This window comes from Alnus glutinosa, chromosome 8 (genome assembly GCF_958979055.1).
Source record: "Alnus glutinosa chromosome 8, dhAlnGlut1.1, whole genome shotgun sequence".
In the NCBI taxonomy this organism is placed as follows: Eukaryota; Viridiplantae; Streptophyta; class Magnoliopsida; order Fagales; family Betulaceae; genus Alnus; species Alnus glutinosa.
The window spans coordinates 13,674,068-13,746,156 of NC_084893.1; the positions used below are offsets into that span (position 1 = coordinate 13,674,068).

Below are 72,089 nucleotides of genomic sequence, written 5' to 3' on the forward strand. Positions count from 1 at the left end.
TGAAATTGAAAGAACTCTTAGGAGAAGGTTTAGAAATTCTGTTGAGATGGGAGATAACATGCATGCGAATGAGAATGAGAGGAATCGGGGAGAAAACGTCGATCATACTAGGACACTTAGGGATTTGTTTGCACCCGTTGCAACAAATTCTCCTTCATGTATAGTGTTACCCCCAACCAATGCCACTCACTTTGACCTCAAGCCTCATGTCATCCAACTCCTACCCGCATTCCATGGCTTGGACCTCGAAAATCCTTATAGCCTTGTGAAGAAATTCAAAGACATCTATGCCACCTTCAAATTTCAAAATTTTTCTGAAGAGTCTGTGCATCTTAGGCTTTTTCCTTTCTCACTCCATGATAGAGCCAAGGCATGGTTGGATTCAAACATGCCTGGTTCCATCACTTCTTGGGAGAACTTGCTAAACAAGTTTTACAACAAATTCTTCCCCATGTCCAAAGTCAATGAGTGTAGGAAGGAGATAAGCTCATTTACTCAAGAAGAAGATGAGAAATTTTCTGAGAGTTAGGAGAGATTTCAAGATATGCTGATTAAGTACCCTTCACATGGATACGAGAAGTGGAGACTCGTGCAATTTTTCTATCAAGGATTAACTCAATCCAACCGTAGCATGATCGAGTCGATGAACGGAGGCGCATTTCTGAGTTTGACGGGAGAGGAGGCGTATAGGACCTTAGATCAGTTATCCGACAATTCCCAACAGTGGGATTTTTCAAGCTGTCGAGATAAAGCTGCTCGCATTCAGAAGAAGGGAGGCATCTACGAGGTTAAGGAGGATATAGAATTAAAAATGAAGATAGATGCCCTTACCAAAAAGGTCGAAGCCCTAGTTGTTAGCAAATCCATGAATACTGCCAATCCATTCCATGTTGACTGTTGTTCCATCTGTGCTAGTCCCATGCACTTAGCACAGACTTGCCCATCTTTACCAGCTTTTGTTGAGTCACCAATGGAGCAAGTGAACGCTTTCAACGACTATAGGAAGCAATCCAATGGACCTCTCTCCGAATCATACAATCCAGGGTGGCGGAACCACTCTAACTTTTCTTAGAAGCAGAACCAGCCTATGACTCAAGGGGGAGTTCCTCACCAATCCCATACTTAATACCCCCCTGGATTTCATCAGCCGGTCCACCATTAAAGCCGTCCACCCCAGCCAGCACCATCATACCAAGCCCCTACTCAAGCCCCTACCTCTTCTTCACAGTCTTCTTTGGAAGACACTCTTAAGGCCTTCATCCAGCTTACAGGCCAATCCATCAATGACGTGAAGAATGCTACCATGGTGAACACTCAAGCTATTGCCAAGATGGAGACCCAAATCAGGCAAATTGCTAGTCACCTGGGGGAGAGAGAGAAGGGAAAGCTCCCTAGTCAGCCTGTGCCAAACCCAAAGTTGCAGTTCCATGAGGGAAGTTCATCAAATGCAGTGCATGGGCTGGAGCATGTGCAAGCCGTTGTCACTCTAAGGTCAGGGAAACAAGTAGACAACCAAGTGGTTCACCCTGAGGAAAACCCTGCTGCACAAGAAGGATAAGGAAGCAGGAGCGTAGAGAAGAGAGATGCCGAGCCATCTACATTAGCTCCGACTATAGAGACTCCTCCTAGGTCGTTCATACCTAAGGCGCCATTCCCTGATAGACTTCTCGCCCCAAAGAAGGGAGAAAAGTTCGAGGACATTCTGGAAGTGTTCAAACAAGTGCAGATCAACATCCCGTTCTTGGATGCCATCCAGCAAGTGCCGTCTTACGCTAAGTTCTTGAAGGATTTGGTAACTGTAAAGCAGAAAACCAATGTCCCGAAAAAAGTTTGTTTGACTGAGCAAGTCAGCTCAATTCTCCAGTGTAGGCTGCCTATCAAGTATAAGGACCCCGGATGTCCTACTATTTCCTGCACAATAGGCATCAGCCACATTGAGAAGGCGCTGCTTGACCTTGGAGCCAGTGTCAATCTCCTACCCTATTCAGTTTACCTACAATTGGGGTTAGGAGAATTGAAGCCCACCTCCATGACACTGCAGCTGGCTGACCGGTCAGTTAAGATACCACGGGGAATAGTGGAGGATGTTTTGATTAAGGTGAACAAGTTTTATTTCCCCGTGGATTTTATAGTGCTAGATACCGAGCCGGTACAGAATGTTGGAGTTCAAATACTGGTGATTCTCGGGCGACCATTCTTAGCTACGGCTAACGCCTTGATCAACTGTAGGACGAGGGTAATGAAGATCTCCTTCGGCAATATGACAGTGGAGCTGAACATCTTTGACATCAGCAAGAGGTCGAGGGAATGTGATGAGATCGGAAGTGCTTGCTTGATTGAGGGGATCATAGAGGAAGAATCAAGCACCAAAGAGCCCTTGGAGGCATGCTTTGCTCAGTTCGGAAAGGATCTGGACTTGGATGCGTTACTTGAGCAAGCAAATGCCATTTTAGAGTTTGCTCCTCTAGTGAGCAAGGAAGAATAGGAGGCAACAGTACCTGAGCCTCCTAAGAAGGAACTTAAGCCCCTGCCGGACAATCTTAAGTATAAGTTCCTAGTTCCAGCCGAAACTCTACCTGTAATCATAGCTTCGGATCTACATGCTTCTCAGGAGGAGAAATTGTTAGACGTATTGAGAGAGCATAAGGAAGCTATAGGCTGGACCATAGAAGATATTAAGGGAATCAGCCCCTCGGTGGTTCTGCACAAGATACATCTGGAGGAGGACACCAAACCATCAAGGGAGCCACAGAGAAGGCTCAACCCGACCGTGCATGAAGTCGTCAAAGGAGAAGTAATCAAGTTATTGGATGCAGGAGTCATCTACCCAATCTCTGACAACAAATGGGTGAGCCCCATTCATGTAGTGCCCAAGCGAGCTGGAGTAATGGTCGTGCAGAACAAGAAAGGCGAGTTAGTCCCAACTCGAGTACAGTCTGGATGGAGAGTCTGCATCGACTACCGTAAGCTGAACACCGCCACCAGGAAAGATCACTTTCCTTTTCTGTTCATTGATCAAATGGTAGAGCGGTTGGCCGGGCACGAGTATTACTGTTTTTTGGATGGTTATTCTGGATATAACCAGGTCCCTGTGGACCCTGAAGACCAAGAGAAGACGACCTTCACTTGTCCGTTCGGGACGTTCGCCTACCGACACATGCCCTTTGGCTTATGCAATGCACCCGCTACTTTTCAGAGGTGCATGATTAGCATCTTTTCTGACATGGTGGAGCGTTTCCTGGAGGTATTTATGGATGACTTCTCGGTTTTCAGGTCATCTTTTGAGGAGTGTTTGCACCACCTCACGTTAATCTTGGTGAGGTGTAAAGAGAAGAACCTGGTACTCATTGGGAGAAGTGCCATTTTATGGTACAACAAGGAATTGTGCTTGGGCACGTCATCTCTCGTCGGGGGATAGAGGTAGATAAGGCGAAGGTAGACCTGATATCCAACCTTCCACCCCCACGGACGGTAAAAGAGGTTCGCTCTTTTCTGGGCCATACAGGATTTTATCGGCGATTCAACCAGGACTTTAGCAAGATCGCCCGGCCCTTGTGCAAACATTTGGTGAAGGAGGCCCCTTTCATTTTTGACGAGGACTACAAGAAGGTATTTGGGGCCTTGAAGGCAATTTTGACGTCCACACCCATCATTCGGCCCCCGAGCTGGGGTACACCTTTCGAGATCATGTGTGACGCGTCTGATTATGCCGTTAAAGCTGTGTTGGGGCAGCGCATTGACAAACTTCCCCACGTCATTTATTATGCAAGTCGAACTCTGGACGACGCCTAGCTGAATTATTTGACCACTGAGAAGGAGCTGTTGGCAGTCGTATTTGCTCTGGATAAGTTTCGATCCTACCTACTAGGATCAAAAGTCATCATTTACTAGGATCACGCAGCATTAAAGTATCTTTTCTCCAAAAAGGATGCTAAATCTCGCCTCATCCGATGGATTTTGCTCTTACAAGAGTTCGACATTGAGATTCAGGACAAGAAAGGTTCCGAAAACGTGGTGGCTGATCATCTCTCGAGGATAACCGTGGACTTCACGGAAGAAGCCGTCCCCATTTCTGAGACCTTCCCCGATGAGCAGTTGATGCATATTGCTCATGCTCACTCACCATGGTTTGCTGACATAGTGAACTATCTTGTCACCGGTCAAATGCCTTTGCATTGAGGGCGGCAAGATAAGTCCAAATTCATGTCCCTGGTGAAGAATTTTTTCTAGGACGATCCTTACTTGTTCAAGTATTGTCCTGATCAGATCATTAGGAGATGCATTCCCGAGCCTGACCAATCCAGTGTCATCTCCTTCTGTCATGATCATGCCTATGGAGGCCACTTCAGTGCAAAGAAGACTGCTGCAAAGATTTTGCAGTGCGGTTTTTACTGGCCTACCATCTTTCAAGACGCTCACACTTATTGTGTTTCATGCGAGTGCTGTCAGAAGCTAGTGAGTATTTTCACGCCGAAATATGATGCCTCACAACCCCATTCTTATTGTTGAGATCTTTGATGTGTGGGGCATCGATTTCATGGGACCTTTCCCACTCTCCTTCGGCTATCTGTACATTTCGGTTGTAGTGGACTACGTGTCCAAATGGGTGGAGGCGGTTCATTGCAAGACCAATGACTACAGAGTTGTGGTTCAGTTTTTAAAAGACACTATATTTGCTCGTTTTGGTACTCCTCGAGCAATTATTAGTGATGGTGGAAAGCATTTTTGCAATCGGGTCTTCGAGCAGTTGATGAAGAAATATTGCATCACGCACAAGGTTGCTGTAACGCCCCGAATTTGAGCCTGCAAATTCGTAAGCAGAAACCTCCAGTTTCCACGTGACATTACTACATCAGAGATAAACTCTCGCAGCGGAATATATTTTTTTCTTCTAAAGCCTTAGGAATTGATAGCATAACACATTTAGAGCTGACTGAAATACCTCGATACGTTTATTAAAAGTTACTTAGGTTTATCTTTACATCCTATATGCACACTAGGTGCATCAAAATTAGTGCCACAGGCGGCACATAAGCATATAACATAAAACATGTCGAACATGACATTGTTATAAATATTTACATGCCATAAAACAAAACACATATAAGCGCAACTAGTAATTTCTAAGTTAGCACATGATAGTTCGTTGATGGTTTCAAAAACCATCAAAACTAGCATATGGGTCCATGCCTTCATTCTCCAGATCTGCATCAGTAACTATGCAAATATGGTGTTATCATATTTGCATAGACAAACAAGTGAGTCATCTATTTTCATATCTACGTTACCATCAATCTAATAACAGTTCATATAGAATGCAAATGTAAGGGTTGTATGAAACTGCTTCGTAGTAACTATTTAGTTTGTGTTTTAGGATCATCTTACTTCAGACCTCTCGTTCTAGGTTATCTGAACCCGTTCACGTCCTTTGCCTCACTCTTAAAGTCTTACCTGTTTGCACTGGAATCCTACTGGTCCCAGCATTAGTTATATATTAGGCCTTCGGATACCCCTGGGTCACTCTGAACCCCCTGGATCCACTGACTAGCCTTCCTTCCCCTTGCTACTACATCAGCTTGTTGATGGCTATCTCATCAGCCGTTATATTAATTGGAAACAACATGCAATGCATGAACAACCACATGCAATAAACACACACCACACAGCCCTTATGAAACATAGAATCATTCCTCAGTAAGTACATCCATACTTACACTCCTTGGTGTAGTTTCTTAGCTCCTTTTCTGTAACAAAATATATACAAAGAAGATGATATATACATCAGTCCTTTTTCCAATATTAAAAATGTGTATATTTTTACATCACTTTACTCATCGTTTTTAGTTATCAATTAAAAGGTAATTACTTCAACATGAATCCTAACAGGATAATATTTTTATGTAAAGGGATAGGGAAATTAGCGGCATAGCCACTTTGTAGGAATACAATAAATGATAAAATAAATATGCAAAGGAATATGAAAATTAGCGGCATAGCCACTTTGTAGGAATACAATAAATTATAAAATAAATATGCAAAGGGATAGAAAATTAGCGGCATAGCCACTTTGTAGTAAGGCAACAAATGATAAAATAAATACGGGGGATTAAACCAACTCCGTAGTAACGCAATAAATAAACAAGTAAATAAATACGATCAACTCATGAAAGTCATAAGATCAGTCATGAGGACAATGAAATGTAAAAGCAGTTTATATAAATACGATCAACTCATGAAAGTCATAAGATCAGTCATGAGGACAATGAATTTAAATACGAAATATAAATACGATCAACTCATGAAAGTCATAAGATCAGTCACGAGGACAATGAAATTTAAATACGAAATTTAAATACAATCAACTCATGAAAGTCATAAGATCAGTCATGAGGACAATGAAATGTAAAAGCAGTTTATATTACCCCTTTACTTTAATTCATTTATCTCTTAAGCTTATTGGGTCTTTTAAACAATTCATAAAAAAGTAATGAAATCAAATAGTAAGGAAGAAGTGTCAAGATTTACTTACCAATTTGATTTGGAGAGAAAAATAACTTCAAGAACACCGAAGTGGTTGTGTGGTAGAAGGAGAGAAAAAGGGAGAGAAAACCAAAGCACAAAGCTTTCAAGGAAGTTGTCTAGGATTTGTGTGGAAAACAAGGAGCCTTGCATGCTTATTTATAGGAGGAAGGTAGGGGTATTTAGGTCCAAAATGTAATAAAAGAATTAGCTTGTTGGATAATGTCTTGTAAATTTGGAATTTAGAATTTTCGTCCAACTAGAGGGCAGCCTACTCCGAGAATTATTTCGATGGTCAAACGTACTCCGATTGACGTGAAATTTTGAGGGTAGATAGAGGACTTCATGACAAACATTTTCTCTTTTTGGTTTGTCTCATTTTGAGTTTGTTTTGACGTAGTTTCGGTCAAGTCAAAGTTTCTGTCTATAAAGCCAAAATATCTTTTATCCACTTTTTGCGTTCACACTTGCTTTATTGATTTTTCCACCTTTTCATGATTACTTGAGATATCCTATCCTTTCATCATTACTCTTGTTTTTTATACATAAATGTTTCTAGAAGCATGGAGATATTATTCTTGACAGTTTTTCGTTTAATATCGACAGTTGGGTTATTTAGGCTCGGGTCGAAAAGTCAACTGGTGGACTTTTTTACTAACTTTTGCCATATGATAGATCTTTCTTTTGTAAGTACAACGGTTTTTGAATTATCTAAATCTGATTTCGTTTGACTGGTTTTCGATTCAATCAAAGTTTAAAGCTTAAATGTAACTTTTAAGTTTTTAAGGGTTTTTAGGTTTTGATCTTTTAATTTTTCGAAACAACTTTAGGTTTGCTTATAAAAATATGTGGATATTGTCTCCTCAACAATATCAATGATTTCTTAAGAGCTTGAATTTACTGGGCGTTACAGTTGCCACTCCCTATCACCCTCAGACGAGTGGACAAGTGGAGGTTTCAAACAGAGAGATCAAGAGGATTTTAGAGAAGACGGTGAACCCGCCAAGGAAAGATTGGTCTCTCCGATTGAATGATGCATTATGGGCGTACCGGACAGCTTTCAAGACACCGATTGGCATGTCACCTTACCGTATAGTGTACGGGAAAGCATGCCATCTACCTGTGGAGTTGGAGCACAGAGCCTACTGGGCCATTAAGCAGCTGAATTTCGATCTCACAAAGGCTGGCTTATAGAGGAAGCTCCAACTCAATGAATTGGAAGAGCTGAGGAACGATGCTTATGATTGTGCTAGGATGTACAAAGCACGGATGAAGAAGGTTCACGACCAGAACATATTGAGGCGATTCTTTGAGCCCGGTCAGAAAGTCCTTCTTTACAATTCACATCTCATCTGTTTTCAGGGAAGCTCCGATCTCAATGGACAGGCCTTTTCATAGTTCGATCAGTGTTTTCTTATGGGGCCATTGAGATTGAGGATCCAAAAAATGGTAGCACGTTCAAGGTGAACGGGCAACGACTGAAGCCATTTTTGGAGTTACAGAGCTCGGAGGTTGAGACGACCCTTTTAGAAGATCCGAGTTACTCGGAGTGATTGTCGTCAGGATGGAAAGTCTGGCTGAAGACTGAAAACTTAGCGCTTGTGGGAGGCAACCCTCATTTTTTCTTATCATTTGATTTTATTTCTTGTGTTTTAGTTGTGATTTTCAGGACAGTGTCTGCCGTTCAAGTTTGGGGGAGCGCTTCTCTTGCAGTGTGCCCAGCTTGCATCACCATTTCGGTATTGTATCTCTAGCCACATTAGGGACAATGTGTCATTCTAGTTTCGGGGTGGGGTAGACATTTCTGTCTATTTTCATTTAATGTTTGCTTTGTTAATACTTGTTAATATATATACCTTAGTGTTAGTTGAACATGGTTACATCTTACTATGATCTGCATCTCATTGGTTTGTTTAACATGTTGAATTTTGCATATCATTAAAATCTGAGATCTTTTGACTCATCTTTGGATTAGAGAGCCTTGACATGTTTAACTTGTTTATCACAAGCACATTAGCATTTTTTCTGTGGGGTATGAGATTTGAATTAAAAATAATGTATCTTAAGATTTGTAGGATGACTTGTTGATGAAACCTTGGCTTATTGTTATATATATATATATAAAAAAAAAATTAAAAATTAAAAAATTAAAAAAAAAAAAAAACTGCTTAGAATAATATCACCAATTTGACTTCTCATTGAGTAACCGGGCCCCTTGCCTCATTAAGCATTGGGTGTTCACGTAAAAAGATGAGAATTTCAACTTGGATGTTTGTTTGGCTAGTTTGACTTCGTAGCCTTTTTGACTTGAGTAATTAAGCTCTTAGGGATGTTTTTACATCTAGTGCCCTAAAACCATCTGGTTTGGGAGTCACTGGCCCAACACTCGTTACATGGGTCAATTAGAAAGCTTAATGGAGTCAAGCATTGCACAGCCGACACAAAAATAATAAATAAATAATAATAAATGTAAAATAAGCGTTGGTTATTTGATGGAAGTCCTGTGAATTTTTGAATATATGTGCTTTGAGGAAAATCGAAACCCCATGAATCTATGTTATTCACACCTTACACTTTTGAACATGTGTTGTCTCAATTTTCCATCTATGAGTTGATCAATTTTTGATAACATGATAATATGATATTCATTTTGTTAAATATACTCATGATGTGTGAACCATGTGTTTGAATGATGATTTTTGCTCAATTGATAATTCAGTACTTCAATGTTTGTGGGTATCATTTCTGGTAAACCGTCATGAGACTTCACTCGTCCACTAGGGAGTCCTAGGGGTTTAAAAGGCTTGTTACATATGCTAAATGCAATCGTTTCTCCCACGAAAGAGGATTTATGTTTCATGCTTTGATTTTGTTTTCTATTTTGTTTTTGCTAAGGGACTAGCAAAAATGTAAGTTTGGGGGTATTTGGGTATTTGATGAGTGCCAAATATTGTGTATTTGGACCCCTTGATTTACATTAGTTAGACCTTTAGCCTTGTTATTTTCTGATGCTTTGGTTAGTTTTTGTGTTTTTCTGTTTTGTAGGTCAATAAGTGAGGAATGGCAAAATTCATGTGGAATTGCTTGGAAAATTCGGAAGTTCTGAAGAACTCGATCGATCGAACTTAAATTCGATCGATCGAATTTTGCCCAAAGTCGATCGATCGAATATTAATCGACCGATCAAAATTTTCCAGAACTTACTTTTGCAGAAGCGCGCCAGAACACCGAATCAGGAGCTTCTCCATGACAAAAAGCAGTTCTCCCTCTGATTTTTGCAGCAGAACACGCTGGTTTCGTGTTCTTGGTTGTCTCTAGCAAGATAGGAACCCTATAGGGGGCTAGAGGAGTCATTTTACATGGGTTTCTAGCCCTAATTTCCTTCTATAAAAGCCATAGCCATGCCTCCTTGTTGGGGAGTTCAGAGAACAGTAGCTAGGTTTAATTTCGTTCATTTCATAGTGTATTTCAGTAGCTTTTGTTCTTAAACACTTTCTCTTTGTAAAGCTTTTCTTTTATTTCCATGTTTGTTCTTCATGTTCTTGTGGTGTTCTTAGTCATGGAAGGCTAGTAACCTCAACTAAGGTTGAAGATGAAACCTTTTCATTGATGACACTCACACTCTTGTTATACTACTTGCACATTTGATGATATATCATATTTGTTGTTCAAGTTCCATTCATTTAAATGCTTTATCTTTTGCAATGAATGTGGTTGTTAGTAGATATAAGACATTTAATGTGTTTCAACCGATGGATACATTGTTTTATCGATTTGAATGATGATATCCATTGTGATTTGTTCATTGAATGGATACATTGGATAATTTGATTTCAAATGGGTACTCTTTGTGATTTATCTTTGAGTTGGATTCATTTAATGGTTCTAGAGTTTGTGGTTAAGACACTTGAATGACATCCAAAGCTTAATGTTCTTTGGGTGTTCAAGTGGAAACCAAGAGTGTGAGTTGTTGGATTTGGTTTGGTAGATTCCTTAGCCTTAGTTCCTTTTAATTTGCATATTTAGTTTCATCTCTTTTATTTAGTCTTTTACTCTTGAATCAATCTTCAAACTTTTGGAACTAGGTTAAAAATGAGGTTGATTAAACAAGGCACCAACATTTGACCATTTCCCTCTGGATTCGACCTCGCACTTGCACACACTATATTGCAAACGATTCGTGCGCTTGCGAGTACTCATTAAAACACACATCATAGGCATTTGGATCGGATGTGACCGGTGATGCCACAGTGATGACAGGTAGGCAAGCTTCTTTTGTTTGAATGCTTCTTTGTATTCTCTGCAAAACTATGATTAGCATTCTTAAAAATAATATTGCATTTACCTTTTATATGTCTCATATGTGGAGGGACATATTTTGCTGAGGAAGAATCATCAACTTCACTTTTCCTCATAGCATCCTGCTTAATCCAAGGCCTGTGGGATTTCAACAAGTAACAATTTGGCCTAATATGACCAATTTTCCCACAATTATGACAAGTAGGAACAAACTTACCTCGTGTTTCTGATTCCTTGGGCTTGGGCATCACACAATTATTCAAGCAAGAATTATCCAAACAAGCAGTGTCTACTATCACAGGCTTAATAATAATGGAATCTAATTCAGAATCAGAAGCATGTGAAGTAGAAGCACTCAAATCATTAACAATTAAACCAGGCTTGTTAGGAACATCTGAATGAATACAAAGCATGCTCTTCAAATTATCACTAGAGAATTTTGACAATTTATTCTCAAGTTCATCAATAAGATTAAACAACATGGTATTCTCAGATTTCAAAGAGTCTATCAAGGCATGTGATTCAGATAATTGAACAATCAAAGACTCTTTTTCTTGCTTCACCTTTTTGAGCTCTTTTGGAAGAACAATTTTCTCAATTTTAGCAAAAACTTTAGAGAGCTCAATATCAGAATTTTCTTCAGATAACTGAGAGAAATCCATTATAAAAGGTGTAATCAAAAAATAGAAGTCACAAGAGATGAGGATCACACTCAGGAAATAAATCCTAAACAGAGTGTACCTGCTCTGATACCAATTGAAAAATTAAATGGTCTTCAAATTTAACAGTGTGTGAACAATGTGTAACAAAATATTAAATGCGGAATTAAAGGAGACAAATATTTTCTTGACGAAGTGGAAACTCAGTTAAGAGAAAAACCACTCTGGGGCAGCCAAACCCAGGATATCCACTATTCAGAAGACAAAGCTAGATACAAAGCAGTAACACTCACATACCTTGATGCAGCGGTCGTACCTTGCTCTCTAACGTGTAACCCAACACGAGCGCCTCCCAACCAGGTCTCCTACATGAAGGGGTCTTCAATGGAATCCTTTACCTTAGGGCCAACCCCTAAGATAGACTTCACAGCTGATCAAATCACACACTAGCAAAGCTAGAGAGCTAGCAGATCTTCAATATCTCCCTAAACACCCTCTCTAAGCTGTAGAGAATTCACCACCGAATTCTATGTTGAAAGCATGCCTAGAGCCTCTTATTTATAGGCTTAGGAAACCCTATTTTGAGTCAAAAATGGAGTTTGAGGCACGCGCGTCCGGACGGGAGCCTTGGGCCGTCCGGACGGGCCAAGTTTTACTTGTCCGAAAAGTATTCTGGAATTTTCTGCAGAGCCATCCGGACGGGTAAATCTTTCCTTCTGGACGCTATTAATGGCCGTTCGGGCACTCAAATTACAGAACTTTTTCTTGGCTTTCCAATGAATCTGATTTCGTCCCAATCCGATATTTGAGTAAAAAGTTATGACCAAAATACCCGAGGGTGTCCGGACGGCTTGACCGAGCGTCCGGACGGTCAACTGCAACCGCCTTTCCAAAGTAGCACTGAAAGCTTCCATACAAGGCCGCGTCCGGACGGTGATGCCCTATCGTCCGGACGGTTGCACTTTGGCTGCACGTCATTAGCATATAAAGGCTTTGAGCTTCCGGACCCGAAAGGCTGACGTCCGGACGGTTGAACTGGTGCACGCAATTTCCATATATGAAGCTTGATCGTCCGGACGGTTGAACTTGGTATGCACGTTCTTACCTTATAGAGAACATCGTTCGGACGGGATCACATTGTAACACCCCATATTTTAAGATATTAAATAAAATATCTTAAAATATGATTTATGACCTATTAATAAGGTAAAAGAATAAATATGAATATCTATGAAGTTAAATATTCATTTATTAAGAAGTGTTTATAGTTTTAGTTTAATAAAAACTCAAACAGACCTTAAACTTTAGAACGATGGAAACTCGGTCAAACGAACTCCGTTTTGGTCGATTCAAAAGCCAGAACGCTCGTCTCGGAGTCCTCTATCTACATATAAAATTTCATTAAAATCAGAGTTTTCTAGATTTGCCGAAAGTGTCCGTGAATCTACTGCCCCTGGACTGGGCAGCATGCATGTGTAGATTCTACCACGTCATCGCCGTGTCACCCTATTGATTTTGTGATATTTTGTAACCAATTAGTCCTATTTATAACTTAGTTTCATTTCTTAGTAAACCCATGTGCCAAATCTAGTTAGGATAGAAATATTTGCTATAATTGGATTTGATTTTATTTGATTTGTGATGATTGAGATTTTAAGATATTTTGTGGGGTGTCAAATTTAGTTAGAATAGAATTTATTAGATTAGATATTATTTGATTTTATTTGATTTAAGTATTGATGAAACCCATGTGCCAAAATTCACAAGAAATGCAAATTCATATGAAATGCAAATGCATGTAGATATTTATCTTAGTAATAATGACACCCATGTGCCTTGGAGGATAAGGCTAACTCCCATCCATTAGATCAAAAAGTGTCTACTTGATCCTAGCCATTCATTCCCTTATAAATAGAACTAAAGAAGGATTCAAAAACCCATCAAGCTTCACACACACACACTCATGGCAAAGAGAGAGAAAAGTGTGCTTTTGTGTGCTTTTGTGTAGTCCAAGGCTTGGAGTGTGTTCTAGGAAGTCTTTTGGTAAACTTCCAATCATCAATTTCATTGATTTTATGCTTTAAGTTTTGATTTCATTAGTTTAAGCTTGATTATGTTCATTATGTGTTTATGTTCAAAGTTGATCACTTATTTACCAAATATGCCATTATGATGCCCAAATTCAATTGGGTATTCCTTAAATGTGCCGTTATGCTGTCAAAAGTTTTAAGAGGTTTTTTTAAGCATTAGTTATAAAAGCGTCGTTGTTCTGCCAATTTTATAAAGGGAATTATTCATAATTATGCCGTTATGCCGCCCAATATTCTAAAAGTATTTTTAGACATTACTAATACTAATGTTGTTACTCAGCTCAATTGGAATTGGTTATGTTATATAAATATATAGCTTTTATGATTAAAAGTGTTGGTAAAACGATTCTTATGTTCATAAGTATTTTAAAAATGCAAAAGGGTATTTTGGTCATTATTTATAAATGTTGTTATAATGCCCATATGGAATATGTGGCATTATAATTAAACCATTTTTTATATGTTGTTATTATGTTTAAATGATTTTAGCAATTATGTTAAGGTTTAAAAGGTTAAAAATAAAAATAGTGTTAATATAAGTTTATAAGTGAATTGTACTAATTCACTATTATTGGTATTAAATTATACTGCAGCTAATATTTATGTGAACACTTTTCTAAAGCAAAGAAAGAACTGTAAGTATTTATTACTTACTGAGGATGAAGCTGAATTTCCATAATGTTGTGGTTTCTGTTTTATTTAATTGTTTGCGCATGTGGATTTTGCATATTTTGTTATTTTATATTAAAGTTGGGAGTGACGTCTGCCAACGGATCAGGGAGTGACGTCTGCCTGATCCAAAAATATTAATAAACAACAAAGTAGGGAGTTACGTCTGCCTACGGAACAGGGAGTGACGTCTGCCTGTGCCAAAAAGATAATAAATTGTTAGAGGAGTGACGTCTCCTTAGAACTCGCTAAACGGGAGTTACGTCTCCTATAACTCGATAAGCGGGAGTTACGTCTCCTATAGCACGTTAGACAAGAATTACGTTTCCTAGACTTTATTAAATGGAATTACGTTTCCTTGAATCTATGCGTTTGAGTTACGTCTCTATAAGATCGAATGCAAGAAGCTCATGATTCATTTTATAATAAAACTGTCATTACTTTATATTATTGCATTGTGTTGCATTTACTTAAATAAATCAGTAATCATATCAATATTGAAAACAGAGGACTCACTTTAGTATTTTGTTTTGTTGTTTTCCTCTCCGTATTGTGTGATAATACAGGATATGAAGAAGAAGAATATCAGGACTATCCAGACTCTTAGATGGTTCCTGATACTAGTTTTTGAGGCGAGACCGCCTCCCTTTTTGGGAACTACCATGTTGTAGTTCAATAACTTAGTTTAAAGACAATATTTATAATTCTGCTGTTATGTAGTCATTAAACCTTAGATATTTTGGCTTGTATGACTATTTATGCCCTGTGAGGCATGACTACTACTACTTTGTATAATTATGCTGACTTACTTATTATATCTATCTTGAGGTATTTCAGTAGAAGCTCTGAAGTGTTACTTAATTCCTAAGTCTGTATTATATTTATATATATTCCGTTGCCAATATTTAACTCTGATAAGTTAGTAATGTCACGTGAAAATTCAAAAATTTTCACTTACGCTTTTTGTAAAAGCGGGGCGTTACACACATCGTCCAGACGATAGCAGCCGTCTTCCCATAACTGTGTCTTGAGGCAGAAACCCTAATACTTGTCAAACACTAAATGGCGTCTGGACGGTATAACCACGTCGTCCGGACGGATGCGCTGGAACACTGGGATCTTCTCGAACTCTAAAGAGCGTCTGGACGATTTGCCATTACGTCCGAACGGATGCAACCTTGAACTGTTCGAAGCATCTAGACATTGATGGGCATCCAGACAGAAAGATCTCGTCATCCGGACGGATGTTGCAGACTGATGAGCGTCCGGACGAAATACCACATCGTCCGGATGGCTGACAGGGAACCGAAATAAATCCTTGAAAACTTCACAGAATCTTCTCGAAGAACATAACTGAAGAGTAGACTTTGGATAAAGCAGCATCCCTGTGAAAGCAGTAACATTACATAGAAGTAATTTTGTCCAATAGAATGCAGCCAACACAAAAACTAACATGCATAATTAAGAATCATATTCCTAAGAAAGTCCTTCTCATCGAGTAAGTCAGCTCTCTTATCCAACACAATATTCCTCCAAAGTTCAAGGAGCCTGGTGTTCCTACCATTTCTTACATTATAGGAGACCATTAAATTGAGAAAGCCCTCCTCGACTTGGTAGCAAGTGTGAATTTGCTTCCCTACTCGATATATTTGCAGCTTGGCTTAGGAGAATTGAAGCCCACGATGATTATCTTGAAACTTGCCGATCGATCTGTCTAGAAACTGCGTGGGATCATTGAAGATGTCATCATTAGGGTGGACAAGTTCTACAGCCCAGTAGACTTTATTGTTCTCGTTACAAAACATGTCCCCAATCCTGACAAGCTGATCCTCGTTATCCTCGATCATCCTTTCTTAGTTATGGCTAATGCAAGCATAAACTATAGGACCGGGGTTATGAAGATAGTTTTTGGGAATATGAAGGTTAAGTTGCACACCTTCAATGCCTTTCAACATCCGCCAGATGCGAGTGAGTGTATATTCCTAGACATTATCGAAGAATCTGTTGAAGACTCACTCCCCCAACCCTTTGATGCACGATGACGTAATGGGTTTGTAACGCCCCGAATTTGAGCCTGCAAATTCGTAAGCAGAAACCTCCGATTTCCACGTGACATTACTACTACATCAGAGATAAACTCTCGCAGTGGAATATATTTTTTTTTCTTCTAAAGACTTAGGAATTGATAGCATAACACATTAGAGCTGACTGAAATACCTCGATATATTTATTAAAAGTTACTTAGGTTTATCTTTACATGCCATATGCACACTAGGTGCATCAAAATTAGTGCCACTGGCGGCACATAAGCATATAACATAAAACATGTCGAACATGACATTGTTATAAATATTTACATGCCATAAAACAAAACACATATAAGCGCAACTAGTAATTTCTAAGTTAGCACATAATAGTTCGTTGATGGTTTCAAAAACTATCAAAACTGGCATATGGGTCCATGCCTTCATTCTCCAGATCTGCATCAGTAACTATACAAATATGACGTCATCATATTTACATAGACAAATAAGTGAGCCACCCATTTTCATATCTAAGTTACCATCAGATTAATAACAGTTCATAAATAACATAAATGCAAGAGTTGTACGAATATGCATCGTAGTAACCATTTAGTTTGTGTTTTATGATCATCTTACTTCAGACTTCTCGTTCTTAGGTATCCAAACCCGTTCATGTCCTTTGCCTCACACTTAAAGTCTTACCTGTTTGCACTGGAATCCTACCGGTCCCAGCATTAGTTATATATTAGGACTTTGGACTCACCATGGGTCACTATGAACCCCCTGGATCCACTGACTAGCCTTCCTTCCACTTGCTACTACATCAACTTGTTGATGGCTATCTCATCAGCCGTTATATTAATTGGACACAACATGCAATGCGTGAACAACCACATGCAATGAACACACACCACACAGTCCTAATGAAATATAGAATCATTCCTCAATAAGTACATCCATACTTACTCTCCTTTGGTGTAGTTTCTTAGCTCCTTTTCTGTAACAAATATATAAAAAGAAGATGATATATACATCAGTCCTTTTTCCAATATTAAAAATGTGTATATTTTTACATCACTTTACTCATCGTTTTTAGTTATCAATTAAAAGGTAATTACTTCAACATGAATCCTACAACGATTCATGAGAAAATATTACAACGTTTCATGCTTAAGCACCGAAACACAGCATAATGCTCTTGGTAATATAACACTTAAACATGAATCGTAACAGGATAATATTTTTATGTAAAGGGATAGGGAAATTAGCGACACAGCCACTTTGTAGGATTGCATTTTAAAGTAAATGAATACGGGGGTTGTTAAACCAACTCCATAGTAACGCAATAAATAAACAAGTAAATAAATACGGGGGTTGTTAAACCAACTCCGTAGTAATACAATAAATAAACAAGTTAATAAATTCGGGGGTTGTTAAACCAACTCCGTAGTAACGAAATAAATAAACAAGTAAATAAATACGGGGGTTGTTAAACCAACTCCGTAGTAATGCAATAAATAAACAAGTAAATAAATACGGGGGTTCTTAAACCAACTCCGTAGTAACGCAATAAATAAACAAGTAAATAAATACGGGGGTTGTTAAACCAACTCCGTAGTAATAAATACAATTGATATCAAATAGTAAGGAAGAGGTGTCAGGATTTACTCACCAATTTGATTTGGAGAGAAAAATAACTTCAAGAACACCAAAGTGGTTGTGTGGTAGAAGGAGAGAAAAAGGGAGAAAAAACCAAAGCAAAAGCTTTCTTGAAAGTTGTCTAGGATTTGTGTGGAAAAACAAAGGGCCTTGGATGCTTATTTATAGGAGGAAAGTAGGGGTATTTAGGTCCAAAATGTAATAAAATAATTAGCTTATTGAATAATGTCTTGCAAATTTGGATTTTAGAATTTTCGTCCAACTAGAGGGCAGCCTACTCCAAGAATTATTTCGATGGTCAAACCTCCTCCGATTGACGTGAAATTTTGAGGGTAGATAGAGGACTTCATGAAAAACATTTTAACTTTTTGGTTTGTCCCATTTCTAGTTCGTTTTGACTTAGTTTCAATCAAGTCAAAGTTTCTGTCTATAAAGCCAAAATATCTTTTATCCACTTTTTGCGTTCACACTTGCTTTATTGATTTTTCTTTCTTGTCATGATTACACTTGAGATATCCTATCCTTTCATCATTACTCTTTTTTTTTATATATAAATGTTTCTAGAAGCATGGAGATATTTTTCTTGACTGTTTTTCGTTTAATATCGACAGTTGGGTTATTTAGGCTCGGGTCAAAAAGTCAACTGGTGGACTTTTTACTAACTTTTGCCACGTGGTAGATCTTTCTTTTGTAAGCACAATGGTTTTTAAATTATCTAAATCTGAGTCTGTTTGACCTGTTTTCGGTTTAATCAAAGTTTAAAGCTTAAATGTTACTTTTAGGTTTTTAAGGGTTTTTAGGTTTTGTTCTTTTAATTTTTTTCAAAACAACTTTAGGTTTGCTTATAAAAACATGTGGATATTGTCTCCTCAACAATATCAATGATTTCTTAAGAGCTTGAAATTACTGAGCGTTACATCCTACCCACCTTATCGGAATTTCGTCCCCGAAATTTGTAAACTAAGTTATGCCAAAAGAAAAAAAATTTACACTAAGTAAGAAAAAATTTCAAGCAGAGATGTTACTTACCTTAATCATCTTCAAAGTCACTGAGACATGGCTTAGTGGAGGACTGAGGTATCTCTTTCTGTGGTTGATCTTGTGGTATGGTTTGATGTACAAAGTTTTCAACTTTATGTTAACTCCATGATATTTGACAATTATCAAAAAGGATGTAAGAAAATAATGTTTTTCAAATCATACTATCTTTACCTGGGTATTTGGTTTTATATAGTACCATGATCTATTTATGTGCTCGACATACCGACTATAGTATGTATTCACAGCTATTACTCGCAAACTATTTTAAAAACAATTACTACCGTAAAAGTTATTTAATTAAAAATACTACGTCATAAATCACGAAAGTATTAAACATACCTACTTCAAAGTGGCTCATGGGAATAGGTACGGGTATTTGCTCCTTATCTTTTGTTCTAACTCCCAAGAAGCTTCTTCTACTTCATGGTTCTGCCATAGAACTTTTACTTGTGGTATTGTCTTTGTCCTCAGTTGTTGTACTTTTCGATCCAAGATCTGCACCGGCTTCTCTTCATATTTCAAATCAGCTTGAACTTGTAAGGGTTCAAAGTCTATCACGTGTAACGGGTCGTGCACGTATTTTCGTAGCGTGGAAATGTGGAATACGTCATGTACACCAGCTAGGTTAGATGGTAATTCAACTCTATAGGCGACTGGACCTACGACCTCCGTCACTAAAAAGGGACGGACATACCTTGGACTTAGCTTTCCCTTTTTACCAAACCGCATGACTCCCTTCATTGGTGATACCTTCAGGAATACTTGGTCACCAACTTCGAATTCTAGCTTGAGTCGTCGTGTATCAGCATAACTCTTTTGGTGACTCTGTGCGGCCAGCATCCGCTTTCGAATTAGGGTAATCTTGTCTTTAGTATCCTGGATTATCTCCAGTCCTACTAGCTGTCTTTCCCCAACTTCATCCCAATATAGTGGTGATCTGCATTTCCATCCATAGAGCGCTTCGTATGGAGCCATTCCAATAGTTGCCTGAAAACTATTGTTATAGGCGAACTCAACTAACGGTAAATATTGAATCCATTTACCTTTAAAGTCCAATACGCAAAGTCTCAACATATCTTCCAAAATTTGAATGGTTCTTTCCGATTGGCCATCGGTTTGAGGATGGTATGCCGTGCTAAGAGTTAGTTTTGTCCCCATTGCATGTTGTAAACATTGCCAAAAACAAGAGGTGAATCGCGCATCACGGTCAGATACAATAGAAGCAGGTATTCCATGTAGTCTGACAATCTCTCTTACATATAATTCTGCCAGCTTAGGAACAGGGTCGGTAATTTTGATAGGGGTGAAATGAGCACTTTTCGTAAGTCTGTCAATAACAACCCAAATAGCATCATGCCCATTGAGTGTTTTTGGCAAACCTACAACGAAGTCCATTGTAATTTGATCCCATTTCCATTTTGGCACGTTGAGAGGTTGGAGTGGACCGGCTGGTCTTTGGTGTTCTGCCTTCACTTGCTGACAAGTGGGGCATTGTGCTACATATTCTACGATATCATGCTTCATTCCCTACCTCCAAAATCCCTTTTTCAAATCCTGGTACATTTTCATGCTTCCCGGGTGTACAGTGTACCTAGTTTTATGTGCTTCGTTGAGTATGTCTCTTCTCAATTCTGCATCATTGGGTATAACAGTTCTGGCATCACCTGTCCTTAAAAGGTCATCTTCTGTGAAATAGAAACTTGGAGCTTTACCCTGGCTTGTCTTCTCCATCAGTTGCTGCTAGGACGGCACCCTTCACGCTTGGCGCCACATCCAGCTGGATCATTCCCAATTGCTTGACGAGTTGATTAGGGGTAGGCGTTGAGTTCGTTGATGCACCCTGCGATTTCCTACTCAAAGCGTCTGCAACTACATTTGCTTTCCCTGGATGGTATAGAATATAGCAGTCGTAGTCTTTTAACAATTCTAACCACCTACGCTGCCTCATATTCAATTCTTTTTGCCAGAAGATATATTTTAGACTTTGATGATCAGTATAAATTTCTACCTTCTCACGAAAAAGATAATGTCTCCAAATTTTTAAAGCAAAAACTACAGCAGCTAGTTCAAGGTCATGAGTAGGATAGTTTCTCTTGTGGTCCTTCAACTGTCTAGAGGCGTAAGCTATAACTTTATCTTGCTGTATGAGTACGTACCCTAGTCCTTTAAGAGAGGCATCACTAAAAACTACGAATTTCTCAGACTCTCTTGGCAGTACAAGGACAGGTGCAGTTACTAACCTCTTTTTCAGCTCTTGAAAGCTTGCTTCGCACTTATCGTTCCATTGAAAATGAGCATTCTTTTTAGTGAGGGTGGTCAAAGGGCCGGAAAGATTGGAAAAACCTTCTACAAATCTTCGGTAGTAACCTGCCAATCCAAGAAAGCTGCGGATTTCATGGACGTTGGTTGGCCGCTCCCAGTTGACGACAGCCTCAACTTTGCTAGGATCAACTGCTATTCCATCTTTTGAGATAACGTGCCCTAAGAATGAAACTTTCTCCATCCAAAATTCGCACTTCTTGAGTTTGGCAAATAACTGCTTTTCCCTTAGAACATTTAGTACTATTTTCAAATGCTCTCCGTGCTCTTGATGATTAGTCGAGTAAATTAAAATATCATCAATAAACACAACTACGAACAAATCGAGGTACATATGGAAAACACGATTCATTAGATCCATAAATACCGACAGTGCGTTAGTCACCCCAAAAGGCATGACACGAAATTTGTAATGACCATACCTCGTTCGAATTGCCGTCTTTTGCACATCTTCTTCCTTTACCTTAAGTTGATTGTATCCCAATCAAAGGTCGATTTTTGAGAATACCTTGGCTTCCTTCAATTGGTCGAACAAGTCGTCAATCCTTGGTAAAGGATATTTATTCTTTATGGTAACACGGTTTAGCTCCCAGTAGTCTATGCATAGTCGTATAGTCCCATCTTTCTTCTTGACAAACAATACCGGTGCTCCCCACGGTGATATGCTTGGGCGTATGAATCCTCTGTCCAAAAGTTCTTGGAGTTGTTTCTTCAGCTCTTTCAACTCTGCGGGCGCCATGCGATAAGGTTCTTTGTGAATGGGTTGAGTTCCCGGGATCAAGTCAATGGTAAACTCAATCTCACGATCAAGTGGCAATCCTGTCACAACCTCGGCAAACATGTCTGGGTAATCGCACGCCACTGGAATATCTTCCAACGTACGCTCAGCTTCTGGTTTTGCCGTCACATAAGCTAAGAACGCTGATGATCCTTGTCGTATATTCCTTGTAGCTTGTATTGCGGAAAGTAGCGGTGGAGTGGCTCGCGTACAAGATCCGTTGAATTTAAATCTTTCAACACCTGGTAATTGAAAAACAACTACCTTCTCTCTACAGTTTATACTCGCATAATACTTTGATAACCAATCCATGCCTAAGATTACATCATATCCTAGAGATTTAAACACTGATAGATTGATGGGTAGGTTCCTTCCTTTTATATTGATTGGACAGTTCTTCTACCATTTTATCGCATACGACTTTCTTTCCTCTCGGGGTTTCAACCGTAAGATTTTGTACTAAAGGTCGTGTGCTAACGTGACGTAATTTAATGTATGCTTCAGAAATGAATAAATGTGTAGCTCCTGAATCAAAAGAGTACACGCAAGGATACCAAACAAAAAGATGGTACCTGTCACAACATCGTTAACACCTCATTTTTCTTCTTCATCTACCTCAACCGGAGTTAAGGTATAGACCTGATGTGGTTTTTTTTTTTACTTCAATAATAATACCACTCGCAATAGAACAGATCGTTGTAGGATGGTGTCTATATTGAGGGTGTCGATCCACAAGGAATGTATTGGTTGCATGCAGCAAGCTTTAATAAAATCGGTCCTAATTTATCCCTTTAGAGAAATGATGCTTTTGTGATTTTCAATTTGTAAACTAATGACAGAAATTAAATGATAAAAAGTAAATTAAAGTTGAACTTAATGAAATAAGAAATAGGGGTTTGATTTTACCGCTAACCTTGTACCAATAGCTATCATGTTAACATGGGACGTTCATTCTAGTCATGATATTACCCATGTGTGGTTGTCAATCACACAACAAAGTGTCAAGAAAATACCATCATTAAAAATAAGCATAACCCATCCTAAGATTAGTACGGATCGTCTACCTAAGCTAGGGTGCAGCACCATCCATCTATCCAAGGCATGGACTATCAAACTTGTTAACTTAGTTACAAACAAACAATGATTAAGTGTAGCCCATCCTAAGATTAGTACAAATCATCTACCTAAGCTAGGGTGCAGCATCATTTGTCTATCCTAGGCATGAACTATCAAAACCTATTGTTGCATGTTCAAAGAATACCATTGCATAACCATTACACTTATCATCTTTTAGATGACAAATATAATTTGAGTACAATCAAAATGATAAGCTTTCTCATAGACAAGATAAGCATTTCTTCATGATTGTATTTAGCATTAAAAACAATTACGAAATTTGTAATTCTCATAGCTATGCAATCATCAATGCCCAAAATAAATATCTCAAAGAACAACATGATTAAGCCATTGATACTTGGATAGGGTTTATCAAAACCTATCTATAAACAAAACTAAAAATTGAAAAGGAAAGAAAACTAAAAAAAAAAGAAAGGGGAAGCTCTTCACTGTACGTGAAGAGCTTCCTAAAACTAAGCTACCTAAAAACTAAAACTCCTAACTAATCTACATTTTTTTTTTTTTGAGTGTTTTCTCCTTTTTTTGTTTCCTCCCGGATGGGGTTTTATGGAGCAAGCTCTCCCCTTTCTTTTTGTCTTTGCTGCCAGCTTGGGGAAAATCGTGCAGCCCATGCTGCTTTGCTGTCCTTGGTGCCTGCTGCCCTGACGTGGACTGCTGTCCTAGGAGCTTGGAGCTGCTGCAGGTGGCGTGGAAGAGGGTTGTCCAACAGGTGCTGTCCCTTTCAGGAGCGCAGGAGCTGCTGCAGGTGGCGTGTTGTCCAGCAGGTGCTGTCCCTTTCAGGAGCTGCAGGAGCTGGCGTGGAAGAGGGTTGAGGTGCTGTCCCTGCCTTGAAGATGTGTGCATGCTGTCCTTGGAGACTGCCGTGTGGAGATGGTGTGCTGCTGTCCAGCAGCTCCAGCTTTTCCATTCCATGTTGCTGTCCTTGGTGCTGCCCTTCACGTGCATAAGCAGGTGTTGGAAAGTCACATGGATCACTGCTGCCAGCGAGAATAACGTGTATGCAGGTTTTTGGTTCTGTCCTCTTGGGAGTTGCTGCATGGAGAGGAGTGTAGTGGTTGAATTGATGGGTGCTGCGTACAATGCTGCTGTCCAGCAGCTTGGGAGTTGCTGCTGGCCTACTGCTAGCTCTGAAAGAGGGGACACGCAAGGGAGACAAGAGGGAGAGGTGCCAAGCTGCTATTCAACAGCTTTGGAGCTGCTGTCCAGCAGCTTTTGCTGGAGAGAATCACTTAGTGATTCGGTGCCTTTCCGCATGTGTTCCTTGAGTGCTACCCATGCTGGCTGGCTTCTTCATTGAAGGTGAGCTGCTGTCCAGCTTGGGGAATGGTGCATGCTGTCCTTGGAGAAACTGTCCTTCACGTGTATGTGCTGCATTGTTTTGGAAGGAGAGACTTTTCCAGCAGCACTCAAATAAGTGCAAGACAAGTGTGCAATTCAGTGCATGGGTTTTGGAGGTGCAAGCATGCATTTCCTTGTGCTTCAATTAAGTCCCTTTTTGTTTCACGAATTGCTATAGCCCAAAGAAAATTCTGGATTTCACCTCCACATACACTACTTTTGGTTGCCAAGTTCACATCCGTAATTGGGACTTAATCCCATTTCTTTGCAATTCCTTCATAAATACCGTTATTTTCTTCCAATGACCTAAAAAACACTTAAACACTAAAATTCGCACAAGACATTAGAAAATAACAAAACTAAAGGTTTAACTAATGTAAATTGAGGGGTCCAAATACACAATATTTGTGACTCATCAAGACCCTCGCTTGGGCAGGTCGTTTGGATGGGTATGTCACCTGCGACGCTCGCCTCTTTAGTTCGTAAGCGGCGGATGATTCGCGCATTCCACTTTCAGCAACTTATGCTATATCGACCAGTTTGACAAAGTCTCTGATTTCGTGGCACATGACTCTTTCCTAAATACGAGGATTAAGGCCATTTTCGAAACGTTTTGCCTTTGATTCTTCATCCGGGATTAGGTTGAGGCCAAACCTTGCTAGTTCAATAAACCTAGAGGAATATTGCTCTACCATCATAGCGCCTTGTACCAGATTCTGGAATTCGATGGCCCGCATCTGCCTTTGTGCCCACAGAAAGAAGCACCCATTGAATTCTTCCACAAACCTATCCCAAGGGATAGCAACTCCACGTCCCAACTCTATTCCTAAGAGTCCTTTCTTAGACTTCCACCATCTTGCAGCTTCATCAGTTATCCTTAGTCCTGTATACCTAACCTTTTGCTCATCAGTACAGCCTAGTGTCTCATGCAATAGCTGGATATCCGTAATCCAGGCTTCAGCTACTAACGTTCCCTGTGTTCCATCAAATAGACGAAATTGCTGGCTAGCAAAATCGCGTAGAGAGCAACCTACCTGTTCCAATTGGCCAGCAGGATGTGGAATTCTTGCCACTACTTCGGCAAACTGCCTTGTAGTTTCAACCATAAATTGAGCTAAGGCCGGATTCACTCCATCATTAAATGGTGGAGGTGGAGGTGGGAATTCGTCATCACGGTTGTCATGACGATGGTTTCCGTAGTTTTCATTACGGACAGGGTAACGTCGAGGTGCCCTAATTCTGTATCATCGCATCAAGTTAATCACCAAAATAATAATTAACTTAAATACTACACAATACATTTAATCACATAGATACATATTGATTAGCTTTATAAGCCTACCATTCTCTAATACTTACAAAGAGATATTACACACAAAAGTTTTTATTTTACTCAGGGTACATAGCATATTAAACAAAACTGACGCTTCTACAGTTCTAAAATTATTCATTTACTATTATTCCCGACTCAACACTACATTCTTCAAACGAAATCTTTTATGCGGTTTATAAAACCATTTATTAAAAGTAGCTCTTGGTTATGCTCTAGTTTCTACGTAGGTCAATTCCAATGGTCACCTGAGTGAACTGCTCTAATACCATACTCTAACGCCCCGAATTTGAGCCTGCAAATTCGTAAGCAGAAACCTCCGGTTTCCACGTGACATTACTACATCAGATATAAACTCTCGCAGTGGAATATATTTTTTTTTCTTCTAAAGACTTGGGAATTGATAGCATAACACATTAGAACTGACTGAAATACCTCGATATATTTATTAAAAGTTACTTAGGTTTATCTTTACATGCCATATGCACACTAGGTGCATCAAAATTAGTGCCACAGGCGGTACATAATCATATAACATAAAACATGTCGAACATGACATTGTTATAAATATTTACATGCCATAAAACAAAACACATATAAGCGCAACTAGTAATTTCGAAGTTAGCACATGATAGTTCGTTGATGGTTTCAAAAACCATCAAAACTGGCATATGGGTCCATGCCTTCATTCTCCAGATCTGCATCAGTAACTATGCAAATATGACGTCATCATATTTACATAGACAAACAAGTGAGTCATCCATTTTCATATCTAAGTTACCATCAGATTAATAACAGTTCATAAATAATATAAATGCAAGAGTTGTACGAATATGCATCGTAGTAACCATTTAGTTTGTGTTTTATGATCATCTTACGTCAGACCTCTCGTTCTTACGTATCCAAACCCGTTCATGTCCTTCGCCTCACACTTAAAGTCTTACCTGTTGGCACTAGAATCCTACCGGTCCCAGCATTAGTTATATATTAGGACTTTGGACTCACCATGGGTCACTGTGAACCCCCTGGATCCACTTACTAGCCTTCCTTCCACTTGCTACTACATCAGCTTGTTGATGGCCATCTCATCAGTCGTTATATTAATTGGACACAACATGCAATGCGTGAACAACCACATGCAATGAACACACACCACACAGTCCTAATGAAACATAGAATCATTCCTCAGTAAGTACATCCATACTTACTCTTCTTGGTGTAGTTTCTTAGCTCTTTTTTTGTAACAAATATATAAAAAGAAGATGATATATACATCAATCCTTTTTCCAATATTAAAAATGTGTATATTTTTACATCACTTTACTCATCGTTTTTAGTTATCAATTAAAAGGTAATTACTTCAACATGAATCCTACAACGATTCATGAGAAAATATTACAACGTTTCATGCTTAAGCACCGAAACACAGCATAATGCTCTTGGTAATATAACACTTAAACATGAATCATAACAGGATAACATTTTTATGTAAAGGGATAGGGAAATTAGCGACACAGCCACTTTGTAGGATTGCATTTTAAAGTAAATGAATACGGGGGTTGTTAAACCAACTCCATAGTAACGCAATAAATAAACAAGTAAATAAATACGGGGGTTGTTAAACCAACTGCGTAGTAATGCAATAAATAAACAAGTAAATAAATACGGGGGTTGTTAAAATAAATACGGGGGTTGTTAAACCAACTCCGTAGTAACACAATAAATAAACAAGTAAATAAATACGGGGGTTGTTAAACCAACTCCGTAGTAACGCAATAAATAAACAAGTAAATAAATACGGGGGTTGTTAAACCAACTCCGTACTAATAAATACAAATGAAATCAAATAGTAAGGAAGAGGTGTCAAGATTTACTCACCAATTTGATTTGGAGAGAAAAATAACTTCAAGAACACCAAAGTGGTTGTGTGGTAGAAGGAGAGAAAAAAGGAGAAAAAACCAAAGCAAAAGCTTTCTTGAAAGTTGTCTAGGATTTGTGTGGAAAAACAAAGGGCCTTTCATGCTTATTTATAGGAGGAAAGCAGGGGTATTTAGGTCCAAAATGTAATAAAATAATTAGGTTATTGGATAATGTCTTGCAAATTTGGATTTTAGAATTTTCGTCCAACTAGAGGGAAGCCTACTCCGAGAATTATTTCGATGGTCAAACCTACTCCGATTGACATGAAATTTTGAGGGTAGATAGAGGACTTCATGACAAACATTTTATCTTTTTGGTTCATCCCATTTCGAGTTCGTTTTGACTTAGTTTCAATCAAGTCAAAGTTTCTGTCTATAAAGCCAAAATATCTTTTATCCACTTTCTGCGTTCACACTTGCTTTATTGATTTTTCTTTCTTGTCATGATTACTCTTGAGATATCCTATCATTTCATCATTACTCTTGTTTTTTATACATAAATGTTTCTAGAAGCATGGAGATATTTTTCTTGACAGTTTTTCGTTTAATATCGACAGTTGGGTTATTTAGGCTCGGGTCAAAAAGTCAACTGGTGGACTTTTTACTAAATTTTGCCACATGGTAGATCTTTCTTTTGTAAGCACAATGATTTTTGAATTATCTAAATCTGAGTCTGTTTGACCTGTTTTCGGTTTAATCAAAGTTTAAAGCTTAAATGTTACTTTTAGGTTTTTAAGGGTTTTTAGGTTTTGATCTTTTAATTTTTTTCAAAACAATTTTAGGTTTGCTTATAAAAACATGTGGATATTGTCTCCTCAACAATATCAATGATTTCTTAAGAGCTTGAAATTACTGGGCGTTACAGGGTTCACAATAGCAATCAACAATAGAATCACAACTCTTCTCAAACCAATATTCTATCAAAGAATCAAGGCGAAAGGGATAGAAAACCACTCATTAAGTGTTTCATATTGATAAACTGATAAAATATTTTGTTGTCCTGTTGTACATATTGTGAATGCATGATCATGTTATTTCTGAGAATTGGGTTGATGTTTAACTGTGATTTGCATTTCATTGGCGAGCTTAAAACTGTTTGAACACATGATCATTTCATTAGGGAATCTAAGTCTTGTCACTTACTTTTGGCAAATGAGTTTTCACATGTTTCATTTTGAATTTACCACGAGCACACTAGCACATAGTTTGTGAGGTATGACATATGAAACTCATTGTGTTTGTTTTCAATGTCTTGAGTGAAGTTGGGTGACTTGTTAGATAAATAAACTTGGCATGCTATAGCAATCTTGATGAAAAAAAAAATGAATTGAATTTTTCATTGAGTAACTAGATGTCTTGCCTCATTAAGCATTGAGTGTTCAAGTCAAAAGGTATGAAGTTTGGATTGGTTGATGATATGGCTAAATATAGCTTCGTAGTTTTTTTTACTCAAGTTAGTAAGCTCATATGGGTATTTTACAACTACTGTCCTAAAGCTTCATTGGCCTAACACTCGATATATGGGTCAATTAGAAAGCTTAAGTGAGCTAAGTATTGCACAACCTAATAAAAGAGAAATATATATATATATATATATATATATATAATATCATCATGTCTTTAATGCTCTTATTGTTATGCCTTGGTTGTTCCATGCGATGGGGACCCAAGTAAATTTTGAGACCAATTTGAATTTGTGGCACCTCGGTAAGTCATTTGTAAGTGAATTAGACTTTGGAATTCCTAATAGTTTTGAAGATAGATTTTATCTTTTTAAGCTTGCTAATTAGGGGTGGGCAAATTATCCGATTACCAACTATCGATTATCCGCCGACCATCACCGAACCGACTTTGACCGCCTACCGCTTAAATATTTAATTGAAATTTGGAAGAAAAAAAAATTGAAAAATTTTGAAATAACTGACTTTTCGTCGGTAGCCGACCCGACCAAGTGAAACGATGCCGTCTAGCGCTTTATATAAATGACTTCGTTTTGCCCTTGTCTAAACAACGTCGTTTTGTGTATAAATTAAAACGGCGTCGTTTTAATTAGGATCCAAAATGACGTTGTTTTGAAGAACCTATATAATCTAATTTTGTGGAAACAGGAAACCCTCGAATCACTCCACTCCACTCGACCCTCAAACCCACGGCGTTGTCTCCCCAAACCCGAAAACCCTAGCCCGTTCGCCAGTCGTCCCTTCTCCCATTCGGCGTCCTCTCTCTCACAATCCCACTCTCATGTTCGGTGTTGTGGAGTCTCGTTGCACTTGTCACGGACTCACGGTGTAACCCCCCCCCCCCCTCCCCCGTGTTCAACTCGTCCAATTTCTCAAGGCCCCGAGGTTAGTTTGTTTTATTTGTTAGATTTTTTCAGTAGTTGTTAATGTTTGGTTGCATTTGTGATTCGTTAATGTTTGGTTTAACAAATCCGTTTTGTTTTTCACAGTCACAGTGCTTTTTTCGGTTGTTGTTCGGATCTGGTGGTGCACTACTCAACTGTGCTACTAAGTGGTAATTTACTATAATACATTTATACTAGTTCTTGAATGTTGAACTTGATAAGCGTCGAATGTTGCACATTCAAGCCCTTTAATTTGCACATGTTTATTCTTTAGCATTATTATTTGTTTGATTTTGTGTTGTTTTATTGTTTTCATGTTGTAAATAAAGATGCAATTAATTCCATTAATTTTGGGCTAAAAGCACACTTTGAGAAGACCTACAAGATATTGGTAAGCTTAACCAATCATAATAAAAGACCTATATGATGTGTTTAAGTTTAATCAAATCAAGTTAAGGATTAAATCGGAATTTCTCCAATAAGAGTCAAAATGGGATTGGATTCAAATTTGATTCTGCACATGTCTTAGTATTTTGATCATAACTTTTGAATCAGATATCGGATTGCCATAAAATTAGTGGTATTAGAAATCTAATAAAAAATGAAACAAATATGTCAGACATAGCTTTTCCCTAATTCGGATGTTTACCATGTCAAAATCGTCCTGCAATAAAAGACCGAAAATCTGGACGAATTCTTTTCCTACTTGGATTGAAGTTTCAATCTCTTACTTGGACTAAGAGATTAAATTATGATTTTTCTTGAATTCCTTGGGCTTTTAGGCCTCTCCTAATCTCTATAAATAGACCCTTAAGCTTCAAGAGAAGGGTGTCTGTGCTTAGCTTTAGACAGAAAATTCTTCTTGGAGGCTTGACAAGTTGAAGAGGAGAAGAACATGGCAAGAAGCCATCCCAACACCACGATGAGCGGCTAAATTCCTAATAGGGTATTAATGTAGCCTTTTCCAAGTAACAATGATTTAATTTTATTTTAATTTGAGATTTTATATATGCATGATAGTTGTATAACTGTGAGAATTGATCTTAATGTTTATATTCAATCATTATGAATTTCTTATCTTGTCTTAGAAAGTCTTTTATATTGATTGAACTCAATCCTTCATATTTTCTGTGATTATGTGAATGATTGTTATACAACGGTTTTAATTGGTATATGATCAAAAGGGTTAGATAGGTCATGCCAAGGAAAGACGGATTGTACTGCACCTTAGTTTAGTGTAATTTAGGTAGACAGTTCGTATCAACCGAAGATGGGTTATACTATTCCATTGATTGTGTATATCCTATTAAAGACGTAGCTAATCCATACCTAGGGAAGACGGGTCGTACTGCATCTTAGTGGTTAGGTGGACGGTCTGCACCAACCGAAGATGGATTATACTTATTCTTTAGAGGTAATTTCTTGACTACTCAAGTGAGACGAGCCATATATCATGCATAGTATGAATTTCCCTTTTTAATGTATAATTGACCATTGTTATGCGGTGAGTGGTAAGTGGTGAAATCAATCTCCTTTTTCCTCTCATCATTCTAAGCTTTATTTTTATGTCTTTAAGTTTATGCATTTAACTTAGTTATAAACAAAATCAAATCAAACATAGTTTAAATTAAGTTATATTCAATCTTGAAAAATTTGATAGCAACACCTATGTAGTCCTTGAGGTTCGACACCCTCAATATAGCCCCATCCTTTAAGGATTCGTTCTATTGCGAGTGGTTATTTATTATTGATATATTTTGGTAAACAAAAGATCACATCAATTTTTGGGGCCGTTGCCGGGGACTGCAAACGGTTATGTTATTAAGTTTTAAATATTGAATTTAACTTGATTCTTTTCTATTTTATTTTATTTTTTATTTTTTTGCTTTCAATTTTTGTTTTTATTTTATTTTTATTTTTTTTTTTTATCAATTTTTTTCATGTGGGGAGGCATTCCAACACCCCATGGACCATGTTCATATTGCTTAGTCCTTATCACCATGTTAAAGTTTGTCCTACTGCAGGGCAATTTTCTAACTATTCTTATGAGCATATGAACACACAGTTCTCTAGACTGAGGAATGACCCTTACTCTGATTCCTATAACCCGGCATGGAGTAACCAGTCTAATATCTCGTGGCAAGCTCAAGCTCCTAAAAATTATGCTCCACAATTTCATGAACTATACCATCAAGCATATCCGCAGTTCAATGATCAATCATATTCCCCTCAATATCAAGCAACTCCACAGCAATAGTCTAAGGCTGAACCACCTCCTCCGATGAGTTCTGACTTTCAAGATCAGATGTTAAAATTTATGAGCAAGATGGATCAAATAATAGACTCTCAGAATCAGATTATGAAGTCTCAAGAGGAAAAATATACCCCTCAATTCTTCGCCGAGATAGACGCCAAGATGGAAGCTCACTTTGAACAAATCATGAACCACCTCAATAGAGAAGAAGAAGAGCTTCAAAATCAATGAAAGGCCAATCTTGATGGACACTACATAGTGGATGAGAGTACTTCTTATCATGAGCAAGCCATTGCCACAATGAAGAATAGAGAAGTGGTCGAAACTCACATGGAAGAGAGGAAAGAGGAGCAAATTGAGGCCCCACAAGCTCTACATCGGGCAAAAGGCGAGGAAGTGAGCACTGAGGTTCCTTCATCATCCACTCTTATTCTCGAGACGCCATATGAACCCCGAGCCCCTATTGCTTATGAGACCATCAAGGTAGAAAACTTCCTTGAGTATTCTCCTCATTTTACTCCAATTCATGATTCCCTTCCGGATGAGAAACTGTTTGAGAATATTCAAAAGGATCTACCTCAATATGCGAACATTCGAAATTACCTTTCTATAGGTAAAATTTATTCTCTTTGGTCCAATAGAAGAAAAGATTGCTGCTTCAAATTTAAACTTAAGGATCAGAGAGCACTGAGGGCATCAAGCATGTGGATTCTGTTGGCTTGGCAGATCCCACATATTTTGACTAAATGAGTCAGCTTCATAGGTTCAAGCACAGGCCATGTGCGCTCGAGTCCTCCATTAGGTCAGGGTACATGATTTCCTTCCAGGTTTATTTTCTCCATTGTTGTTTCATTCTTGGTTTATATTTTTACAACAATGTGTTGCACTTGACTAGTATTTGGTTGGAATATCACTCTCTTTTTCAGGATATGTGTTTTTGCAATCAAGTTTGTGAGTATGATATGCCCCACATCTACTCATGCAGGTATTCCTATCCTCTTACTATTATGTTCAGTTCTATACATACATTGGGGACAATGTGTGATTCAAGTTTGGGGGTATAAAAAAAATAAACATTGTCCAATATTTTGCTATGTAGAAATTGGTTGAACTTAAATTTTGATTTGTATTTCATTGGTGAGCTTAACATGAAGAACACATGATCACTTGACTAGGGAATTTGAGTTTTGTTATTTTCTTTGGCAACATGAGATATTACTTGTTTCAATTTGATTCTCACAAGCACACTAGCACGTAGTCTATGGGGTATGAAATCAGTTATGTCTGTTATCAATATCTTGGATGCAGTTGGGTAATTTGTTGGAGGAATAACCTTGGCATTAAAAAAAATTAAAAAAAAATGGAATAATAATAATAATATTGATCACTTTGAGCTTTTCGCTAAGTAACCGGACCTCTTGCCTCATTAAGCATTGAGTATTCACGTTAAAAAGTGAAAGTTTGCTTTGATTGATAAAATGGCTAAGTTTAGCTTCGTAGCCTTTTTTACTCGAATAGTAAGTCTTTAGGGTGTTTTACACCTAGTGCCCTAAAATCATCTGGTTTGGGAGTCATTGACGTAACACTTGTTACATGGGTTAATTAGAAAGCTTAAGAGAGCTAAGCATTACACAACCTGCCTATATATAAAATAATAATAATAATAATAATAAATATATATATATATATATGCCTTGGTTGTTTTATCAAATGAGGAGTCCAACGAATTTTGAGTGTTGAACCATTTATGATTGAGATTAGTTTTGAAACCTCATGATTTTGTTAAGTTCACTTTACACTAGTTGAATCTTGTGATATCTCATAATGCCATGTTAGTAGCTTAATTTTTTATTCCCTGAAATTGTGAAGATGGAGTTTATTTTGTTAAGCTTGCCAATGAATGAGAACCATTATTTTTATGATGCTACATTTTTGGAGATAACATGGTAGGAACAATGTTTGTGGGTATCATTCCTAGCAAACGCTTACGAGACTTCACTCGTCCACTAGAGTGTCCTAGGAGTTTAAAAGGCTTGTTGCATCCGCTAAATGCAATCGTACATCCCACCAAAGAATGATTTATCTTGTTGTTTTTCAGTTTTATTTCTTGTTTTGTATTGCTAAGGGACTAGGAATATGTAAGTTTGGGGGTGTGATAAGCGTCGAATGTTGCACATTCAAGTCCCTTAACTTGCATATGTTAATTCCTTAGCATTGTTATTTGTTTGATTTTGTGTTGTTTTATTGTTTTCAGGTTGTAAATAAAGATGCAATTAATTCCATTGATTTTGGGCTAAAAACACACTTTGAGAAGGCCTAGAAGATATAGGTAAGCTTAACCAATTATAATAGAAAACCTATATGATGTAGTTAAGTTTAATCAAATCAAGTGAAGGATTAAATCGGAATTTCTCCAATAAGAGTCAAAATTGGATTGGATCCAAATTTGGATTCTGCACATGTCTTAGTGTTTTGATCATAACTTTTGGCTTAGATATCGGATTGCAATGAAATTGGTGGTGTTCGAAAGCTTATACAAAATACAACAAATATGTCAACAATAGTTTTTCCCTAATTTGGACGATTACTATGTCAAAATCGCCCTGCAATAAAAGACCGCAAATCTGGACGAATTTGGAATTCTTTTCCTACTTGGATTGAAGTTTCAATCTCTTACTTGGACTAAGAGACTAAGTTCTGATTTTTCTTGAATTCCTTGGGCATTAAGGCCTCTCCTAATCTCTATAAATATACCCTTAAGCTTCAAGAGAAGGGTGTTTGTGCTTAGCTTTAGACAAAAAATTCTTCTTGGAAGCTTGACAAGTTAACCGCAAATCTTGACGAATTTGAAATTCTTTTCCTACTTGGATTGAAGTTTCAATTTCTTACTTGGACTAAGAGACTAAGTTCTGATTTTTCTTGAATTTCTTGGGCTTTTAGGCCTCTCCTAATCTCTATAAATATACCCTTAAGCTTCAAGAGAAGGGTGCTTGTGCTTAGCTTTAGACAGAAAATTCTTCTTGGAGGCTTGACAAGTTGAAGAGGAGAAGAACATGGCAAGAAGCCATCCCAGCACCACGATGAGCAGCTAAATTCCTAATAGGGTGTTGATGTAGCCCTTTCCAAGTAACAATGATTTAATTGTATTTTAATTTGAGATTTTCTATATGCATGATGGTATTATAACTGTGAAAATTGATCTTAATTTTTATATTCAATCATTATGAATTTCTTATCTTGTCTTAGAAAGTCTTTTATATTGATTGAACTCAATCCTTCATATTTTCTGTGATTATGTGAATGATAGTTTTACAACGGTTTTAATTGATATATGATCAAGAGGGTTAGATAGACCATGCCAAGGGAAGACAGATTGTACTACACCCTAGTTTAGTGTAATTTAGGTAGACAATTCATACCAACCGAAGATAGATTATACCATTCCGTTACTTGTGTGTATTCTATTAAAGACGTAGCTAATCCATACCTAGGGAAGACGGGTCATACTGCATCTTAGTGGTTAGGTGGACGGTCCGTGCCAACCGAAGATGGATTATACTTATTCTTTAGAGGTAATTTCTTGACTACTCGAGTGAGACGAGCCCTATATCATGCATAGTATGAATTTCCCTTTTTATATAATTGACTATTGTTATGCAATGTGTGGTGAAATCAATTCCCTATTCTTTCTCTCATCACTCTAATCTTTATTTTTATGTCTTTAAGTTTATGCATTTAACTTAGTTATAAACAAAATCAAATCAAACATATTTTAAATTAAGTTATATTTAATCTTGAAAAACTTGATAGCAACACCTACGTAGTCCTTGAGGTTCGACACCCTCAATATAGCCCTGCCCTTCAAGGATTCGTTCTATTGCGAGTGGTTATTTATTATTGATATATTTTGGTAAACAAAAGACCACATCAGAACTGATATGATATTTACGAAGATTCTGCTGTGTTGATGCATCATTTGTTGTATTTTTTGTTGTAATGATGTGTCTTGATTGTATTATTGTAAACTATAGGTGTTGCTTGTTCTGCTAGAATGTAGCAGTGGTTATGTTGTTACATTTCCTGTACTGGTGTTTAGATAGTGTTGTATGCTTGTTTTACAGCTTTCATTGTTGTTCTACTTGCTGCAATGCTGCTTAAACTGGTTGTTGTAATTAGTTTGGATGTGTTCCAATTTTTACTGGAATGATGTTTTGGTTGAGAAGGTTATAAAAGTTTTAAGTCATACAAAAAAAAGAACTGGTATGATATTTTCATGTTAATTATGTTAATGATGTTACTGGTCCAAGTTTTTCTTTTTTGGGTCCTTTAAGTATTTTTTTTTTTTTTTTTTGGGGTGTTTTTAGTGTTTTCAAGTGTTGCATTTTGTTGTCATTTTTTCAAATGGATCGACCTACTGCTACACCTACTAGTGGTTCTAAAGGTGGTAGTACTAGTGGTACACCTAAAGTTACACTTAAAGCTAAAGGTGGTAGTGGTATAGGTACACCTAAAGGTCTTACACCTAATAGTCCTACACCTACACCACCACCACCACAAGTAGGTACACCAACTCTTGGTCCGATAGGCACACCTACACCACCACCACCAGTAGGTACACCTACATCTTCTGCATCAACCACTGCTTCTTGTTATCAGTATCCACCATCTCCTATTGATAATTTGATGGGTGGGGTAGATATGGATGAGGATGATGATTCTGATGAGATGGAAACTGATAGATCTACTGATTCTATGAAACTGATACTGATTCTAAGAAGAAAAAAACTAGAAAAGTGGCAAAGCCATCTATAGTTTGGGAGCATTTCACTATAGATTTAAATAGTCCTGGAGAAAATCCTGTGGCACGTTGTAACTATTGTGAGTCTCTGTATATGTGTCATGCAAAAAATTATGGGACCTTTAACATGTTATATCATGTCAAGACTTGCCAAAAGTACAGGAGTTTAAATTCTAACCAAGATAGCTCTCAAACTAAGTTTACTTTTGCATTTGGGTAGACTTAGGGTAGTAAGAATCTAATGATTGCCAAGTATTCTGAAAAACTCATTAGGGATACACTCTGTGAGATGATCATTTTTTATGAGATGCCTTTTTCGACTATGGAAAGGATGGGGTTTAGGAAATTGTTTAGTGTTCTTGAGCCTAGATTTAAGTTTCCTTCCCAGTATACAATGATGAAAGATTGTGTCAAGATGTTTATAAATCTTAAGAATACAATAAAGACTGAGTTTTTGATGACTGGCAAAGGGTTTGTTTGACCACTGACACATGGACTTCAATTCAGAATATGAAATCACTGGCCATTTCATTGACCAATCTTGGAAATATCACAAAAGGATATAGTCATTTCTCCAAGTGTCGGATCACAAGGGGCAAACAATTGCAAGGGAAGTAGAGCAATGTTTGGTAGATTGGGGAATTGGAAGGTTTTTGACAATATCCGTTGACAATGCAAGCGCTAATGATAACGCAATTGATTTTTTCAAAAAAAGAAATTTGGGTAATAATGATGTTCTTTGTCGCCACGAGTTTATTCATGTTAGGTGTTGTGCCCATATTCTCGATCTTATTGTGCATGAGGGTTTGAAGGATATAGATGATTCAATAGTAAAGGTCTGAAATATGGTGAAGTACATGAAGGGACCCCCTCATAAATTGGCCCAATTCAAGTCTTGTGCGGAAAGAAAAACAATTGCGTGTAATGCTTCCTTGACTCTTGATGTTCCCACTAGATGGAACTCTACTTATACCATGTTAAAGGTGGCAGTGAAATATGAAAGGGCATTTGATCTAATGATAGACGAAGATTCAAATTTTGTAACTTATTTGTGTGATGATGGGCCAGAGAAAAAGGGGTTGGGGCTTCCAAATGATGATGACTGAGCTAATGTTCGACACTTTATAAAAATTTTTAAAGTGTTTTATAATGTGACTGTGCAGATATCGGGTTCCTTGTACTCAGCTACCAACAAGTATTTCCCTATACTGCAGAAAGTTTATAATTGTGGTAGTGATGATGATATGTTGAGTGCCATGGCTTACAAAATGAAATTAAAATATGATAAGTATTGGGGAGACTTTGAAAAAATTAATCCATTGTTGTTCATTGCTTCTGTGCTTGATCCCTGTTACAAGATGGAAGTATTTGAGTTTTGGTTATTGTGTAATATAGGTGAAGCAAAAACAGACCCAATTGTCTCCAAGTTGAATACTATTTTGGAACAGTTATATAGTCACTATGCTATGAATGATGGAGAAAGTAGGCCTAGTGGGGCAAAAATGTCAAATGAAGGTCGAAGTTGCTCAACTTCAACCTCATTGGGTGTGGGATTGGATAGTGGTACTTCTGATGATCCTGCCTTGAATAAAGATGCTTTGACGGACTTCCATACATTTCGGGCAAGGATAAATTTGATGCTAGCTCGGATAGAGATAGAAAAATATTATGTGGAGGATGTTGAGATACCAAGTCAAAGCTTTGATATCTTAATGTGGTGGAATGTAAATTCAGCAAAGTATTCAGTTCTTTCCTGAATGGCGTGAGATGTCTTGGCTATTCCACTTACCACCGTTGCTTCTAAGTCTGCATTTAGCACTGGAGGTCGCGTCATAGATTGTTTTCGGAGTTCTTTAGCTCCAAAAACAATGGAGGCTCTTATATGTACTCAGAATTGGTTGAGATCTACTTGGAGTGAGCATGACGAGTAAGGTAGGGACTTGCTTTTGTCTAGTGTTGAAGATGAAGAGAGCTACAAGCTTGACCTAGGTAATATACTAATATTTGTTATTTGTTTCAATTGATTGAATGATTTTTACTAATACTTTAAAAATTGCATTGTGGTAGAAATTTTGTCTAATTCCATCACACTTGACAACGAGTAAGGCTCAAGGGATGTACTTCGTCAAGAATGTCTGTTGAAAGTATTTGGTAAGTTTTTTGCATCCTATTATTATTTTACTTGATATTTACTTCTATATGTGGTCTTTTATTATTTTTATTTGATCACTAACATCTAACTATGTTTATGTGTTGGTTTTTTTTATTATTGAAGGATGCAAATTGAAGGTTTATGAATTTTTGTTCAATGTGGCTCATAGTTTGGAATGGTTGATACAATGATACTTGATTTTGAGATTTGAAATGATTATAATCGTTTAATTTGCTTTGGTTTGCTTTTGATTTTGTTTGAAAATGGGTTGAATTGTTTTGCTTTGCTTTCCTTTTGAATTATGTTTTTGTTTGCTTGCTTTTAAGTTTTATGCTTGCTAGACCTTTAAATTTGTATTGTGTGTTGAACACTTGAATGGTTGAACTTCTAAGGTTTATTGCTGGGTTGTTTAATATATGTATTTTTTTTTTTTTTTTCAATTTGGATATTAGAAAGTAGTTTGGAATGTTGTTATGCTGGTATATTGGGTTTATTGTGATTATCAGAAAATTGTTTGGAATGTGGTTATGTAACTTATGTTGGTATGTTGGGTTTATTTTTTAGTATTAGAAAGTTGTTTGGAATGTGGCTATGTATTTATGTAAGTTATGTTGGTATGTAACTCCATTCACTTTATTCAGTTTATTGGAAATTTGGAATGTGGACCATGTGGTAGTTTGGTTGTTGAAACTCTTGAATGTTGGTATGTTGGTTGGGTTTATTGGAATGTGGTAATTTGGTTACATTTACTATAAATGATTTACGTTCATTAAGAACCAATAAAAAATTTTTATTAAAAAAAAAAAAAAAAAAAAAAAAAAAAAAAAAAGCCTACAAACTGATCAAAGATTTAAAGTTAGAAAGTTGTTAAGTTGGATCCAACGTCCAATTTGAAAATTAGACATGTAGAATTGTGGGCCAGTTTGGCAATTTAAAAGGCCTAATTTTTTTTAAAAAAAAAAAAGAAAAAGAAAAAGAAAAGACCAATTGGAAAAAGCCCAATTGGGAAAAAGCCCATCTGTACCGATTTTACCCGACCGACTTTCCCAACTTTCTCGATTTATCCGACAATTTCGAAAATAAAGCTTAATGGAAAGACGTCGAGTGATTATCTAACTTTACCAACAAGGGTGGGTCGATAATCACAAATGCTATTTCCGACATCGACTTACCCGATACCAACCCCTATTGCTAATGAATGAAAACCATTGTTTTTGTGACATTTCAGTCTTATTATGGATAACATGATTTTGCATAATGTTTGTCGGTAGCATTTCTTGCAAACCCTAACGAGACTTTACTCATCCATTAGAGAGACATAGGGCTTTAAAAAACTTATTGCATACGCTAAATGCAATCGTATTGTCCATGAAATAGGAAGTAGTGTAGTTGTTTTGTATTTTGTTTCATTTTATTTTCAATTTAGTATTGCTAAGAGACTAGTAATATGTAAGTTTAGGGTGTGATAAGCGTTGAATATTGCACAGTTAAGCTCCTTAATTCGCATAGTTAGCCCCTAAGTTTCATTGTAATATAATGTTTTGTGTTGTTTTTATGTTTTAAGCATTCTCAGGTGTCTAAGGAAAAACACAAATAAATCCTTCGGTTTTAAGCTTCAAAATCAAATCCAGAATTCTGCAAGGAAAACCCTCGAGTGCACCTCAAAGGGCTCAAGCACGCCAAAAAAAGGCTCGAGTGCATTCATGGCAGTAGAACAGACAACAAGCCAGAAACCAGAAAAGACAATAGTTTTACGACTTCTACTGGGATTAGATGTTCTGAAAGGCACAAATCTGTGTAGGATTTGACTTGTACTCTATAAATACACCACATACTCATCCAAATCAAAGGGACGACATTACATAGTAGAATTAAATAGCAAATTAGGGCTTACGTTTTAGAGAAAACTGCAGCAGAGTTCCAACAATTTCTTGGGATGGATTTCTATCTAATAAAAACGATTTTCAACAACTCCATGAGCGACTAACTCATCCATAGGGTATTGATGTAACTAATCATTTCCAAGTAATGATGATGTAATCATGTTTTTCTTTGAAAATTTTATGCATGTGAATTATAGTTGTTTAACATTGAGATTATGTTTTAATGTTTATATTCAATTTTGAGAAACCTCTGATCTTGTCTTAGAAAGTTGGTCATCTTTATTGCACTCAAAAAACATTTGTATTTTTTGTATTATATGGATGATAATTTTACAATGATTTTAATGGACACAAATCAATAGGGTTTAATAGATCATGCCTAGGAAAGATGAATTGTTCTACTTCCTAATTTAGTTTAATTTAGATAGACCACTTATGCCTTGCCGAGAGATGAGATATACATATCCATTGATTGCGTGTATACTAATTAAGCGATTTTATAGTTCATACTTAGAGAAGACGGATCGTACCACTCTTAGTAGTTAAGTGGACGATCATTGCCTATCGAAAATAAGTTATTCTTATTTTTTATTAAAGTGTTTTCTCGACGACATTGTTGGTGCTTGACAAACACACACGAGTCTTATCATTCATATAAGTTAAATTCTCTTGTTAACTACGGTTTACTATCATTTTGAGGTTAGTAGTGAAGTCAATCCATTATATTTTCTCCATCTTATCTTACTTTTACTTTTTTTGTTTTTATTTAGTTTCAATTGCAAAAGAAAATCAAACATCTTTTCCAAATTAAATTATAATTAATTTTCAAACTAAACAACCAAAACCTGCAGTACTTGGTTCGACACCCTCATATAGACCTATCATACAAAAATTCATACTACTGCGAGTGATAATTTTATTATTGATATATATATGTTCACTCAAATCCACAATCTCTAGGATCCGTGTTATTTTGGGGAGAAAGGGAAAAGAGAATACAAATTTGGAAAACTTTTTTTTTAAAATGTAATTCTAATGTGGCACTGACATGCAATTTTGTAAAAATGCTAGCATAGAATTTTGTAAAAAACATCATTAACATGCAACTGTTTTGAATCAAGTATAATGTATGACACACGTTGGTTTTTGAAAGGTTTAGGATTTTAGATGGAACATCGACGAAGGGACTAACCTGGTATATCACCCCATATAATAATTTTTAGGATTAAATACCCTACCGGTACTTATGATTAAGCCTTAAATCAAATCACCGCCTCACTTTAGAAAAATATCACAGGTAGTACATATCAATAATGAAAAAACCAAGTTGGTACTTCCATCAGTCTTCCATTCATTTTTTTAAAGGAACTCCACGTCACCTGCATTAGAATGCTGACACGTCTCTCCTTCCACATGGCCCATGTATCACAGGTAATACTTAAAGTTCCAATGCCACGTGAAATGAGAAAAAAAAAAAAATTAAAAAAAAAAAAAAGTGAGAATTGGCCCTTGCAAGTGGTTGCCCCAAAGGTCATGGGGTAGGTTCGGCCGGTCTGAGGTGGCCAAACTCACCCATTGCCATTGGGGGTGGGGGATGGTTTGGCCACCCCCAACAGGCTATAAAAGATAATAATAATATTAATTAATAATTAAAGAGAGAGAGAGAGAGAGAGAGAGAGAGAGAGAAAGGAGGGTTGGCCACTTGTGGTGGTTCAATCACCTCTAAGGGACATAAAAGTGGCCGAACCCACCTCCAAACCAAACAGGGGTGGCTAACTTTGGGGTGGTTTCAGCCACGGGAGTGGCTGGCCACCCCCTATTTTTTCTTCAATTTTTTTTTTTTTTTTCTAAAAAAAAAAAAAGTTACTATTTTTCTCATCCCACGTGACACTAAACTCTAAGTATCACATGTGATACGTGGACCACGTGGAAAGAAGAATAGGTGTCAAATGTTCTAAAGTGGGTGATGTTAAGGTCATTTAAAAAAATATTAAAACCACACCTGTGAGGTATTTAACCCTATCAGTTTTAATTGTGTTGTTTTAATCACTGTTTAAATTATCATTGTCGAAACAAGTGTTCAGTGTTTTATTTTCTGGAAACACTTTCTTCTTTATATCTTTCCTAACACATAATTGTATCAAAAACATCAAGCAACAGTTATCAGAAAATAGATCCAATCAAGGCCCTAAAGAGCCTAATCTATTTCTTCAACCAGACGGCTTCAAAGCCTCCTCAAGAAATCCCACAAACTTTATCCTATAAACCTAAATATAGGTCACAAATCAATTACCACTCAAACTCAGAAAATATCAAGTTTATTGATCTCAATACCGTGCATATATACCCCTGAAACAGCAGTCTCATTTTTCTTCTATTATGTTGACATAGAGCTTGCTCATTGGGTTCCCAATTATATCATTGTTACAGCATTAAAGCATACATTGACCAATTCCGTATAGAACCAACTCCTATCAAAGCACGTGCGAACAAAAAATCCTCAATGCACTACATTAACCTGAATAACAAACAAGAAATGCCACATATCCTCAGAACCCCAAAATAGAGGACATATAACATAAGGCACAAGAGAGAGTATTGAAGTTGGAAGGACTTGACCAGACAAACGGAGAATAATTATTATAATTGCATACCAACAAACAAAGCTACTAAATAAATACTTATGAAATTATAAAGAGCAGGGTAACAGGATATCATCCTACTCAGCCATAGGCAAATATCAGCGGATTCAAAAAACATAAACTGATCAAGTAAAACAAAATAAAACATATAAATATCCAACGCACCAAAAGTAAAGTAATAAAAATAAAAACCAATTAACACTGATTCAGTCAATTTACAAATCAGTAAAATTCGTACTACATACCACATAATTATGCCTTAGACTGCCATAGTACCCTCCCACTCTCAGGTCCAAAAGTCAAAGAGAGAGAGACTTAGACCTTCATTAAAATAAAATAAAACGAGAAATGGATTCAAGAAGAAACAACTAACAAATAAAGGTATCAAAAAAATGCGCATAAGTATACCTTGTATCTGACCTTGATATCAGCAAGACAAGGTGATCAAAAAACATTAAATAACAAAAGAAATGGAAACCCAAGTCCTAGGTATAAGAAGACAAACGAATATTATCAAATTTTATACTATTCCAATTGAATAGACATACACATACTCTATCACAACTGATAGCATCCCAAATAATATTATTCATAAAGTTTTCACAACAAGAAATATGCATCAATGACAAAGCATTACAAGGTCAGATTTGCATGATCCAACTCTTATTTCATTTACAACCTTGAGACTACACAAATTTTACTCTGTAACAATATTGATATCCAGCAAACATAAAGCATCCTATGTAAACAAATACCAATTTCACACAATTGTACAAGACAAATGGACCCACACAGGCGTCAACAATTTCCCAAAGAAATGATTTCAACTAAAATGCCTTCAAAAGGATAAAAATCAAAAGACACCGTCCATAACCAAGTCCAACAAAAAAAAAAATGCTAGAACCTCGACAGACCACCAATTCCTGTTGATAGTACTAGAAAACCATATGTTTGTTAACTTCCAAGCAGCCTCATGTTGTTCCCCCTCTGTATCCTTACATGCTAGGTGTTTTGCTCGGAATTTCTTATTTCACAAAATGTGATACATTTTGATCTAATAAATCCTGTAAAGCACACGCAATAAAATTCCTCAAACTATCCACATTATCCTTGTACAACTCCAAATAGCTTATTCACAGTACAAGGCAACCCAAATTAAGCTAGTTTCTTTGCTTCAACAATTAAAAAAAATACCCTAAATAATAAACAAAATAGCCTGAGAGCACTATTTGAGAGCTTTGCATGAATTCTCTCTCCAAGCGAGACTTTTGAGGCTTTCGTCAAGTAACCCATCCCTACTAAATGAAACATTCAATTCTTCATGGGAAGTCGGTACTACTTTTATACCTTCGACAAACTTAAGTTACTATCCTCTCTTCAATTATGTTAAGTTCAAAGCAACTCCTAACTCCATCAAAGGCAGATACCAATGTAATGAATTGCTCATCACATGCCTGACATGTTTAACATCACAAATAACCTTCCTAATCCTAGCTGTAACTCCACTCTTCTTTGTTACTTTTATTCTTTTTTGATAAAGTAATGCATTCCATTAAAGAGAGCAGAGGGGTGCAGAAACCCTACTAATTAGAGGGGTGCAGAACACATGATGTATACAAGAGATAACTCCTACTAATTGTGAAGAGGAGAGAATAAATCTACAAATTCATAAAAATTAGAAAAGTGAAATTATATGCCCCTGTCCATATATAAAGCGTTTTGACCAAGATATTCTTGAGCTCTTCCACCGCCATCTCACGATCTTCAAAACAACTTGCACTATGCTCTATTCATATGCTCCACATTAAGCACAACGGGGACATCCTCCGAACAAATGAAATTGAACGACTTCCCAACAATCTAACTCTATTACCCTTCTAGGCATAATCCATTCTACTTCAAAAAGGCGAAATTTCACATACCATACTTCTCTTGTAACTTCACAACGGAGAAGAAGATGATCTATAGATTCTCCGCTCCTTTTACACATGTAACACTAACCCACCACTATTACTTTTCCCTTCCTCAGATTATCTAATGTCTGAATCTTTCCAAGAGCCGTTGTCCATACAAAGAAATTCATTCTCAATGGAACATTGACTCTCCAAATACTCTTCCAAGAAAAATGTAACCCCCCTAACTAGATTATACTTGATAAAATGACCTTATATCAAACTTCCCCTCCTCACCACCTCATCTCAATTTAAGGGAATACAACAAATCATAAAAAATGCAAGCAGCAAAGCGACCTCTCAATCTTGTATAGATCTAATAAAAGATAAGTTCCCCTAAAGATTATATTCCTTCAATGGATGATCCACACACCACAGACCATGCCAAAACCTAATCTTAGTTTCACCTCCTAATGTGTTTCCACACTCCAACTCCGAAGGGTCCCTCTACCTCCTTAGAACACTAATAATATTCACTCATGCTATCATATTTTGTTTCCACCACCAATCTCCACAAAGACTCCCTCTTTGTTGTGTTACACCATAACCACTTACCTAGCAATGCTTGATTAAACTTAATCAAGTTTCTTACCACTAATCCACCAGATTGCTTCGAAGAACATATATTTGACAAAATTAAGTAAATTGAACTTAAACTCCTCATTGATACCTCCCCATAAAAAAGTCTCGCTGAAGTTTCTCAAGCCTATTAGCCCCAACAATAGGAATAGGAAACAACACAGATAATGTGGGAAAATTGGATAAAGTACTTTTGTTCATAGGTTACCACTGTATGACAAATAGAGCCTCTTCTAACTAGCCAACCGCCTTTCCATTTTTTCTACAATGCCAGTCCATATTGAAATAGACTTTTTTTTTTTTGTAAAGATCAATATTGAAAAAAGTATAAGGCACTCCAAAGTACACAAAAAGTATACAATAGAATGCACCCAACTAAAGCCCACAAAACACCAAGCTCCTAAACCCAAAGCCCACAAACACCCACAACCCCCCCCCCCCCCCCCCCCCGGGGGGCGCAGAAGCACTCAGCGCTAAAAAAATGTGGGCCTTGCCTTTCCCACACCTAGAGGACACACCTATATCATAATTTATGAAGCTTTCAAGGTGCAGAAGCTTCCTTCTCCCTCTAGACTTAGACCAAACACCCTTAACTTCCCGCACATGATCCTCTGCAATCGTTGTTAGGAGAGACACAGCTTGATCCTTACTCGCCTCACAAGAAACACCCACCACAGGACAAATATTCTCAACACAAAAAAGAGCCCAATCCAAAAGAGTGACAGGGTGGAAAGTCTCCATAGGGGAGGGGAAATCCGCATCCTCCCCAACATCTCTCACAGCCAGCGCTAACGATGAAACCGGCACAGTCAAACTGTCAACACCTCCCTTATACCACAACTCCATTGAGGGCTAAGAATGGACCAACTCTGGCGAATAGCCACGAGCCCAAACAGAAAAATTCGGCCTAAGAAACCCCCTCCGGAGAACCTAGGGCTGTAAATGAATAGAGCCACTTGCGAACAGGCTTGGGCTTGGCTTTGATACGCTTGGCTCGAGATTAGTTCATTTATTAAACGAAACGAGCATGAACAAAATTTTAGGCTTGTTTATTAAACGACCCAAACTCAACTCGGCTCGGCTAAGCTCGTATAATTTCATTTTTAATATTTTTATAAAATTATTTTTGAACTTTGTAACGAGAATAATTTTTTTTTTTTTTTTTTTTTTTTAAGTAATAAGCCAATCTCATTAAAAATGTGAGGCGCCACTTAGTACACTGGGAATATACAAAAGGAAACACCTAACTAGAGAAACGGGTAAGGAAATCAAGAAAGCTAAAAGACAAGAGAAAGACATAAGATGTAGTCCAAAGATACGATAGACAGAAGATAAAAGTTCCTTAGATGTCTTCTCCACGTCATCAAAGCTCCAATGGAATGAGAATATGTTAAGTATTTAAAAAGATAAAAGTGAATTATCTTCAAAATGTAATAGATATAACTTGAATTATTGTAATTGTGAGTCTTGATATAGATATGTGTATTTGTGTGTCCTTGAGTGGGTTAATGTGTGTGCAATGAATGAATGTATTTACATACTATAAGATAAACATATATATTTGAGATTAGACTGTTTAAGATTCAAGTTAATTTATCTAATTACTCAAATAATAAATATTTTTAAAAAAAATTAAATAATTAATAATTAGTATGAATTTACGAAGAAAAAAAAATAAACAATCACAACATTTACTTTACTTTTTTTTTATAAGTAATCACAACATTTACTTTATATATGGAATGAATAAGTTAATTGAGTAGCTCGTGAACAAGCACAAGCTCATTCGAAAAATAAATGAAACAAATCTTGAACATATTATTTAGTTCGGTGATAAACTTGGCTCGGGTCGGCTTGATTACAGCCCTAGGTGCACCCAAAGGAAGACCCAAATATTTCATTGTTAACAAAGCCACCCTACACCCCATCATACATGCCAATTTTCCTACATCTTCCACCTCACCAACTGGAATTATCTATGATTTTGATAAATTTATCTTTAACCTCGATACCGCTTCGAAGTAGAAAATAGACATCGCAAATTACGAAGATGTTCACAATTAGCCTCGCAAAAGATCAACGTGTCATCGGCAAACAAAAGATGAGACACAACCAGTTTTGTATCAATTCTTGACTCCACCGAAAAACCAAATAAAAGACACATGTTCACCGTGGCTGACATCACCCTACTCAAAGCCTTCATAACTACAAAAAGTAGTTGAATGGTAAAGAAAGTCCATTTTTTGATACCCAAAATTTCCGATTTCATTCCTATTATAGGCATAAACATTTCAAGTACAATAATAACATTAACCAACAACGTAGGAGAACTGACTGGTAAAGAAACAAAGATGACCCTAGATCCTTGACAGCCATCTGTAATTGAACGGCAAGCATCCACATCCAGAAATTCTCACTATCTCACAAAATAAACCATGAAACAAAATAACAATTCATAAGAATCATAAACTGAAGTTGCACTTTAGCACACTAGACAACGGCATCACACCCGATAAACCAACCCATAATCCAGGTATTGAAACTAACAAATTTTTGGAGCACTAGGGTAAAATAAACAATTCAAACATAATAATAATACTCAAGAAGAATAAAAAGCCTACTCTTCAGTCAAATCTAGACGTACTAAGTTCCTATCACACGAAATTTCAACCACACACAAGAAAAAGAAAAACAAACACAAAACCCAGATCCTAACTTAGTAAATCTAGACAAATAACACATTTTGTGACCACGACAAGCAATCCCAAAGAACACACCTACGCATGCATACTCAAAATCATATTCACAAAACCATGTTAAAGGCATCCAAATCCACGTAAATAACAACATGGTCTAAAATAACAAGCCCAATACGAATTCAGTCAAATTTTTACAGAATATATCAAGTACAATGCATCAAACACATATTGCATTCTCATAATAAGCAGTCATCAACAACCTGATCATTGATTCCATCGATTAACCTCTGGCCTTAAGCTCAGCGAGGCGCCTAGAGAGATCGTCCTCGTCGACCTTCTCGGCCTCCTTGGTGGGCACGGCGTGCGCGGCAGGCTGCGGGAGCCCAACGGAGACCTCAAGGCCGTAGTCGTCGGCGACCTGCTGCATGAGGCTGTTGACCTCGCCCTCGGGCGTAGAGAGCGAGGTGGAGCCGGCCATGGCGCTCTCCATGAACTCGGCCTGGACCTCCATGTTGACGAACTGCTTCTCGAACTGGTCCATGGTCTCGGACATCTTCTGGAGGTTGCCGGTGGCAAGCGTGGACTCGAGGGACTTGACGATGTTGCCCATAGACTTGTTGATAGTCGTCATCTTGGCCTGCGTGTCTAGACGCGCGACCACAGCGTCAAGGCGAGACGAGAGGCGCAGGTAGTTCATCTGCTCTGTGCGCTTCCGGATCGCGTTCTCCGCGTAGATTCGAGCGCCGTCTATGTTTCCCTTTTCCATCGCCTTCTTTATCTTCAGCTTCTCTGATTTCTCTTCCTTCTCGCATTTCTTCGCCTGGCGTTGCAGAGACTTCGCTGTGAATTTCAACTCCATGATCTGATTCAAGAGCTTCTCCGTGTTTCCCATGGTCGATGATCCGAGCCTCGAATTTCGAATTTCGAATTTTGAATTTCGAATTGTAGGGTTTTCAGAGAGAGAGAGAAAGAGGAATCGATTTGATCGGTAGACGCCGGGGTTGATTTCTTGTACCAATCATCACCGCGTTCCATACTTTATCTGGTGGGTCCCAACGGACCGTGTAGAGGGGGCGGGTCCCAATCAAAAGACTGAATGGACGCGGCAAGATGATGTAAAATAGGACATGAGAAATGGTTGTTTCATCTTTTGCCCAATTGGCAAATCCACTGCTAAACGTGTGGGATTATATGAACTTAATATTTTTTTCTTATAATTTAAGGGTTAAATACATTTTAACCTCATAAACTACTACAATTTCTCTGGATAGCACTCCGAACTACCAATACTTTGATTCTGGCCTCCCAAACTACCACTTTCAAATTTTTTGGCACCATCCATCCATTTATGCCGTCAATGCTAACAAAAATTGGGTCATGTGTACGGCACGTGACCTTTTTACCTGAAAATACCCATCCCTCTACACTTACACATGACCTTTTTGACCTGAAAATACCCATCCCTCTACACTTTGAAATTCTCACGGTTAAATGTCCAAAAAAAAAAAAAATTCCCGGTTAAAACCATGGGAACTCGACCTCTACATGTTGAACACGACCTCGACAATCTTCATCACAGAACTCGACCTCGACACGTTCATTTCCGGCAGACCCAGCAGGTCGTCTCCCCACAGGCCAGCGACGCCACTCATCCTCAATTTCCAGCAAACCCAGCCGATCGTCTCCCGACAAGAAATCGGTGACTCCGATTGACTTCGCCTTTGCCCCCCACACGCCGGTTACTCCATAGTCCATTTTCTCCTCCATTCACAATGCCCAACAAGTTCACTCATCTCTAAAATCTTGATACAAGGTCAGGTTTTAGGGTTTAATTTGTTTCAATTTCATAGTTTTCTTTGATTTCTTTGATTCATACCCATTGTCTGAATGGGTGTTTGATGGATTTGTATTTAATGGGTGTTTGATGAAATGCATATGAATGGTTGTTTGATGGGTTTGTGTTTGATGGGATTTTGGGGATGTAGAGTGGGTGTTTGATGTAATGCCAGAATGGGTGTTTGATGGAATGCCTGAATGTCCGAATGGTGTTTGATGAAATGCCTTAATGGATGTTTGAAGAAATGTTGCATGCAATATTTTGTGTAGGCATCTATACTGAATGGGTGTTTGATGCAATATTTTGTGTAGGCATTACTAAATGTTTACAATTACTGATTTGTCAAGCGGTCCCCTGTTATTTTATTGTGGATTTTCTAAACGTATTAGTAACTCTTGGACTACGTCCAATCCCGGTAAAAAGTATGTATTAACTACAAGGTAATTTTTGAATTTAGCTTTGTGTTATATTTCATCGTTAGTAGTTTATGACATTTTTGCCAACTTTTTTTTTAATGCAGAAAGCCGGTGATTGTGATTTTTTTTTAGCGGGCTGATAAAGAGATGTCTGCTTACGAGAAGAGATTAACGGAACATCTGAAACAAATGGAGGAGAGAAGACATGCTGATAATGACAAAGTTGAGGAATTGATTGAAAGAAAATGCAAGGAACATTATAATCAACTACGGTGGGAGTTAGGGTTGGGTCAAAATAATTGGAAGATGTTTTGGGCTACAACATTAGTAATCAGTTTGCTTTTAGTCTTTTATTTTAATGGTTATAGTGGAAGTAGAGGTACTATCTTGATGTTAGAATAAAATTGTGGAAACAGTTTAGTTGTACTACTTTTTGTGATTTCGAACTTGTATGTTTTGAATGTTATGTATATATATTTACCAAATGGAATATCTCATTGGGAGTTGTCAAATTTTGTCAACAAAAACATGTTTACTGTTTGAATGATTATACCTTCCTGTAAAGTAACCTGAGGAATAACATATATATCCAATATAACATGAGGAATAATATATGCAATATCAAATAAATGATCACTTAAGCACCAAACATCAAATAACCTGTTCATCACCTTAGGCATCAAATAACATACCATATCCATCACTTAAGTCATTAACTAACCTGTTTATCACTTAAGTATCAAATAACATACCATATCCATCACTTAAGTATCAAATAACATACCAAATACATCACTTAAGTATCAAATAACATAACACATCATATCCATCACTTAAGCATTGTCCAACACTTTGATTGTTTTGAAATTACGTAGCAATGACACAACAACCCAACAAAATAGTAAGTAGCCTACTATTATAACACAACAATAAATCAGTCATTGAGGCCCTAATATTTTTGCCATTCTGGGTTCTTGCTCTTTCTCTGGTTTGCCTCAAATACTTCTATGGCCTTCTCCACTGTCGGGACAATATTCTGTGATCTAATTAAAGGCCTTGATGAAGACCCTACTAAATGAGAAGACCCTCTTGCCTGAGATGACCCTAATGCCTAATTATACCCTTCAACCTCATAAGACCCTGATGGCAGAGTAGACCTTGATGGTTGGGGAGGTCCATATAATCTCACTGTATTGACAGTACCTTGAAACTGTAAATTCAAATTAAAGCAATGTTGTTAGCTAACAATTGAAATAAAATTCAACAGAAATAACGATTGTATTGATTACTCACAATACCATTAGTTTGAGGCTGAGATTGACTTCTTGTTGTAGGAGGTTCATACATTCTTATTGTGTTAACATTACCCTGGGTCTATAAAATCTTGTTAATTAGGGTAGACCAAATTATCCATAAACCAACATATATAAATGAATGGTGAATTGAGTGCTTACAAAAGCATTTGTCGAGGTTTGGTTCCATACCACGTTACTGTATTGACATTACCTTGGGAATGTAAAGACACACTAATTGGCGTAGAACATAAATTTCCATAAACCATTTAAGTAAGAAATGTAATAAAATATTAAAGATGAAAAACAAATGAGTGCTCACAATAACATTGGACTACGTCTGAGGCTGTGACTCAAACTAACCTACTGCTTGAGGTCCATACCACCTTACTATGTTGACGGTACCTCGAGAATGTCATTACACATTAATTGATTCGCATCAGAATAAACATAAACTAGCTATAAAAATATGGGCATTTTGAGTATGGGTGCTTTGAGTACTTGTTGCTAAGACTGAAGTCTAGGTGAAACCCTTGAAGCTATAAGCCCTTGTGGGGCTAGTTGACCCATACCCCTGCCCCTACCTCTAGCTGAAACCCTTGAAGTTGTAAGTCCTTGTGGGGTTGGTTGTCCCATACCCCTGCCCCTACCAATGGTCCTGCCACTAATAACTCTACCCCTACCCCTAGACGATGCAACATTGATTTGTGAGGTCTGATGGGGGTTTGAGGGCTGCAAAATCTTGTTAAGAGTTTTGAGAGTTAGTGTCAAGTGTAATGTAAATGATGGTAAAGTTATGATAGTTTTGAAAGTTACCTGTCTAGAATCAACTGTAGACTGGGTATTCGGTTCTGTCTGAACTGTAGATTGTACCTAGCACATTAAATAAACAATTGTCAAGTCTAGGAAATAAGCATAGCACTAAAATAGGCATAACACCGAAATTTACCTCACTCCTTCCACGTCCTTTGTAATTAATTGCTTCTCATCTTATGTTGGGACATGTTCAGGCATTGTGTCTAGTGGCCCTGCATCTCGAACATCTCATAGCAACCCCACCCTTCCTCATTCTGTATTGATTCTTGGGCTCATCTGCTCCTCTAGTCCTCACTACTCGCGGCCTCCCAGATTGTATCCTCACTACTAGTGGGTCTACATGCTCATTGTTCGTTTTTGTCCATTGTTCTTCACCAGGCATGGGATAGACGATCGGATCATATGCCTTTCTAAGCATGTCTACACTATACCAATCAGAAATATAATCAACGGGTTCAGCACTATCAGCCCATATTTCACTTATTACATGTGCACATGGGATACCAGTCATGTCCCACTGTCTACACCCGCAAGTTCTTCGCACGAGGTTCACCACATATTGCTTCTACTTGAATGTGACTAGAAAGAACCCATCCCCAGCATACTCGGCATAGCAATGTCCAACATCTAGTGATAGTTCATCTAACCGCACCATAATTTTAAGACAAATCCGACTAGTCATGTTTCTTATGCCTTCCCACTTTTTTTCAGTACCTCTTCATCAATTTATTCCTCAACATTTCCAGTAGTGATATTATTGGGAGGTCACGTTGTTTCACAATCCATGCATTGAAGCACTCTGAGAGGTTATTCACAATTAAATCACACTTGGAGAGGGTACTGAACCAAGCCCTCGACCACGAACTTGGGTCAATATTGGACAAGTAAGCATACGCATCCAGGCTTATCCCCTTCAACTCCTCCATTTCTCTGCTCCATTCATCCTGTGTGTAGGCTGCAGCCATACTCCACAACTTGTCCTTCAATGCCAAACCTTTGTGGCCTACATCTTTGTAGTTAGCGTACAAATGCCTACAACAAATCATGTGCTCAGAATTGGGAGCCACCATTTCCAAACTCGGAACCAGACCGTGCACAGAGTAAAAATAAAATATCAACCAACTACATATACACCATAACAAAATTTATTTGATCCATAATAAACATTGATTAAATGAAGAGCATAAACATCATACTAAACATCGCTACCTTTTGACGATCATAAATGAATGTCCATCCCTCTGCGGGAGGAATGCCAAGGTCCGAAAGCAAAGCTTCTAAAACCATGTCCAGCTCTCTTTCATTTCAGCTTCCACAACTGCAAATGCCAATGGGTACATCTGATTGTTTGCATCCCTTGAAATCGAGGCCAAAAGTTGGCCCTTATGTGGGCCTTTTAAGAAGCATCTGTCCAAGCCAATGATTGGACAGCAACCAGCAAGAAAGCCAGTTTTCATGGCAGCTAAGGACAAGTACAGCCTCTGAAATTTTATTGGAATATTAGGTACAGAGGCCTGTCTACCTTCATCATCACACAACTTCCAACATTTGTTCTTCTTATTGTCTCCATATAATCCCACAGTTTGTTGTACTGTTCGTTCATTTTGCCACGGATCTTATCTTTTGCAATTCTTCTAGCTCGATACAACCTATGGTCTTCAACATCAACACCCCATCTATCCTTTACCTCCTCTACAATTTCCTTTACAGGCATATTGGGTTGTGCCCTAAACTTTTCAATCAGCTTGTCCCCAATCCACTTTGCTTTCACAATCGAATTTTTATGTTTCCTCCTACATGTGTGTTCGGGTTGAAATGATCTAACTTTGAAGGAATCCTCATCCTTGCACTGCCGCCCATAAATCCTATATTTACAGCTTGTATCCCTGCATACTACTATACACTTAGTGAGGTAATTTTTCTTAAAATTCACATCCTTCCCCATATTTACATTGGACTTCCTAACCGCATCTTTGACCACCTGAATCGATGGGAATTTCTGACCCACCACAAAATCTGGGTTACCCATATTAGTCATATGGAACTCACCCGCCTTGACACATGTTTCCTCCAACTCTGGGAGGTTATCTCATACTCTTCATCACTCTTAAGAGGAGATATAAGAATGTCACTGCGTGCCATGTCTAAGTTGGCATCATCATCAGATCTATTGTCCCCCCCCCCCCCCTAACCTTCCTCTTCACCACCTTCCTCTTCACTCTCTTCACCCTCGACACTCTCTTCACCCTCCCCACAACCATCACTATCTTCCTTACACTCCCCACCATCATTCTCTTCACCCTCTCTATTGTCCCCCCCCCCCCCCCAATAGATGGCCCAGGAACATCATTATTCTCAACGAACAGATCGGGTTCATCCACCTCATCCCAATATGGATTGTCTCTCTCGATCCTAGAATACCCCCTCTCATCATCACCATTACCATCATCATTGTTCTCCTCACCAATGTCAGGTATGGACTTACTAAATGAATTGATGTACAACTCCACAATTAGTAGACCTGAGTGGGCTTTAACCATTTCTTGTACATCAAAGTTTGATGTAATTAATTTCAAGCCATCTCTAAGTGTACAACCTGGCAGTATGTAGTAAATTAAGTCCCCAGATTTGTACCCATAAGTTTTGCAATACCTTCAACAACTGAAAATGACAACCTACCATGCTCAATGGCCTTTCTGTACACATCAATATCTCCACCAACATACGTATTCATGAACCTCCTATCAATGTGCCCTCCATAATGTACCTCGAACACAAACTCTCGCTAGCCATCTACACAACAGAAGAGAATAAAATAAAGCAATAAGTATATTGTATATATAGGTCAAAGTGACTCAACTAAAAAAAGAATAAACCCTAAACTAAAGCATGTTGTAAAACAATCAATATTTTATTTTATTTTATTCAATGGTCATTTAAAATTTTAAAAAGATGTTGATTTTGATACAGTGTATTACTCTATGGTGGTGAAATTAAGGAATTGCTTGTGGTACAATGTATTACTCTATGGTAAAGTTTTATGGTGTCAATGATTACTCTATGGTAAATTAATTTTGGTACTATCCCTCAATTTTATCAACAAATCACAGCCTGCCAATCTATAGTATACTAGAAAATACTATTTCCCATATGAATTTGACACATTTCATTGTTTTAGGGTAGTTGAGTCTAATTCTCTTAGTCTAAGCTCCTCACTTGGCATGCTTTCATTGGTTAGTACACACAAGTTGGAGGAAAGGTGGTCTCATTAAGTTAAGGATCTCAACATAGACAATATTATTAAAATACCTAATTAACAGTATTAATATCATGGAGGGGAAGAGGTACCCTAAAACAGCCATAGATATGAAATTATTTAGCTAAAAGAAGGGGATTTAAATATTTGCAGAAGGGGACCACTAAACAATTGGGGTCATTGTGACCCACGATGAACATAGCTGTCCGCAATCCACTAAAACAATTGTCAACTATGTCTGCATTATCAGTGGACCATTATTACAACCAAACCAATTGAACAAACAAGCAGACAACACAACCCCACCCACCTGAACATGTCGGCATTTTCTTCACATAACCCCACCCACATGAACATGTCGGTATTGAAAATACCCCTAATAAACAAACAACATGGCAAAATAAAAGGCATTACAAATATTGTAGTGGGTTTGGGTAGTCTAAAAAACTCACAATGCTCGTGGGTTTGGTAAGGCAGAGCAGCCCGATGAAAGAGGAGCTTGGAAATCACTTAGCAGCAGCTTGGAAATAACTCGGCACCCCAGTCCCTCCTTTGGCACAGTCGACACACTCGGCACCCACCCAGACTTCAATCGGCAAAAAACACAGCAAGGCAACCTCTCGTCTTTGGACAGCAAAACACTGGCAAGAAAGCCACCCAAAAACTGGCCAAAAAAGGCAAGAAAACCACCCAGAAACCGACCAAAAAATGGCATCCTCGAGTCGGTTTGTTCTCCACAAATTAGTCGACACAGTCAGTTCGTTAGGCATATTCGGTCGGCATAATCTTTAGGCACAATCGGTCGGCACAATTTGTTGGCATAATCGTTAGGCACAATCACGACCCCGTCTTCAACCCCCTCGTCGGCACAGTCTGTTCGGTAACCCTAGAAAATAGCCAATGTGAAAAACCACGATCTTCAGCACAGTAGAAAATACCCAAAGTAAAAAACCAAATCGCATAGATTATTACCGAATGGCATTCTTGTAATAACTATTTTTAAGTTGGCTATTTATTTCAATAATTTGTTGCATTTTTAGAAGGGCACCGTGGGAATTTTAGAGTGTAGAGGGAGGGTTATTTTCGGGTTTTTGGGCTAAAAGGGTCATGTGTCGTGCACAAACTGGGATAGCAGTGTAATAAATATACAGAAATTAGCTACAAACTGGTTTGTAAGTAATTCTTACAAACTAGTCTAATAAAGTGACATGTATTTTTAAAGTATATGAAAAACACATGCTTTCTTATTATTGCTATTAAAAAAAATGTGAGAGGCATATGCTATTAAAAAATAGGGTTAAACACCGTTTTGGTACATGTGGTTTAACTTTTTTATTTTTTGTCCCCTGTGGTTCATTTTTGTATCACAAATGGTACTTAGGCTATGGGAAAAGACAGAGATGATACCTCAATCCAAATTTTTATCCAAAAACTAACAGTTGTCCATGTCAACGTCACTTAACACTCTTAAAAATTCAACACCTATCCCAGATGCCACGTAATAAGACACATCAGTGCCATGCCAAACATTTAGCTGCCACATCACTTACGAGGGAAATTAAATTTTGCAACTTTATTCAATTTTTCAACTGGTTTTCTTTCCGACCAATTTGCCTAAGACCTTATTGTGAAAATCGGGGCCCTAATTTCGCACAGACTTGTCGATCTTCCCCAAACTCTCTATGACAACCTTTTTTTTTTTTTTTTTTTTTTTTTTTCTTTTAAACATACAAAATGAGTCATCATAGTGGCACGACTACATGTCACTCAGCCAACATATGGTACACATCCCATAATATGTTCCTGATATTCAGAGTCACATCTATGCAGTGGATAATGCATTAATAACATTATCAATATAGCAGAAAGCACTTCTATAAACATCATTTGTTTACAACAAAAAGAGCCATACATAAGTCTATCTGTTTAAGGCTTAAACTTAACATTAGCTACATGAGAACAAAATGACTTTACAAAAGATTAAGTGATACTAGCGTCACAAGCCATATACAAAATCAACAAAAGACATGGACAACCTGTGGTCCATCACATTACAACTGTTGTGTCGAGCTTCAGTCACAATATCCTAAGTACTGTGCTACGGGGTCATCTTCTACATCTACTATACCTGCAGCCAATGTATCAATGTCTGTACGGTTGTGGAGTTAACCATATTCGCACAGGTGAAAGTATGAGTTCACCATCTCAGTACATAATACCGAGGTCTCAATAATATAAAACTCACTGGTTTTCACAACGAGCCAATCTTTACATTTTTACCATATGTTTACAATAATGGCTAGCTGTGAAATGATAGGTTTATAAAATGTTTCATAGCCGATAAAGTAAATCATGATAATTTGGTTCACCAAATCAATACATAATAATAAATCATATGACTTAGACATTCCCACACACAAGCTTTCTGTTCTTTTGGGCAAATGCAAGCATACGTGAGCATCTGAGAAATAGTTGACACTATGTCTCGGCCTTATGCACATATGAGTCATCCATATCTTTGGGGAATTCCTGATATACGCACACCCCCAAACATGTATCATAACGGAGTAATTGACATAATATCTCGGCCATGTACACATGCATTTCTTCCGTACCTTAAGGGAATATGTGCATATATACATTCCAAAACCTTACATCAATATGATTCACACATCACAACCAATTCATTTAATGTCATACTTTGGTCATACGTGTATACAAAACACTCCATACCTTTGAGGAACGCATGTATCACAAGCACTCCAAACATATGCCATCTCATGAAGTCTACTCAACGTCAATACTCTGTCACACTTGCATACATGACATTCCAGACCTTTGGGGAATTCATGTAATACATACACTCCAAATTCATGCCATTTCATAGAATGCAATACAACCTACTCAGATATCATTATACATATGTTCCTCGTCCCATACCAGGAAACATAGGCATACCAATACGTCTAGCACATACAACCATGTCCAATCAACTCATACATCACAATGCTATGCATGCTCTTTGTTTCGTTTCTTGTTTCTGTTAGTATTTGTGTTGACGCATTTTGTTTGACAAAATCACATTATGTTGCTTACTAAGAGTCTACACTTCAGTTATGAGCTTCAAGAAGACTCTATGCAAGATTCAAAACAGTGTAGTTCATTTCCCTTGCATTCGTCCGGACGGAATGTGTTTTCCTGTCCGGACGCTATCCTTGATAAGGCAAATCATGCAGAAGAAGTTCAACCATCCTGACGTCAGACCTCATGGTTTGGACGCTCAAAGCCTTGATATGAAAATTGCGTGCAGCTAAAGTGCAACCGTCCAAATGCTAGGGCAACACCATCCTGACGCGGCTCTATTCAGGAAAGAATTTCAAGCGAATTTGGAAAGCTGATCGCACAGTTGTCCGTCTAGATGCCCTCAGCTACTGTTCGGACGCCGCCTAGGTAATTCAAGTTAGACGCGAATTTGGATTCCTGTAGACTATAAATAGAGGCCCCTAGGCATGTTGTTGGTAAGAATTTGGTATTGAATTTTGTAGAGCTTAAAGAGTTTATTTTAGGAGTTGTTGTGCTGATATTGTGACATCCCACATCGCCTGGGAATGGAGATGTGTTTATATGTATAAATGCACCCTTTATGACACAACGCGTTTTAAAGCCTTGATGGCCATGAACCTATCAGAACTCCGCTGTTAAGCGTGCTTCTGCGATAGCAGTACTAGGATGGGTGACCTCCTGGGAAGTCTGGTTCAAGGGAGCCAAAAGCGGATAATATTGTGTCATTGGGGGTGAGTCGTTACAAATGGTATCAGAGCATTGCCCAGCCTGAGATGGGGGACTGTGCACAACCCCAAGAGGGTCGCCAGCGGGGACGTTGGGTCCCAAGGGGGGGTGATTGTGACATCCCACATTGCCTGGGAATGGAGATGTGTTTATATGTATAAATGCACCCTTTATGACACAACGCGTTTTAAAGCCGTGATGGCCATGAACCTATTAGAACTCCGCAGTTAAGCGTGCTTCTGCGAGAGCAGTGCTAGGATGGGTGACCTCTTGGGAAGTCTGGTTCAAGGGAGCCAAAAGCGGACAATATTGTGTCATTGGGGGTGGGTTGTTACAGATATGCTCACTCTCTAGCCGTTGTCGTTGTGTGCTGTTGCTGTGTTGAACTGAAGTCTATCTTAGGGGTTGGCCATAAGGTAAATGATTCCATTAAAGACCCCTTCAAGTAGGTGACTTGGTTCGGAGGCGTCGTGTTGGGTTACACGTCAGAGTTCAAGGTACGACCACTGCATAAGGGTATGTGAGTGCTACTGCTTTGTAACTAGCTTTGTCTTCTGAATAGTGAATATCTTGGGTTTGGCTGCTCCGGAGTGGTTTTTCTCTTAATTGAGTTTCCAATTCGTTAACAAAATTCTTGTGTCATTTAAATTCCGCTGTTCTATTCTTTTGTTAACACATTATGCGCGCACACACACGGTTAAAATAGAAGTCGTCTATTTTTCAAGAAGTCATTTTATTTTTCAGTTTCTTTGCCTGCAAGGCTATAACTCCAGGACTTGTTTCTGATGTCAGAAGCTACAACTTTCTGTGTAACGCCCCGAATTTGAGCCTGCAAATTCGTAAGCAAAAACCTCCAGTTTCCACGTGACATTACTACATCAGAGATAAACTCTCGCAGCGGAATATATTTTTTTCTTCTAAAGACTTAGGAATTGATAGCATAACACATTTAGAGCTGACTGAAATACCTCGATACGTTTATTAAAAGTTACTTAGGTTTATCTTTACATCCCATATGCACACTAGGTGCATCAAAATTAGTGCCACAGGCGGCACATAAGCATATAACATAAAACATGTCGAACATGACATTGTTATAAATATTTACATGCCATAAAACAAAACACATATAAGCGCAACTAGTAATTTCTAAGCCAGCACATGATAGTTCGTTGATGGTTTCAAAAACCATCAAAACTGGCATATGGGTCCATTCCTTCATTCTCCAGATCTGCATCAGTAACTATGCAAATATGACGTTATCATATTTACATAGACAAACAAGTGAGTCATCCATTTTCATATTTAAGTTACCATCAGATTAATAACAGTTTATAAATAATATAAATGCAAGAGTTGTATGAATATGCATCGTAGTAACCATTTAGTTTGTGTTTTATGATCATCTTTCTTCAGACCTCTCATTCTTAGGTATCCAAACCCGTTCATGTCCTTTGCCTCACACTTAAAGTCTTACCTGTTTGCACTGGAATCCTATCGGTCCCAGCATTAGTTATATATTAGGACTTCGGACACCCTTGGGTCACTATAAACCCCCTGGATCCACTGACTAGCCTTCCTTCCACTTGCTACTACATCAGCTTGTTAATGGCTATCACCTCAGCCGTTATATTAATTGGACACAACATGTAATGCATGAATAACCACATGCAATAAACACACACCACACAGTCCTAATGAAACATAGAATCATTCCTCAGTAAGTACATCCATACTTACACTCCTTGGTGTAGTTTCTCAGCTCCTTTTCTGTAACAAATATATACAAAGAAGATGATATATACATCAGTCCTTTTTCCAATATTAAAAATGTGTATATTTTTACATCACTTTACTCATCGTTTTTAGTTATCAATTAAAAAAGGTAATTACTTCAACATGAATCCTACAACGATTCATGAGAAAATATTACAACGTTTCATGTTTAAGCATCGAAACATAGCATAATGCTCTTGGTAATATAACACTTAAACATGAATCCTAACAGGATAATATTTTTATGTAAAGGGATAGGGAAATTAGCGGCATAGCCACTTTGTAGGAATACAATAAATTATAAAATAAATACGGGGGATTAAACCACTCCGTAGTAACGCAATGAATGATAAAATAAATACGGGGGATTAAACCACTCCGTAGTAATGGTAAAATAAATACGGGGGTTTAAACCACTCCGTAGTAACGCAATAAATGATAAAATAAATACGGGGGATCAAACCACTCCGTAGTAATGGTAAAATAAATACGGGGGTTTAAACCACTCCGTAGTAACGCAATAAATAAACAAGTAAATAAATACAAATGAAATCAAATAGTAAGGAAGAGGTGTCAAGATTTACCCACCAATTTGATTTGGAAAGAAAAATAACTTCAAGAACACCAAAGTGGTTGTGTGGTAGAAGGAGAGAAAAAGGGAGAGAAAACCAAAGCAAAAGCTTTCTTGAAAGTTGTCTAGGATTTGTGTGGAAAAACAAAGGGCCTTGCATGCTTATTTATAGGAGGAAAGCAAGGGTATTTAGGTCCAAAATGTAATAAAAGAATTAGCTTATTGGATAATGTCTTGCAAATTTGGATTTTAGAATTTTCGTCCAACTAGAGGGCAACCTACTTCGAGAATTATTTCGATGGTCAAACCTACTCCGATTGATGTGAAATTTTGAGGGTAGATAGAGGACTTCATGACAAACATTTTATCTTTTTGGTTCGTCCCATTTCGAGTTCGTTTTGACTTAGTTTCAATCAAGTCAAAGTTTCTATCTATAAAGCCAAAATATCTTTCATCCACTTTCTGCGTTCACACTTGCTTTATTGATTTTTATTTCTTGTCATGATTACTCTTGAGATATCCTATCCTTTCATCATTACTCTTGTTTTTTATACATAAATGTTTCTAGAAGCATTGAGATATTTTTCTTGACAGTTTTTCGTTTAATATCTACAGTTGGGTTATTTAGGCTAGGGTCAAAAAGTCAACTGGTGGACCTTTTACTAACTTTTGCCACATGGTAGATCTTTCTTTTGTAAGCACAATGGTTTTTGAATTATCTAAATCTGAGTCTGTTTGACCTGTTTTCGGTTTAATCAAAGTTTAAAGCTTAAATGTTACTTTTAGGTTTTTAAGGTTTTTTAGGTTTTGATCTTTTAATTTTTCAAAACAACTTTAGGTTTGCTTATAAAAACATGTAGATATTGCCTCCTCAACAATATCAATGATTTCTTAAGAGCTTGAAATTACTGGGTGTTACATTCTGGACTTACACTTGTTCCACCCAAGAGGCTCCAACCCCAGGGGCTCGTTCTAAATCCAAGAGCTACAACTCACTGGTGCCAGGAGCTACAACTCTTTGACTTGTTTCTGAGGCCAAGAGATACAACTCTCTGAAACCCATTGTTTCCACCCATGAGGCTCCAACCCTAGGGGCTCATTCCTTGCTTGTAAGGCTACAACCCCAAGACTTGTTTCTGATGCCAGGAGCTACAACTCGCTAGACTTACACTTGTTCCACCCATGAGGCTCCAACCCCAAGGGCTTGTTCTGCGTACATGATTTTGTTATGCTAGTGCTTCAACACTATTTGTGCTATATGTTAATGCTATATCACATGCAAATCATCACAACTCATTACTAAACATGCTTCATGTCCTTTCTTTACAACCAATCATGAAAACTCTACTTTACTTATGGCCCAACAAACATACTATAATTCATGTCTCATCACATGCAAATTATATCATGTTCAATCAGCATCATGTTCTTTCTTTTAACAATTCATGAAATCTCTACTTTACATATGGCTCAACAACATACTACAATTCATGTCTCAGTATCAATTCATAATCATCTTTCACAACACATAAAGCATTTATATAATATTTCTCATCATTCATTAAGATATTGAAATCAAGTGCAAGCACATATATTCATCCAAAAATAAGATTGGCTCGAGGTTTAACAAAACATAACATTTCATTTACATGAAGTAGGGTAGGTTCTTAGTGAGTAAATACTCACCTTTGGCTGCGCGGCTACTTAGCTCAACTTATGGACTCTTAGACAATAACTCGCAATGTATCACTGAAAATTAACACATTGCACAACACTTAGCAATTTTTAACATTAGACTCACATTTAGCTCTTAAATTGCTCAAGAGCTAGACCCATGGAAAACCCATAGAATTTATAGGGTTCCAATCAAACACCCATTAGCATAAAACACTAATCCATAAAAAAAATCTTAGGGTTAGGTTCATAAAAACACTATATAAACAATTTACCCAAAACTTAGGGTTTTGGGAAACTTACCAAAATTCACCCTAATGCTTCCCAAAACTTGGAGAATGTTTCGGAAGCTCCAAAACACACAAAACCTAAAGAATAACAAAGATTAAACTCAAATATCTCAAGATTTAACCCAAAATCTCAAAAGATAAGAGTTTACAAAATTACTTCAAACCAATCCGTCAAAACGTAGTTCGAGCTTTGTAGATCACATTTTTGAGGTTAGATTTGAGGTGGGAGGCTTGGATTTTCGTAGATCAAGGGTTTTCTATGAAAACCCTTAAGAGAAATCTTGTAGAAGGTGGAGAAAATAGGAGAAAATGAGCCAAAAAGACTCATTCTCACATTTATCTCAAGTGTCGTCTGGACGTGTTAAGTGAAGGTCTGGACGCGCATATTTTAAATTGCACACATCCTCAAGGACGTCCAGACAGTGTTGTGAATAGAACCTTTCGGGCTTATGGGTTCGTAAGAGCGTTCGGACGGCCTGCAATCAGGAACTCTTGGCCAAATGCGTTTGCAAGAGCATTCGGACAGCGTTGCGAACGTGAACTTTCTACCAAGGCCGCCTGAACAATTATTGTGCCCGTCTGGATGCCTACTCCAAAAACCCTATTTCTTGGATTTTCTAAGTGTTTTCTTGGCATTTTACTAACCCTAAACATTTATTTAATCTAATTTATACTTTAATTACCCAATTAATATATCGGATATTACATCCTCAGATCCCACCTCGCCCTAATTCCGCACAGACTTGTCAATTTCCCACAAAGGTTCAATATTTTGATTGGATTTGCGCATGTCGGAGGCCGGTTAGAAGTAGATTTGCCGGTTAGAAGCTGATTTCCCAGAACCCATTCTCTCTACCTTGCGACAGAATATCGAACTCAAACCAGAGGTATTTTTGGAGCCCGAACCCACTTTTCATGATACACCATTTTTAGAAAAAAATACTTGGGTGAAGTTGTTTATGCTATGCAAAACAAACTTCGTCCAAGAAGATTTATATACAGCTTTTGTGTGTTTTTTGGTTGTAGGGCAAAGTATTGGGTTCAAAGAAATAAACAATATTATTGGGCAAAGTATAAGTCCCCAACTTTATGTAGGGCCTCCAATGCACGTGTTTTTATCAGTTGTTGGTCAAAAAACAAAGTCCTTTGTTTTATTGGAGTTCTATTTACCCCCTTGTGGTTGTCCACATGTCTTTGCCTTTGTTTATTGGAATTCTGTTTTAGGAGTATCATGGGTCGCTGTCCACAAAAGCTTAAGCTTTTAGCTAAAGTGAAAAACACAAAATTATTACTAAGTGATTATGATTGAGTATTGGTTCAAAAAAAAAAAAAAAATTGGTCCTCATTGATATGCTGTTCTCTCAAGCTCCTCATTGGACTCTTCCTACCTGATGTCATGTGCAAAGTAGAGAGCCACATATAGGGATTAACACTTATCAACCCACATATAGGGTTTCTCACTTTGGCATTTCAATAATAATAAAAAATAGGACAACACAATGTAGTAGGGATTAACCATTATCAACACTGCATTTTGTGCATTTGGTGCATGTTCTGGCTGTGAGGTTGATTAACTCTTTACTAAAATGGTGCAGAAATGGCTGATCCAATTTTTGATCTCTTCATTTACCACCATGGGTCTCTATTTGGACCCAGGATGGAGTATGTTGGAGGAGATGTCATGATAGTGGAGGGTGTGGATGTAGACTAGATGTGCTTTTGGGACCTTACCAATATACTAGAAGTTTACATAGGGTACAACTACAATGATATTCCTACATTGTACTACAGTACGATGAAGAAAGCAATGAAGACATATATGGTCTTACTACAGACAAAGAGTTCTTAAATATGATAAAATGGCTGATAAATGGTAGCAGAAAGAAGTTGCACGTATTTGTAGACCATGAACCAATTGAACCAGCTCCGATCGAAGTGGTCCATCCAATGTTGCTTTTATATCAGTCTCCTTCAGAGGTTGATATAAACTATTATGAGGAGGATGTGTCACAGCAGCCTTCATAGCCGTTTGCACACCAGCCTCCACAACAGCCTCCACACTAGTTTCAATTTGAGGAGAATGGGGACGAGGAGGACCTTGAGTTGAGTGAGTTTGAAGTAATTGACGGCGGGGAAGACAATTTTTATAGGTAAACATTATGATGTTCTATGTGAAGCTAGAGAGGATAAAAAATTTCACTGGTGGAAAAAAGCATCTACATCAAAGTTGATGAAATAAATGGCCCAGATGCAGATTCTTGTGATAGTGAAAGCTTTCACAATTTGGACAGTGAAGAAGGTGACGATGAAGGGTCACCTAGACGAGTTAATAGGAGGTATCCAAGTGGAAGCCCAAGCGGGACTTGAAAGATAAAATTGAGTTGAAAGTAGGGTTGGGTATGTTTCGTTGGCAGCTTGCAAGGAAGGCTTCTTGGTTGGATGTATGCCAATGATTTGTGTGGATACCTGTTTTATGTAGGGAAAATGGGGTGGGCAGCTGCATGCAGCCATTGCTTGGGATGTAAACGATGATATTTTCCCGATAGCCTATGCGGTATGCGAGACTGAAAATAGGGACACATAGATGTGGTTCTTGAGACTACTGTTGGAGGATATTGGGTATCCATGGGAGCATATGTGGTCATTCATGTCCGACAAACAAAAGGTAATATTTAATGCAATTGTCTTATGAGCATTTAAATATTACCAAAATTCTTTTAACATGTCTTTTTAGCTAAAACAAGGGCTGCTTGATGCTTTGGAGGATTTGATGCTTGGTCTGGAGCACAAATATTGTGTCAGACATTTGCATGCAAACTTCAAGGGCAAAGGATTTAAGGGAAAAGAGTTTAAGGATGCTTTGTGGGGTGCAGCTAGGGCACCTAATGAGATACAGTTCAAGTACTATGGACGAAAGAGCATACAATTACATTGAGAAGGTAGACCCAAGGATGTGGTCAAGGCATGCATTTAGAACCAATAATTGCAGTAACATCTTGCTAAACAGCATTGTTGAGAGTTTCAATGCATGGGTGTTGGAAGCAAGAGAAAAGCCAATTTTGACTTGCATGGAGATTATAAGGCGGCAACTTATGAATAGGTTCAATTAGAAAAGGGCTGGAGCAGCAACTTCAAATAATGTAATTTGCCCTAAGATCCTGAAAAGGTTGGAGAGAAACAAGGCAGATGCTAGGAACTACGTTTGTCAATGGAAAAATGGTTTGCAGTTTAGGTTGACCATAGTCATGAGGCTTTGAGGGTTGTTGACCTGAGTAGAAGAACATGTGGATGTGGTAGGTGGTAGCTTAATGGTATTCCCTGCCCACATGCAGTTTGTGCCATATATGTAAATAGACACGTCCCTGAGAGTTATGTCGGTAATTGGTACTTAATTGGAGACAAACAAACTGTCCTATGCCACTAGTATTAATCCCGTGCCTGGACCTAATGAGTGGCCTGTTGACCTTGATGTGGATCCTATAGAGCCACCTATACCAAAGAAACAACACTGAAGGCCAAGAAAGCTCAGAAAAATAGGAGCTAGTGAGAATGAGCCAAATGAAAGTGTTAAGGTCACTCTATTGATGTGGTCTTTTGTTTACCAAAATATATCAATAATAAATAACCACTCGCAATAAGACGAATCCTTGTAGGATAAGGCTATAGAGAGGGTGTCGAACCTCAAGGACTGCAGGAGTATTGCTATCAAGTTTATGAAGATTAAAAATAACTAAAGAAAAGATTGTTGAATTTGTAATTAACTAAAGTGCATAAAATAAATGTAAAAGAGAATTGAAATATAAGAGAGAGAAAGAGTAGAGTATTGACTTCACCGCTATCCGCACATCAATGGTTAATCATATTTAATTAGAGAAATTCATTCTATGCATGTTATAAATAAACAAGAAATTACTTTATTAAAGTATAAGTATAATCCATCTTCGGTTGGCACGTATTGTCCACCTAACCACTAAGATGCGGTACGACCCGTCTTCCCTAGGCATGGATTAGCTACGTCTTTAATAGGATACATACAATCATTGGAGAAGTATAACCCATCTTCGGTTGGTACGAATCGTCTACCTAAATTACACTAAACTAGGGTGTAGTACGATTCGTCTTCCCTAGGCATGGCCTATCTAATCCTCTTGATCATATGTCAATTAAACCCGTTGTATAATCATCATTCTTATAATCACAGAAAATAAGAATGATTTGAGTTCAATAAAGGTAAAAAGCTTTCTAAGACAAGAGAAGAATTCTACCAATGTTGATTATGAATTGAAGAACAATTGCATTAAAAGGTGAAGAATAATATCAAATTGTAGCAATTCTCATAATTATACAACCAACATGCATAAACTAAAATTCTCTAAATTAAAATACAATCAAACCATTGTGCTTGGATAGGGCTACATAAATACCCTACAAAGGTTTTTAGCCACTCATGACATTGCTGCAATGGCCTCCTGCCATGATTACTTTTCTTCAACTCTTCAAGCCTTCAAGAAGTTTTTCTCTGAATTTGCTCTAGGTAGCAGTGTGTCTTTCTTCAATGTTTAGAGACCTATTTATAGAGATTAGGAGAGGCCTAGAAGCTCTTGGAATTCCATAAAAATCATCTCTTGAGTCTTCTTATCCAAGTAGGAAATTGAAACTTCAATCCAAGTAGGAAAAAGATTCCAAATTCGTCTAGAATTGCGGTCTTTTATTTCGGGGAGATTTTGACATAGTAAACGTCCGAATTTGGAAAAAGTTATTTCTGACATATTTGTTTCATTTGTTATTAGCTTTCCAACTCCACCAATTTCATTGCAATTTGATATCTGACGAAAAAGTTATAATTCAAACACTGAGACATATGCAGAATCCAAATTTGAATCCAATCCGATTTTGACTCTTAGTAGAGAAATTCCGATTTAATCCTTCACTTGATTTGATTAAACTTAACCACATAATATAGGTATTCTATTATGATTGGTTAAGCTTAAACATATCTTCTAGGTCTTCTCAAAGTGTGCTTTAAGCCCAAAATTAATGGAATTAATTGCATCTTTATCTAAAACCTGAAAACATTAAAACAACACAAAATCAAACAAATAACAATGCTAAGGAATTAACATATATAAGTTAAGGGGCTTGAATGTGTAACATTTGACACTTATCACACCCCTAAACTTACATATTGCTAGTTCCTTAGTAATACAAAATAAGAAATAAAACTGAAAAACAATAAGATATATCCTTCTTTCGTGGGATGTACGATTGCATTTAGCGTATGCAACAAGCCTTTTAAACCCCTAGGACTCCCTAGTGGACGAGTGAAGTCTCGTGAGGGTTTGCCAGGATTGATACCCACAAACATTATGCAAGATCATGCTATATATAAGATTGAAGTGTCACAAAAACAATGATTCTCATTCATTAGCAAGCTTAGCAAAATAAACTCCATCTTCACAATTTCAGAGAACTAAAAATTAAGCTACTAACATGGCATTATGAGATATCACAAGATTCAATTAGTGCAAAGTGAACTGAACACATAGTCATGGGGTTTCAAATACTAATCTCAATCATGAATGGTTCAACACTTAAAATTCGCTGGACTCTCCATTAGAAAAAAAAAAATAACCAAGGCATATATATTTATTATTATTATTATTATTTCTATATATGTAGGTTGTGCAATGCTTAGCTCCCTTAAGCTTTCTAATTGACCCATGTAACGAGTATTAGGTCAATGACTCCCAAACTAGATGGTTTTAGGGCACTAGGTGTAAAACACCCTAAAGACTTACTAACTCGAGTCAAAAAGGCTACGAAGCTAAACTTAGCCATTTATCAATCAAGGTAAACTTCCACCTTTTGACACGACTACTCAATGCTTAATGAGGCAAGAGATCCGGTTACTCAGTGAAAAGCTCAAAGTGATCAATATTATTCTTTTTTTTTTTTTTGTTTTTTTTCTTTCTTTCTTATTTTTTTTTAATTTTTATTTTTTTATGCCAAGGTTATTCCTCCAATAAGTTACTCAGCTGCATCCAAGATATTAATAACAAACATAACTGATTTCAAATTTCATACCCCACAGACTACGTGCTAGTGTGCTTGTGAGAATCAAATTGAAACAAGTAATATCTCATGCTGCCAAAGAAAATAACAAAACTTCTTAATTCACTTGTCAAGTGATCATGTGTTTATCATGTTAAGCTCACCAATGAAATACAAATCAAAATTAAAGTTCAACCAAATTCTTAGAAATAGCATGATCAGGCAGTCATAATATCTATAACAGGACAACAAAATGTTTTTCCCACCCCCAAACTTAAAAGATACATTGTCCCCAATGTATAGATAGAGATACAATACCGGGTGGAAGGAAAAAAATTGGGGCTAGTTGTACTCCCCCAAACTTCAACGCAAGAATGCCTGTCCTAAAAAAAAACAAAGCACTACTCCAGCTTTATAATAAGCATCAAGAAAATCAACAAGAGAAGTGTTAGTAAAGTGGGTTGCCTCCCATTAGCGCTAAGTTTAATGTCTTCAGCCAGACAAACCAGATCCACAAAGAAATCAAAAATAAAAATGAGGAAGGGTAAGAAAAACTCCTCTAGTCCAAGTAGATGGGATCCGTCAAGTGGATGGAAGCAGTATCTTCATTCTGTGCAACGCCCTCTATGTTGGGCTTCAATCTTTGGCCGTTGACTTTGAACAAAGTGCCGTCCTTTAGGTCTTGTAATTTGACGGCGCCATGTGGAGACACTGACGTGACTATGAAAGGGCCATCCCATCTGGAGCGAAGCTTCCCAGGAAAGAGCCGGAGTTTGGAATTGAAAAGCCATACCTTTTGTTCTGGCACAAAGGACTTGGGTAGAATATGTCGGTCATGAAATGCCTTTGTCTTTTCCTTGTGAATGCGAGCATTCTCATATGCATCATTGCACAGCTCCTCCAATTCTGTCAATTGAAGTTTCTGATGAGAGCCAGCTTCTTTCATGTCAAAATTGAACTGCTTGATTGCCCACAGAGCTTTGTGCTCTAGTTCCACAGGAAGGTGGCATGCCTTGCCATAAACAATCCGGTATGGAGACATACTGATTGGTGTCTTGTAAGCTGTGCGATAGGCCCACAGTGCATCATGGAGGCGCAGGGACCAATCCTTGCGATCTGGCCTAACTGTCTTCTCTAGAATGTGCTTAATCTCCCTGTTGGAAACTTCCACTTGGCCACTAGTTTGAGGATGGTAGGGAGTGGCTACTTTGTGTGTGACAAAATATTTAAGGAGCAA

The 72,089-nt window shown here is 37.6% G+C and overlaps 3 protein-coding genes and 1 long non-coding RNA gene across 4 annotated transcripts in view; 1 reads left to right on the top strand and 3 right to left on the bottom strand.

Annotated features, from left to right (window-relative positions):
* Window positions 1-13,427: 13,427 nt before the first annotated feature.
* LOC133874760 (uncharacterized) lies at window positions 13,428-15,078 on the top strand. The gene is made up of 2 exons (XR_009901370.1): window positions 13,428-13,520; window positions 14,803-15,078. It is a non-coding gene; the product is annotated as an uncharacterized LOC133874760 (long non-coding RNA).
* A 10,032-nt stretch (window positions 15,079-25,110) lies between these two features.
* LOC133876139 (uncharacterized) lies at window positions 25,111-26,946 on the bottom strand. The gene is made up of 2 exons (XM_062314424.1): window positions 26,927-26,946; window positions 25,111-25,771 (listed from the first exon to the last, which is right to left on the bottom strand). Exons 1-2 carry the CDS (start codon window positions 26,944-26,946, stop codon window positions 25,111-25,113), a joined length of 681 nt encoding a protein of 226 aa, XP_062170408.1.
* A 22,255-nt stretch (window positions 26,947-49,201) lies between these two features.
* On the bottom strand, window positions 49,202-50,106 carry LOC133874993 (ESCRT-related protein CHMP1B). The gene has a single exon (XM_062312958.1). The coding sequence runs from the start codon at window positions 49,974-49,976 to the stop codon at window positions 49,365-49,367; it is 612 nt and encodes a 203-aa protein (XP_062168942.1). The 5' UTR covers window positions 49,977-50,106; the 3' UTR covers window positions 49,202-49,364.
* Window positions 50,107-71,411: 21,305 nt separating this feature from the next.
* Window positions 71,412-72,089, bottom strand: part of LOC133876140 (uncharacterized) — a 5,368-nt gene continuing 4,690 nt past the window's right edge. Inside the window, exon 7 of the mRNA XM_062314425.1 lies at window positions 71,412-72,089. This exon is cut by the window's right edge and continues 3 nt beyond it. Coding sequence (XP_062170409.1) covers window positions 71,412-72,089 — 678 coding nt within the window.

What these genes read in the sequence shown, in the direction of transcription:
- LOC133874993 (XM_062312958.1), bottom strand. Translation starts at nt 49,976, where the DNA reads ATGGGAAACACGGAGAAGCTCTTGAATCAGATCATGGAGTTGAAATTC.
- LOC133876139 (XM_062314424.1), bottom strand. Translation starts at nt 26,946, where the DNA reads ATGGCCATCAACAAGCTGAT. An exon ending in ATGGCCATCAACAAGCTGAT is followed by an intron (nt 25,772 to 26,926) that starts GTAGTAGCAAGT and finishes GCGATGATACAG; the next exon opens with AATTAGGGCACCTCGACGTT.